This window comes from Lactuca sativa, chromosome 3 (genome assembly GCF_002870075.4).
Source record: "Lactuca sativa cultivar Salinas chromosome 3, Lsat_Salinas_v11, whole genome shotgun sequence".
In the NCBI taxonomy this organism is placed as follows: Eukaryota; Viridiplantae; Streptophyta; class Magnoliopsida; order Asterales; family Asteraceae; genus Lactuca; species Lactuca sativa.
Window position 1 is genome coordinate 279,858,037 of NC_056625.2, and position 72,089 is coordinate 279,930,125.

General features: G+C 37.1%; 2 protein-coding genes, 1 long non-coding RNA gene and 1 pseudogene across 4 annotated transcripts; 2 read left to right on the forward strand and 2 right to left on the reverse strand.

The window, feature by feature from the left end:
* Window positions 1-18,961: 18,961 nt before the first annotated feature.
* Window positions 18,962-21,977, forward strand: LOC122196947 (uncharacterized). The gene is made up of 2 exons (XR_006189666.2): window positions 18,962-19,440; window positions 21,464-21,977. It is a non-coding gene; the product is annotated as an uncharacterized LOC122196947 (long non-coding RNA).
* Window positions 21,978-23,439: 1,462 nt separating this feature from the next.
* On the reverse strand, window positions 23,440-25,554 carry LOC111877364 (uncharacterized). Its single transcript, XM_023873893.1, has 9 exons — window positions 25,383-25,554; window positions 25,187-25,283; window positions 24,981-25,111; window positions 24,818-24,902; window positions 24,714-24,735; window positions 24,309-24,475; window positions 24,086-24,206; window positions 23,770-23,997; window positions 23,440-23,619 (listed from the first exon to the last, which is right to left on the reverse strand). Exons 1-9 carry the CDS (start codon window positions 25,552-25,554, stop codon window positions 23,440-23,442), a joined length of 1,203 nt encoding a protein of 400 aa, XP_023729661.1.
* Window positions 25,555-29,817: 4,263 nt separating this feature from the next.
* Window positions 29,818-31,081, reverse strand: LOC111877363 (uncharacterized; annotated as a pseudogene).
* Window positions 31,082-34,771: 3,690 nt separating this feature from the next.
* Window positions 34,772-46,474, forward strand: LOC111877375 (uncharacterized). Of its 2 annotated transcripts, XM_023873904.3 has the most exons (12): window positions 34,773-35,017; window positions 36,546-36,630; window positions 36,702-36,753; window positions 36,864-36,884; window positions 36,981-37,034; window positions 37,759-37,809; window positions 42,893-42,955; window positions 43,055-43,120; window positions 44,665-44,703; window positions 44,780-44,896; window positions 45,017-45,109; window positions 46,003-46,474. In XM_023873904.3, exons 1-12 carry the CDS (start codon window positions 34,930-34,932, stop codon window positions 46,252-46,254), a joined length of 981 nt encoding a protein of 326 aa, XP_023729672.1. In that variant the 5' UTR covers window positions 34,773-34,929; the 3' UTR covers window positions 46,255-46,474. The 2 variants fall into 2 exon arrangements, with proteins under 2 accessions (XP_023729673.1, XP_023729672.1); XM_023873905.3 differs by lacking the exon at window positions 36,981-37,034 and having other exon boundaries at window positions 34,772-35,017.
* Window positions 46,475-72,089: the final 25,615 nt, after the last annotated feature.

Sequence of the window (72,089 nt, forward strand, 5' to 3'; positions counted from 1 at the left end):
ATTGGTGAATGTATACATGTAAAGTTGGAAACTTTACGTGTGAAACAGGCCTTAGGAACCCAGATCTACAAGTTGTATGCAACGGAATTGATCAGAATCAACTTTATAGTGTTTGCATGAAACCGACTCGGCGAGTTGTTCTTCAGACTCGGCGAGTCGAGTTGCGAGTCCCCAATTTTTCCCCTTTTTAGTTATGTCGAGTGGAACCAGTGAGTTAGAAGGTGGACTCAGTGAGTCGGAGTTCAGACTCAGTAATGGGGGGACTCGGCGAGTCAATGCCCTGACTTGGCGAGTCCAAGGCAATCTTCTTGCCTCAAGAACAGACTCGACGAGTTGTTCATACTACTCGGTGAGTCACAGACCAGAATCTTATTATGATGAAGGAGAATTCGACGAGTTGTTCATACAACTCGGCGAGTCCGATGAAGATAAACTGGTTATCAGTATCGAGGAGGAACTCATCGAGTCTATGCCAAACTCGACGAGTAGTAGCGGGCAGGGATGAGAAATAAGAGTAGGGACTCGACGAGTCGGGTCAACTGTATGTTGACTTTGACCAGGAGGTCGACTTTTTCCAGGGGTAATATAGTCATTCTACCCTCAATATAGTTATCAGTATTTGATTGAGTGCGTATATGGGAATTGTAGCCGGGAGAGACCGGAGCAGCAGCAGACAGTTCCCGAGTAGAGTTTCAGCAGCAAGATTTCAAGGTGAGTTTCCTTTCAGTAGGAACGGGTCTACGGCAATAATGTTGGCCCGTTAGTTTACAGTAGTTCTGGACTTTGGTCCGATGTAGTAATTAGTGTGCTTGATGTCTTTCTGATTCAAGCATGTCCTTGTGTTATGTGTTCCGGACTTTGGTCCGATGCAGTATGCAGTATATGTGTATATGCTAGTTGATATGTGTTTATGTTATGATATGTTCAATTAGTTCCGGACTCCGGTCCGATGCAGTCAGTTTCGGACTCCGGTCTGATGCAGTTGGTTCCGGACTTCGGTCCGATGCAGGGGACAAGGTCCCAGTTAGTTCCGGACTTCGGTCCGATGCAACTTCTGGACTTTGGTCTGATGCAGAGGGCAAGGCCCTGGTCAGTTTCTGGACTTCGGTCCGATGCAGTGGGCAAGGCCCAGTATGTGCTTTATATGTTATTGTATGATATGTGGTAGTTTCGGGGGGAGCTCACTAAGCTTTGTGCTTACAGTTTCAGTTTTGGTTTCAGGTACTTCAGCAAGTAAAGGGAAGAGCCCAGGATGATGGCATCCACACACCATAGCCTCAGTTTTATCCTGGGAGTTTTATTTTGATATGTTATGATTGATACCGTTTTGTTTAGACACGGTCACTATAACATTTGAATTACTCATTTTATGGTTTTATCATTTATGATATCCGATGATATGGTTTTTAGTAATATATAAAATAAAAAATTTTGGGATGTACTTTTGGGGTGTTTCAAGTTGGTATCAGAGCCTTGGTTTGAGGGATTCGGATACACTTTCGAGTGTGTCTGAACTCAAACTAAGGAAACGGTAAAAGATTTTCAAAAGAAAAACATTTTCGCAAAAAGGATTTCTGAAAAAGAACTTAGAAAGAAAAAGCGTTTTTATAAAGAGAAAAGGGTGTGGTGCATGCGATCAACTGAGCTCAAGTAAGTACTCCAAAATTACCCATACAAGTTTATGTTATGATTATCAGTTTCAGTTTCAGTTCCAGTAGAACAACATGCTAGTGTAGGATTAAGGATCTAGGATGATGCCTTATGTGCCTACTTTATGTGTTTCAGCCTTATGAGAATTGCATGATAGTATGGAGTAGACAGCAGTAGGATAGCCTATTTAGGTTATGGCTGATAATACATGCTTAGCATTGTATGTTAGTATAGTTCCTCGTTATGAGAATAGAATTGCTTGAGTAGTTTCCTGTGTCCGAATGCTGCTCGCTTTTTGCTTTGTGGGACCCGAGTAATGGGAGTTAGCCATTAGGTGAATGCATCACATAACATGTGATCAGGGTTGAATAATCTCAGAGTGCTGGATTTGGCCCTACTGCACAACTCTTGTCTGAGTCTAACCGTTGTAGGGACAAGTCTTTTACTTGAAGGATTATCCGAGCCTCGTCACATGTGATGGTCTTCAGGTGATGACTAATTGGCATTACAAGGAGGCCTTCAGCGGCTGAGGACTGGTTTAGTTGAGTCAGATATTTCCCTAGGGTAAGCCTGGGATGAGAGTAGCAGGGATCAGTAGCAGTAGTAGTGACTTAGTGAAGTCGAGGCAGTTCTTGAGGAAGGTACGGATAGATGTGGAAGGTAGTAGGCGCCCATACTATTGGAAGCAAAGGATCTGTACTCGAATCAAGGAAGGCTGAGACGAGACCGGGAAACTTGTAGTAGTAGCGATCCCTCGAGATATATTAGTGTTTCTGACGTTTGTTATGATGTGTTTCACAATGGTGGTTTTGCGACCTAGGCCAGCAGTCAGCAGTTCTGGAGTCGACGAGGGATCAGGATCAGGCTCAGGGGCCGAGCATGTGGATGAGCAGACTAGAGAGTTATTCACCTCAGAGGTGACCCATATCATTCTTGAGCAGACTCCCGTGATCTTTGGTTCGATCAAGGAGGTCATACTAGAGTTGATGGAGGAGAAGCTGAGCACATTTCGTGCAGAGGTGGAGACCATGATGGGGTCGCGCACACTTACTTTCAGGGAGTTCCGGGCATTTGGAGCTCCAGATTATCATGGGGCGCGGGACCCCATAGTGAGTACCAGATGGTTGGCGGATGTGGCCAACGCATTCCGCACTAGCAGGTGTCCCGAGGGGGAAAAGGTCAGATTAGCATCCTGTCTCCTGAAGGACAGGGCACTAGATTGGTGGGAGGAGGTTGGACATGTCATTGGAGATGACGCAGCTTTGGATGCTATGACCTTGGCTGACTTTACTGTCAGGCTCAAAGCTTAGTTCGTACCGATTATTGAGGTGTAACAGTTAGCCAGGGAGTTTCAAGAGCTCACCCAGACTACAAGGACAGTGGCGGAGATTACCGCCAAGTTCAGGGAGAGGGCACTTCTCGTTCCTCAGTACGCGGCTGATGAGGAAATGAAGAAGGCCCGTTATCATGAGATGTGGCGGAGTGATATCCACCAGTTTGTGAGCCGGTCCAGCTGTAAAATGTTGGATGACATGATCGCTAGGGCTCGGGAGAGAAAGATTGACCTTGAGATGGAAAGAAAGAGGAAGTCGGAGACGACTTCGGGTACAGGGAGTTTGGGCAAAAAGCCCAAGGTTTCAGATCATAGATCCAAGAGTCAGCAAAGCCACGGTCGGTGTGGCAAGTGTGGGAGATTGCACAACGAGGCGTGCAAGGCAAGGAGTGTCGGCTGCTACAAGTGCGGTCGGGTTGGGCATATGAGCAACGATTGTACAGCTACTACTACTGCCACCGCGACATCAGATCTGATTTGCTTCCATTGCAATCAGAGGGTACATAAAAAGTACTAGTGTCTGAGCTTAGCTGCAGCAGGGAAGGTGTCAGCACCTGCCCCTGCTACCTTGAGGATTACAGACGACCGTCAGGGCCGACTTGAGACGCCGGTAGCAAAGAGAAGGGCTTTTCAGCTGATAACAGAGGAGGCGCGATCGATTCCTGATGTGGTGATGGGTATGTCTTTTTCCTTTATCTCTACAATTTGTATTGATTATTTTCTCATGGATTTATGTTTTATACAGGGTCATTCTTAGTGAACGACATTTCAGCCGTAGTATTGTTTGATTCAGGGGCTACCCAATCATTCGTTTCACTTGCGCTTAGCAATAGGTTTAGCAGAGCTCCAGGGGAGCTGGATTGTCCACTTGAGATCGATATTGCAGATGACAGGACCGTTAGGGTTGCGAGAGTACACGGAGGATGTTCTCTTCAATTATTCAATGAGCAGTTTTCGGTGGACCTGGTCCCTATTCCCCTACGAGGGAATAAGGTCATAGTAGGCATGGATTAGCTGAGCCCCAATGGGGCGATGATTGATTGTGAGCTACAGTTAGTGAGGGTTCGCACTCCCAGTGGGGGAGAGTTAGTGATTCAGGGTGAGAGGCCACAACGCGGACCAGTTCTTTGTTCAGCAGCGAGAGCGAGGCGCTACTTCCATCAGGGTTCCACCTGTTACATTGCCTAAGTTTTAGATGCCCGGGAGAAGGGCAAGACGACAGTTGACGATGTTTTGGTAGTGCGAGACTACCCGGATGTATTTCCAAAGGATTTTCCTGGAATACCACCCGAGAGACAGGTCGAGTTTAGGATTGATCTAATTCCTGGTGCGGCTCTGATTGCCAAGGCACCAAATCGGTTGGCTCCCCTAGAGATGCAGGAGTTGTCTATGCAGCTACAAGAGCTGACGGACAAGGGTTTTATCAGGCCGATCAGTTCGCCCTGGGGAGCACCCATTTTGTTCGTGAAGAAGAAGGATGGGTCGCACCGTATGTGTATAGATTACCAGGAGTTGAATAAGGTAACAGTGAAGAACCGTTACCCACTCCCGAGGATAGATGACTTGTTTGATCAGCTTCAGGGAGCATCTTGGTTTTCCAAGATTTATTTGCACTCCGGGTATCATCAAATGCGGGTCAGAGAGGAGGATGCGCAGAAAACCGCTTTCAGGACCCGCTATGGTCATTATGAGTTCGTAGTGATGCCATTTGGGCTCACCAACGCTCCAGCCGCATTCATGGACCTCATGAACCGCATATGTAGGCCGATGTTGGATCGGTCTGTGATAGTATTCATTAATGACATCTTGGTTTATTCCAAGACTCAAGAGCAGCATGAGGAGCACCTAAGGGAGGTGCTGTAGATTTTGAGAAAAGATAGACTTTTCGCGAAGTTCTCCAAGTGCGAGTTCTGGTTGCGCGAGGTGCACTTCCCAAAAAGGGTACTGAGTCTGTTACTATGATTACCAGGATGTTTCACGAGAGGGCGATGTTTTGCCCTGAGCACGTGTTGACTGAGCAGGCACGTATGAGTCGATATATTAGCATACTGAGGCGGGACATTCGTGGGTTCGTGGCGAACTCAATATACCGGACATTTTTTGAGCTCCAGGAAAATGCCCGGAAGAGGGAGATCGAGCTAGAGACTCAGGCTAGGGAGGAGGCCGAGTCTCAGAGGAGGGATAGGCGGCCGGCACAGTCTCAGCCGGCAGCCAAGTGGGCTAAGCCCGCCGATACGAGATCTAGAGGCCAGAAGGGTCGTACTTTTGGGAAGTGCGGCAAGGTACATGATGGAGTTTGTTGGGCGGGTGCTTGCTACAACTGTGGCAAGGAGGGGCATATAGCCAAGGACTGCCCCAAGGGGTTTATGGTTTGCTTTCACTGCAACCAGATGGGTCACCAGAGAGCTGAGATCCCACATCTATTACAGGGATCAGCGCAAGGATCTGCCCCTGCTGTTGCACGAGCTACTGAGGGTCGGCCAGTGAAGCCCAAGGCACCGAAGGCTCATAGGAGAACCTTCCAGTTGACAGCGGAGGAGGTCTGCAGCGCCCGATGTTGTGGCTGGTATGTATTCTTTTATTTACTTATACTGATGTGAGATATTGTGATTATATTATGGTATGTATAGGTACTTTTCTTGAGAGTTCTATACTTGCTTTAGTGTTATTTGACTCGGGTGCGAGTCGATCTTTCATGTCGTTAGCGTTTAGCCAGCACATCAGTATCCGACGAGAGGCGTTGAGCCGACCTCTACGAGTTTCTATAGCTGACAAGCGAGCGGTTTATGCTACGGATGTAATTTGAGGATGTATACTCGAGATCTTCGGTGTTGAGTTCCCGGTAGATCTGGTCTCGATTACGATGGGGTACGTTTGTGTCATTGTCGGCATGGATTGGTTGAGCCGATTTGGAGCTATTATACACTGCGAGCGCCAATTGGTGATGATACGAGACCCTAGTGGGGGAGTACTTACGGTATATGGCGAGGGTACCCGATCAGGGTAAACATTTTGTTCGGCTGCCAGAGCGAGATAGAGTTTACAGCATGGCTGTAAAGGGTTCGTAGCGTATGCGATGGATACACGAGTGGCCGCTGAGAGACCGAGCTTTGTGACAACCGTCAATTTCCGGTCAAGTGAAAGTCAACTGAAGTCAACAAGTCAAACCGGTCGACTCAATTAGCCCGTGGGTACTAGGGTTTATGTTATGTAATTACTAAACAACTCGCTATTCTAATGAGAGATCATAAATCGAAAAGTTCGTACATCTAGATTTCCTTAACCTAAAATTGTGGAAGGTAACGAACCAAACCGATAAAACATTGTTGCATACTCATTGGGAGTGTGTAAGATCCTTACACATGACATAATGGGGTTTATGGACCTTGCGTTACGGAGCCAAACACTCACAAGTTTCTCACACGAAACCTCTCTTAATCGTTTTCACTCTACCTCTCTTTATGCGAAATCTCTCCCAAATCTCTCTTTGTATGAGAAATCTCTCTCAATCTCTCTTTGTATGAGAAATCTCTCCGAAATCTCACTTTGTATGAGAAATCTCTCCCAAATCTCTCTTTGTATGAGAAATCTCTCCAAGAATATGAAATCTCTCCCAAATCTCTCTTTGTATGTGAAATCTCTCCCAAATCTCTCTTTTTATGAGAAATCTCTCCAAGTATGGAAAATCTCTCCCAAATCTCTCTCTATATGAGAAATCTCTCCAAGAATGACAAATCTCTCCCAAATCTCTCTTTGTATGGGATATCTCTCCAAGTATGTGAAATCTCTCCCAAATCTCTCTCCATATGAGAAATCTCTTCATGGTTGAAAAATCTCTCCCAAAATCTCTCTCAAAACCCCTTTCGATTTATTTTGATCATTTGAGTCATCCCGACCATTAACCGTGTCAAAAATCGCTTAAAACGAGGTTAGAACGGGTAAAATACCCAAAAGGACCCGAAACCTCCCCCTAGGGTCGAAGCCTCTTAGAGGCCGGACCCTCTTGGGTTGGAACCGCAGCGTGCGAGCCGCAGCAGCGAGCCGCAGAAGGCGAGCCGCAGCCCCGACTGCAGCCACGAGCCGCAGCACCGCCCGCGTCAGGACCCTCGGACCGCAGCTCCTTCTCCTCGAACCGCACCCAGGCGACTAAGCCACTCCGGTTTTGGCTGCTGATGACCGAGACTCCGGTCCTGGACTTCGGATTTTACGTTTTTCACCCGGTTTTTGACTAATTCTCCATTTTAAGTCCGTTTTTAATCATTTTAACGCGGGATTTTCTCCAGAAATCATATTTTAACAATATAAGACCCTAAATATTCATAATTTGGGCATATTTTTATGGAAATATTTATTTAAGAATAAAATCTTTTAAGTGAGATCTTGAGGTGGAGTGTGAACCTTTCCATAATATTTAACACAAACCACCACCCCATGCCCATTCCTTTGACCAATCCTTGTACTCCTAGTCACTTCAAGACACTACCCCTCTCCTTTCCCATCAACCCACGTCCAAAGGTTTGACAAACCCACACCCGAGCTGCTTGCAACAGCTAGACCGGCAGGTCTGTGGTGACAAGTGTCATTTAACGGCGACGCCTGAAGAACATCGCATTACGAGGCCGTCTAAGTCAAGTATGGTTATGATAGCTCACACGTGGTATTAACAAATCATAAGATTTATGGGTTCTAACTTTAAATTAGCGAGTTTTGTCGATTTAGCTCACTGAAATTACTTTAAGTATGGAAAAGTACTTGTACGCCTTCATATCAAAAAGGGTTTTATGTCTATTTAAAATCACTTTTTATATCAAAAATTACAGATATTATTGTATATTTTCAGTGTTGGTATTTAAGACTACACACCATTCATTACGGGAGTTTTCTCAAATCGGAAAGGGTTTTTACGCCAATTTGAAACCACTTTTATATCTTTAAGTATGACAAATACTTGTTCATTTTCGGTCCTGGTATTTAGGACTACATAACTTTCATAAGGAAAATATTGGATTTTTCTTGGTAACATACAACTCTTTACAAAGATCAATTTTCAAACTCTTACTATAAAAAGCTTATGAACTCACCAACCTTTGTGTTGACACTTTTTCAAAACTACTTGTATTCTCAGGAATTCAGTGAAATAGGAAATCAACAGCGTTTTGAGGATGGGACGATAAATCGTCAAACAGTTCATTTTGTATCATAATATAATTGATTTGAATCATGTAAACATATACTTTGGTGTAATTTTTTCAATTATATTTATGATGGTTGTATTTACTTTGAGCACTATTATACTCGTTGTTGTGATACTATACATGAAGTCCTCCACCCCCGGACATTTCCGCCATCCTTGGTTTGGGGGTGTGACCGATTGGTATCAGAGCATTGTTTATAGTGAACTAAGTATATCGAACCACATAAGATATGCAAACTATAAATGCATTGGGACTAAAGTCTCCGATTTAAAGTTTTCAAAACAATTATACTTTTAGAAATAAATAGTTTCTTGTTAAAAGTATACATGCATGCATACATACTAAGGTCAGCATCATTCTAGAACAAAAGAAAAGTAATGATTGTTGAATATCACGGGTAAGCTCGGGGATGTATGGTCAGTCTTCGGAGTGGCATAGCCTGATCAACTATGCTGGTCCGAGGAGTGATTAGCACATGCCTAGGAATGGTTGTGATATTGCAACAAGTCTAAAAATTTACCAACACTACCACAATGAGAACATTAGAGTAGAACATGAGTTTAAAATACTATAGGAGTATTTTGTAATATCATAACTTATATGAAAACTAAATAGATCCTTAATAATAGGTCTATAGTCCCTAAGTGGATACTCTAAGGTTATATATAATTTAGAAATCATAGACTTAGAATTTGTGGTCATTGCCTTACTTCCTTTTCCTTGTTTGGATGTGGACCTAGGGTAGGATCACTTATTCGAAGGTCTATCATATCTTGTTATATGTAATTAGTATGCACTATGTCATTATAGAAGTAACTAATAAGGATCACCCCCTATAATTAATTAATTATAGAGTTAGACGCCTAGTAATTATCTCTTCCACTCCTATTCTCGCAAGTACAACATAGCAAGATCCTACTTACCGGACGACCCCTACTTTCCCAATCCGAACCCGAGAAATGGTGAATGGTTATGAGAAGAATCAAAAGCAGAACCAGAGGTAATCAATCCTCCATGCATAGCAAGGGTTTCCGTGAACCGTTTCGACTACATCGAACCTGTGCCCCGTTGGGCAATCGTGATCGAGGGTTGAATGTCGACAGCAATGACAACAACCACCATGTGGAGACCAACGAGGGTGCTATGACCTCAACCACGGGAAAATACAACTCCTTACAAAGATCGATTTTCAAACTCTTACTATAAAAAGCTTATGAACTCACCAACCTTTGTGTTGACACTTTTTCAAAACTACTTGTATTCTCAGGAATTCAGTGAAACAGGAAATCAACAGCGTTTTGAGGATGGGACGATAAATCGTCAAACAGTTCATTTTGTATCATAATATAATTGATTTGAATCATGTAAACATATACTTTGGTGTAACTTTTTCAATTATATTTACGATGGTTGTATTTACTTTGAGCACTATTATACTCGTTGTTGTGATACTATACATGAAGTCCTCCACCCCCGGACGTTTCTGCCATCCTTGGTTTGGGGGTGTGACAAGCCTGGTCGATGATGTGCCGATAGTGCGTGAGTTCCTGGATGTTTTCCGCGAGGAGTTGCCGAGAGTGCCTCCCGAGAGGCAGGTGGAGTTCCACCATGATTTGGTTCTGGGGGCAGCGCCTTACGCCACCAGAGATGCAGAATTTATCCTCACAGCTTCAGGAGCTGTTGGGGAAAGGATTTATCAGGCCGAGTAGCTCAGCATGGGGAGAGTCGATCCTTTTTGTCAAGAAAAAGGATGGTTCACACCGGATGTGCATTGATTACCGGGAGTTGAACAAGTTGACGGTCAAGAGCTGTTATCCATTACCGAGGATGGACGATCTGTTCGATCAGTTTCAGGGAGCATCTTGGTTCTCCAAGATAGACTTGAGGTCTAGATATCATCAGATGATAGTGCATGATGAGGATATCCAGAAGACGGCGTTTAGGACTCGTTACGGGCATAACGAGTTCGTGGTGATGCCTTTCGGGCTCACCAATGCACCATCAGCATTCATGGATCTTATGAGTAGATTATACAGGCCGATGTTGGATAGATCGGTGATCGTGTTCATCGACGATATTGTGGTGTATTCAAAATCTAGAGAGCAACATGAGAAGCATCTGTGAGAGATTCTCGGAGTACTGGGATCGGAGAGGCTTTACGCCAAATTCTCTAAGTGTGATTTCTGGTTACGAGAGGTCCAGTTCTTGGGACACCTCGTTAACCAGAATCAGATATTGGACGATCCGGCCAAGATTGAGTCTGTTATGAGTCGGGAGGTGTCGAGATCCCCCACCAAGATCAGGAGTTTTCTGGGATTGGCCGGCTACTACCGGAGATTTATCAGGGATTTCTCCAAGATTGTCGATCCTCTCACCAGGTTGACCCGGAAGGGTGTGGCTTTTACGTGGGGTCCTGAGTAGCAGACCTCATTTGAGATTCTTCGCCAGAGATTGTGCGAATCCCCAGTGTTAGCCCTTCTGTAGGGAATGGATGATTTTTTGGTGTACTGTGATGCGTCGATATCAGGGTTGGGTGCGGTGCTTACGCAGAGAGGGCACGTGATAGCATATGCGTCGAGGCAGCTGAAGCCTCATGAGACGAGGTATCGCACCCACAATTTGGATTTGGGGGCAGTGGTGTTCACCCCTCAAGATATGGCGCCATTACTTGTATGGGGTTCGGTGTACCATATACACGGACCACAAGAGCTTGAAGTATCTGATTGATCAGCCCAACCTGAACATGCGCCAGATGAGATGGTTGGATGTGGTAAAGGATTATGACTATGAGATCCTATACCACCCAGGCAAGGCTAATGTTTTAGCTAATGTCGTGAGCCACAGGGCGGAGAGTGCCCCAATACGAGACATTTGTATGAGAATGACAGTGATGACTCCGGTGTTGGATACCATACGAGAGGCCCAGGAAGAGGCTGTGAGATCGAAGAACCGCAAGAGAGAGCGGTTGATTGGGCATGTATCTGAGTTCATTACTGATAGCCGAGGGCTTTTGATCTTTTGGGGTCAGATTTGGGTGTCGTTTGCAGGCGGGGCACGTACCATACTGATGGAGGAGGCGCACAGATCGAGATTCTCGATCCATCCCGGGGCCACTAAGATGTATTTGGACCTAAAAAGAGAGTATTAGTGGCCCTGCATGAAGAGGGATATGGCGTGGTTTGTTGAGAGGTGCTTGACCTATCGCAGGGTTAAGGCCAAGCACTAGCATCCGCATGGCAAGTTGCAGCCACTTGAGGTTCCCCAGTGGAAGTGGGAACAAATTCCTATGGATTTCATCACCAAATTGCTGAGGACCGCGAGGGGTGTCGATGCAATTTGGGTGATCGTTAACCGGTTGACGAAGAGCGCTCACTTCCTTGCTATCGGTAAGAGCTCCGCGGAGAGACTAGCGGAGATATACGTGAAGGAGGAGGTGTCGAGACATGGGGTGCTAATCTCGATTGTGTCAGATCGAGACATACGTTTCAATTCCAGGTTCTGTAAGAAATTCCATGAGGAGTTGGGTACGAGGTTGCACTTCAGCACCGCTTACCACCCACAGACGGACGGAGAGAGTGAGCGAACGATTCAGACACTTGAGGACATGCTTCAAGCATGTGTATTGGACTTCGGAGGAATTTGGGGCACGTACCTACCGTTGGCTAAGTTTTCCTACAACAACAACCACCATTCGAGCATTGGTATGCATCCCTTTGAGATTTTGTATGGGAGGAGATGTCAGACTCCCATCTGCTGGGGAGAGGTAGGGCAGCGAGTGATGGGTAGCACTGAGATAGTGCTTCAGACGACCGAGCAGATACTACAGGGCAGGTAGAGATTGCTGACAGCTCAGATTCGCCAGAAGAGCTATGCGGATAGGCGACAATCCGAGCTTGAGTTTCAGGTTGGAGACTCCGTACTCCTGAAGGTATCTCCCTGGAAAGGAGTGATCCGATTCAGGAAGAGTGGCAAGCTGGGGGCCCGATACATTCGTCCGTTCAGGGTGACCGCGAGGGTGGGGCAGGGTAGCGTATCGTTTAGAGTTACCCGCAGATTTGAGCCAGATACATGACACCTTCCACGTTTCTTAGTTGAGGAAGTGTATAGCCGACGAGACGGCAGTAGTGCTGTTGGAGGATATTCAGATAGATGCGAACCTGAATAATGTTAAGAGGCCAGTTTCAATTGTGGATCGGAGGATCAAGGTTCTGAGGAACAAGGAGGTGCCCCTGGTTCAGGTCCAGTAGCAACATCGGAGAGGGTCCGAGCTGACTTGGGAGCCAAAGTCGGAGATGTGGGAGCAGCATCCAGAGTTGTTTACGACATGAGACTTCGAGGGCGAAGTCTGGTTCTAGTGGGGGAGAATTCTAACATCCCGAAATTCAAGTACCTCTATTTAACCCTTCTTCTTTACCAAGTTGTCAAGTTTAGCCCTTGAGTGGAAAATGTTGCAAATGAGTACGCTGGGTGTACTGAAGAGTACGCTACGCGTACTCATGCTCTTATTTTGGACGCGGACTCAATTAGGTATGCTAGGCATACCAAAGTTATGTTGGGCGTAACTGGCTCAGATACAAAACCCTAAATGAGACTTGAGGAATATAAAAGGAATGATAAGGCCCCTACCTCAGCCACCATATCTCAGTGAATGAAACCCTAAGAGAGCAAAAACCCGTTGTAAGCTTGTGTGTGTGTGTGTTCTTAAGCCTGAAAGTGCCATTTTGTGGTGGTGAAGGAGAAGAGGAGGCCATTGTGGGAGCTAGAAGTTGGAGGACAAGCTTAGATCCGAGTTCTACAGAGGTTGGAGCTTCATTTGGAGGTAAAAGGCTCAAAGCTTTCCTTTCCATTTTGATTTGTGCTTTATGGACCCATTTTTAGGGTTTTGGGTTCCAAGGTGGAGACTTTATGAGCAAAGGGTCTCCATAAGCTTAGATATGCCCTATTCCAGTGTAATATGTGTTGTAGATTCATAAAAATCCTATCTTGGACGTGAATATTAAGCCATGCATGATATATAGGCTTAATGAGGAAAGAGGAAAGGTGTTTAGAGTGATTGGTGACCTTTACAGCCATGCAAAGGCTTAAAGGTTTCGACTTTATGGATTAAGTGGCCTTAGAATAGTCAGATCTGGAATTTGAGCTTATGTCTTAACCGTTTAAGACCAAAAATCAATAAGAGCATAAAACTGAGACTTACGTTGGGCGTAAATCTCTTAACACACCACGTAAGGGTTTGAGACCCCGATTCTGGATCGCTACGCCCCACATACAAGAGTTGGTACGCGCCGCGTAGTGCCCCTGTTGACTTTCGTTGACTTTTAGGGTTTGGTCAACATTTGGAATTTTGGACCATTAGAGGGGTAAAATGGTATTTTAGCCTTCTGAGAGAACATAGGAAGGGACTAGTCTAGCCTTGAGAGTCGTTATTGATTTGAGATGATTACTTTGTATGTTTAGGTGGGGCTAGGTCATTGTTACGTGGTTCAGGGATACCAAGCACATGAGCACTAGACAGCATACGAGGTGAGTCTTCTCACAATACTTTACCTAGAGTGGTAATTATGTGTGACCGAAAGGACTTATGTGTTAGGAAGAGTATGTGATATATGTTGATATGTGATATGTATGTGTTATGCTATGTTAGGAGAAGTATGGAATGGACCGGAAGGTCATCATGATATGGACCGGAAGGTCACCAGTGTATGGACTGGAAGGTCAACAGGGTATGGACCGGAAGGTCAAGATGACATGGACCGGAAGGTTGATGAGGAGGACCGGAAGGTCTGTCGGGGTTGGGACGGAAGTCCCTTGAAACACATGGACCAGAAGGTCCCATAGAGCTATGGACTTGAGTGGCGTATGTGTTGTATGTGGTATTTTGGGGAACTCACTAAGCATTTATGCTTACCGTTTTATGTGATATGTGTTTCAGGTACCAGTGACGATCGCGGAAAGGCGACGACATGATCAGTACACACCGAAGGAGTTTTTATGTATTGAGATTCTGGGATGTATTTACCAAGATGTTATATGACACTTTGAGTTTGATTTGTACCACGACTTATTTTATAATTAAAAGAAATGAAAATTTATTTTGAAAATTTTACGTCATTACACTCGTACACATACAACAAGCATAAAAAGGAATCCTTCCTATATCCTTAGCCCTAATCTAGCATGCAGTTCTCATGATCTTAGCATATCATAACATAAAATGTATGGGTATCTTGGGGAAAGCTTACTTGAGCTCGGCCAGTCGCACGCATCACATACCTTGTTCTTTCTCAAAACCTTTTCACTTTAACTTTTAGAAAAAGCATTTTCTTGTAAAAACCTTTCAAACCCTCGATTCGAGTCCAGACACCCCCTAAAGTGTGTCCGAATCCCTCAAATCAAGGCTCTAATACCAACTTGTAACATCCAAATTTTCAAGGCCAAAAATTTCGTTTTTAGTTAAGTAACTTAAAAATCGTTTACTAGAAAGAGTGTCAATGTAATATCACTGCATAAACCCATAATAAGCATGTCTCAAAATCATAACATCGAAATAATAAAATCATAGTACAATCCCATGAATCTCAAAATGCGGAATCCTGTGTGCGAGTGTGTGATGCACTACTACCGCACCGACTCCGTCCCCTTCGACGAAGAGGTACCTGAAACAAAACTGAAAACTGTAAGCACTAAGCTTAGTGAGTTCCCCCATCATACCACATACCACATAACAGATAACATACATATTGCCAGGCAATTCTGGGGTGCCCGACCTACCCTGTCTGGCAATTCTGGTGTGCCGACCTACCCTGTTTGGCCATTCTAGGGCACGAACCTACCCATGTCAAGCAGTTCTGGGGTGATGACCTACCCTTCGGTCCTAACAAGCAAACTCTGGGGACTATTTCACCCCTACTATTACTACCACACGTATCATAACATAATCATACTGTCAGGCCTATCTGGGGTGCCCGACCTACCCTTTGGTCCTAACAACTGAACTTAGGAACTATTTCACCCCTACTACTATTACATATAACATATCATGCTAGCACATAAACATACCAGGTAGTAGCAAACCAGGGAAATTATCACAAAGACAATCATCTCAACTATAATCAACTACTAGTGAGTCGACCTTGGTACCTTAGACCCACTTTTATTGGTAGGTAACTCACCTTAGTGTCGTGAAGTGTCTGAACTGTCCTCGCTACTGGGATCAACTCCTCTCAAATCCTACACATAATCATCTTCCTTAGTTACCAGTTCATGGTCAACTTAGGTCAAAGTCAAGGTCAGAGTCAAAGTCAAAGTTAACACCCACGTCAAGGCGGTCAATGCGCTGAGCTAGGTAGCGCATATCAATCTCCGGCTCAGGTCCCTGCTGCGCTCCCCGAGGAGTAGGTCTACACCGTTGGACCCATCTCGACTGTGGCTCGACAGCACCCTCCTCGTCCACTACGTCATCTGCTCGTACCCGTAAGACACCATCTCCGCCCCGTTCAAGTACACGCATCGACTCTAATAACTGAAGGTTCATCGGGCTCATATCATGAAACACCATCGATCTCGTGATTTCACGCATCAACAACTGATATGATCGAGCTAATCGCGTGATAAAATGCCCCCGCAAATCAGGCTATCCTCCCGAAGTCCCCTGGCCCTCTTACCCAAATATGCGGCTAAAGCAACTGGAAGGTTCAGGTGCCTCCCTGGAGTAACAAGTGCCCATAAGAAATACAAGTCTGTCGAAGGCACTCTCTCACTGTTCTTATGGTGCGTGAGAGATATGGAAATCAAACGATGCAACAGTCTGTATGTAGTAGACCAAATCATCCTCCCTCGTGTAGTAGATGGCGTATAAACTCCCCGTGTAATCTCGGCCCAAAAAGTGTTTTCGTTATAGTCATCTGGCCGGTCCGTGAGACAATCAGCAAGGAATGACGGAAAGTGGACACTCCTCGTTTCATCTGCTGTATATATACCAACTCTGAGTCGCAAGCTCTATCACACTGCATTCCCGGCTCACACCCCCAGTCTGAAGGCAAAGGTTGTCCTATCATCGGATGCCTTCCTAGGGTCATAGGAAACTGTAGCGTAAAACTCCAGCAAAAATTCCCGATAAACAGGCTCCTGGATCCTGAACAATCGTGCCCATCCCGGACATACGAACAACTACACTCCACTCGCGTCCGAGTGCGTGTATTGCAAAAAATCTTGGATCAGCGCAGCAAGTCCAGTCTGGGTCGCCAATTCCCAGTCAAATGAAGGTGCTATGTCGATCTCCTTAGTGAGCAGCAAAGTCAAATTGTTGACATATCGTGCCCGGGTTTGGAGGGTTCTGAGATGGATAGGGTTAATGTGACCGGGTTACCCGCTCCCGGAACCGGAACCGCCGGTTCCGGGACTGGTTCCAAAAAATTTAAGAACTGCCTAGAGCGGTTCCGGTTCCGGTTCTAACTTTCTAGGAATCGCCGGTTCCGGTTCCGGTTCTGGTTCTCGCCAAATGAGGCGGGTACCCGCCTTTGGTCATCCCTATAAACAATGATCTTTTAAGAAAATATCGGATTTTCTTGGTTTTACAACTACAATAAATCATTTTTTTACAACATTGCTTATGAACTCACCAACATTTCATATGTTGACGTTTTTCAAAATAACTTGTATTATCAAGTAACAGGTAAACCGAAGAATAAGTACCAAGTAATGTCATGGTGTTTTGCTTAGATTATCTATCAGACAGTTTATGTTATGAAATTGTAATGTTTAAAACAATGTACTGGATGTAAACAATATCAGTTGTAATATTTCAATGCATGGCGATGATTTATGTTATGATTCATGTATATTCATTGTGATGGTATTCAATTTAAGTCACAAGAGCCCTCGGACGTTTCTGGCGTCTGGTTCGGGGGTGTGACAAAATATAAAAGGGTATTTCGGTCTCTTTTTAGGAATTTGAATGGTATGAAAAATGGTAGCAATGAAGGTTTAAAAGGACATAATGATCATTTTACTTTGATGAACAATGTATATTTGATTTTTTTTATTGTTTCATTTCACACTTGCAATAAACTTAATTAATAGTAACACAACCCCAAAGATTATAATATACTTCATAAAGAAACAAATAATCAGATATACAGAAGCAAACAAACACTGTTCATGCATGACAAGAGGAAACAAGAAGAATCGACCAACTGTCCTTAAAGAAACGCACATGCTAAAAAAGATTTCTTCATGGCCGGTATTGATCAATTAAAAAGTTTTGATTTTTATTTATATTGTCAATGTTGACGATCAAACTGCAAGAACTATAATCATGATCATAAGCACAATTCCAACAATCACTAGAAGCAACCAAGTCTGCATGAAAGAAGGAAAATTAATGAGCTCTATAAGAACATGAAAAAAATTAAGTAATAACATAATACAATTTTACCATTGAAGAGTTTGAACTTTGAGTTTATTCTGCTTTTGCAAGGTGGGATTTTGCTTGTTCAGTGCTAGGATGAGAATTCTCAATGTTGGACCCAATATCATCTGAAAAATAATCATTGACGTGTTATACACCAAAAATGTATGAAAATATGAAAATTTAACATCTGAAATGAGAAAGCTTTCTTACCAATAATAGCTCCTTACTCTTGAACCAAAATAACATCTTTGAAAATTCCATTTACTTCCCCAGTTCGTACATGGATCTATTGTATTCCCTAATATCTTTCCAAAATGATTGCTTCACTAAATGCAACTTTATTGTAAACTTTTTTTTAATAAACCCGTGTATTACATGGGGGTGACAACTAGTCCTTCTTAATAAATAAAGATCTTATTGTCATATGTCATCTTCTCTTTTAATTTGCCTCATGTATTTTTCTCATAAATTTTCATTTGTTTGTTTTCCACATTTAATTTGCTTATTGGTTCTATTTTATTTTTAGTGAAAATCATTTATTTAATTAATTCAATTCATTCTTAAAATAAATTATAATAAATTCCATCAAATTTACGTCTCAACATATTTGTTTCCCTTTTTTTATTTTCATTATTTACATTAAAGTAACTTTTTTCAATTTAAAATTATTTTTACATAAATTTATATTACTTTGTATTCATTTATATACTTATTCATTAAAGCTTTTTGTAAGGTTTACAAGTTTATATTTTTTTTAATAAACTCATGTAATACACGAGTCTCACACCTACTATATATATATATATATATATATATATATATATATATATATATATATATATATATATATATATATATATATATATATATATATATATACTAGCTGTTTACCCGCGCAAAGCGGCGGGCGACAAATAGTTTGTTTCGACAATTAATTTCTTTTCGATGGAGAATGATTATTTTCAATTTAATCATTAGTTTGTTTTAGGAAACATGTCATATTATAAATAAAGAAAATTCATGAAATGACCAAATTATAGGGTGTTAAGTATTTATTTGGATGAAAAAAGATATGGTCAAAACCTTGGAACATAAGATTTATAGGAGTTTGTTTAAATTTTAATATTATTTTATTAATGATTAGTTGTACAATTAGCTTAATGATTTGGACGTCTTAAAAAATATTATTATTTTATTCAATTTATTTTTAGAAAGGATTTGTTTTATATATATATATATATATATATATATATATATATATATATATATATATATATATATATATATATATATATATATATATATATATATATATATATATATATGATCAACCATTTTATTTAAATCTTCTATCCTAAGTACCTAATTTAATTGCCCGTGACAATTGCTAAGCCCCCTCCCAGCGATTTTTCCCGCTCCAAATGGTACGTGAAGTTCTGAAAATACCCTTTCTGCCTCTTAAAACCTCGTATGCCTTCATTCCACTCTGTTCGTTGGAAACAATTGAGAGTTTCCAACTTCAATGCGATAAATCAGCTCTCAAATTCCAGAGATTGTTGAAGGTAATCTTTTCCAAAATTATTTATCAATCTTTTTATTTATATGATTACAATTCGATACCCATTCATTTTAACCCTAATTTTGTTATCGGAAATTGAGCATAGCCGACAATCAATCTCTACCATTAGCTCTGAGATTACAAGCTCGGTATGTTTTACTATGAAACTTCATTTTTTTTTCTGGATTATAGTATTCTTAAATAGTTTCGTTGGTCTCTCTGCGAAACACATATCTGGCTATGGAAGAACGAAGAATCAGAAATTGATGGTCATCTTCTCCAACAACAACAGGTAAACCTAAGTCTGTTCCTCTACGCTACTCTTTTTGGTTGTGTTTCCCTCCTGATATGATTGATGATTTTTTTTTTTCCAGATGTCTTGATTTAATGATTTGTTCCATAAAATCATTCTTAATCTGATAACTTATAGATCTTTTTTCTTATGCCTTTAATTAGTCGATTATACCATAGTTGGGTTGATCATCTTTGGGATTCACATTTTATGGCTTAATTTAGGTTTTTTGTTTGCAACTTCTTCACATGATGAACAAATTAATCCTACTGTCATGGTATTACTGATTGCATTCAGTTGTTCAAGTTAACTGGAAATTAATATTATCCTAAATTAAATTAGAAATCATACCCTTTTTTCCTTTATTTATATACCAATTCCTGTAAAATTTTCATCACGATGAATAATTCACGCATTGGAAAAAAAGTGGAGGCAACTCAGTTTTTCATTACCCTTCATTGAATTTAGAATTGAGGTTAGTAATTCTTTGTGTTTTGAAGATTTTTATCATTCATTATTCTGATACAATTAATCCATTTATTGTTAATGTTGAATCATTTTCTTTGTATGTATCTGTATGTACGTATGTATCTGACTTTGTTTGATTTGGTTGTGTCAATGATTTCATATCTTGATAAAAATTTGTTTTGATTTATTTAACAGAGTGTTTTTTTTTTAATTTTTCTATATCAGTCTTGGTGTTTTTTGTTTAAAGTAGATAAAATTATTTACACTTATAGCAATGCAATTTGAAATTAATCCCATTTACAACATATTACTTTCAAAACTAATACTTTATGTGTTACTGTTATTTTAGGTGTTACTTTTATGTGTTTTTTAATGTCATGAGTGTGTTAATGTATGTGTATGTGACTATATATGTGACAGTTTATTTTTTTTTTCCAACATGGACCAATTCTGCTCATTTATTTAATAACATGATCATTCCTTTAAAGCATATAACAATGTTCTTTGAAATAAGGACACTTTCTGTAAATTTTTAAAAACAGGTCTCAATTTGATCATTTATCAAATTTTAATAATTTGATCATTTACTGGTAGCTTACTTTCATAAATCGTCATTAGTCATTTAATGGCATCTTACTTTCACTTTCGTTTACTCCAAAAAGCAGGGACTATTTATGTTAACTTTTAACAGCACGAGGACGATTTATGACATTTTCTAAAATTATTAAAACGTGTATAATATCTAACTTATTAATAAACAATGTACATTTCTGTTAAATTTGAACTATATGGAACATTTTGTAATTTTTTAAACATAGGGACCATTTATGTCAAATTTGAAAAACATGTACTGTTTGTTTTAGCTGTTACACATTCTGTTAACTTTGAACAATATGGGGACTATTTCTGTTAACTATTGCATACCATTTCTGTAACCTTAACAAACGGGGACAATTTATATAAACTCAAAAAAACAAGGACATTTTCTATAACTTTAATAGAAAATGGAAGGTTGTTTGTTTACTTTTATGTGTGTACGCGTGGTTTAACAAATATCATGTAGGTAATATTAAAAAATTAAAGTACTGAAGTAATATAAAAAATTACACCTTTTTAAACAAGTTTTCACCTTTTTAGAAAGCAAATCAATTAAAATAAATATCTATTATACTTATATTAAGCATAGTAAAGTTTGCACAAAAATTAGCCTAATATTCAGCATTTGCAGCTATCAAAATTTAAAGAGTACTCACTGAAAACGTGCAGAGCTAATCAATATTTTCTTCCACTCTCAAAGCATTGTAATTTTTTTTATTTCGACCTATGTATGTTTTTGGGTATAATCTTCAAATTCAAAATTGCTGAAAATGAAACATGTAAGGTTCTATACGTACACATTTATTTTCTGTTAAAATAACTAAAGATTCAGGAAAAATTGGTGGCCTTGGACCTTCAATCTTGTAGTCGTCATATTCCCACAGTCCATTGCATTACTCGACATATGCAACTAATGATTATACCCCCTTCTAATTACCTGTGAAATGTTTTCTTCCAGGGGCGGACCTAGGGGTGGTCCACGGTGTCACCGGCAACCCCTAATTTTTCCGGCTGCAGTGGAAAATTTTTCGAAAATTTTAGAAATTTTTATTTTTTCTACTACCGTGCAACCCCCTAACTTTCTCGTGCAACCCCTACCGTAAAATTCTGCGTCCGCCCTCTGTTTTCTTCAAATAACATTCCAAAGCTGGATGTATCTGCTTCTTATATTTGATCTACAGACGTGAACTTAATGAATGCTATGAATGTATTACGGAGCAAGGGTGGCCGTTGTTGCCATAAATTGGTGTACCTAGAGTAAAAAATCAGGATGATTAATGTGGTAAAATGGGTCGTGGGTATTTAGGAAATAAAGGTTTTATCATTTTTTAATTAGATTAAATGATATGATAGAGATTTTTTAGTAATTGGTTTTTTATATTTGAAGTTTATGTAAATTTATTTGTATTCTAAGGTGTTGTTAATATAACTAGATTAAAACCCGCATTAAACGCGGGGAGCATATAAAAAAACATTGAATTGTAAACTTATATTACATCATAGGAAGCATGACAATTAAAAGTAGATTACCATAGCTATTTTAAATTCATTAACATACATTACAATAGCTATTTTAATTTCATAACAATTAAAACAATAAATAAAAAAAACTAATAAATCATAGAATAATATAAAATATTAAAATAGTTCATTACAATAAAAACAACTATGTTCGAATGCAAATTAAAATATATATAATCAGTAATATCGACTTGGCATACTCACTGTATCAAAATCAGAACGGATTGAAAAAACTTGTTGAGAATGATGTGCCGGAACCACATACTCAATCGTATTTCCTCTAAAGAAATATAGGGTATTGTTTCTATAATCCCACCATTCATGTGCACTTTCATTGTAAGTACTATCATCTACTTTAACCCACTGATTGTGAATGAAAATCCAAATAACCCACGAACTATCTCCACTTATAGAGAGATATCCTAATTTTCCATGAAACTTGATTAGTCTCGATGCATACGGTTTTAATTCATTAATAGTAGAAGGTGCAAATATGAGTATATGTTCTTCTGAATAAATATCAAATCGCAATATGGTATCATTAGATAATAAGAAGTATACGGCACCGTTACTTGTAACTGCCTCATCAGAGACAGGATAAACAGATGATGGTAACCAGATATTTTGGAACTCCCTTCATTGCCATGTAGTAGATGAAAACAATTCTATGTTGTAGTAATCATAGTCCACTTTTTCCGTAGGCATATCACTACAAATAAAATAACATATAAGTAAATCATAAAGTAAATTAATAACATAAAATGTACTACATATAAACTCTTACGATGGCTTTGTGTATGACAATCGAATGACCTTGAAATGTAACGGGTTCGAACTGATAACTACCAAAGAAAACATTGTTGCAGTGTATTTAGAGGTCGGAAACGGTATCCATTTGGCATCTGAAGTCGTTGGTTTGATAACAAATAAAATCTTTGAAACGTATTCATCTGGATCATAGGATTCAAAAAGGAGTCCACACAATGATGATGCTAAAATAGTACAAGTATTTAGACAAATAAAAGTAGGTGAATTAGCATATATAAAAAAAAAATTCTTAATTTTCGTGTGTGTCTCTGTGTGTGTGTGTGTGTGTGTATATATATATATATATATATATATATATATATATATATATATATATATATATATAATAAATTTATAAAATCAAATGATGAATGAAAGAAAAAAGAAAGAAAATATGCATTAAATCATAAGAGTTCAATAACTTGAAATTGTCATAACCTCCGATTGTATCATTGTGTACACACCAAATAAAAACTCAATAGAATTTTAAAAACAACCAAAAGATCAATAAACAGAGAATTAAAAATGCGACACACAAAAGATTAAAAGAAAATGTCTATAAACATATCGAAGATGATATGTAAAATTTTGATGGGCGGCTTGATATTAGTCCAACTTTGGGATCTTCAAGGTATCCCGTACAGCACAAGTTTTTGAAGAAGACCACTCCAAAGAGTCAGTGTTGGCATCAATCTCAATAGGGCGCTTCCCCGTACCCGATGATGGTGTTACAGCTTCAAGGTCAACAATATCAAGATTGTCATCATGCACAGAATTAGTATTTTCCTGCAGAAAACAGAAAATAAAAAATATCGATCAAGAAAAATATAAAACAAAACATACCATATTTGCATAAAGTCATGAAAAATGAAAGAAAAATATATTGAAGAGAGGGCATAGGGTTTGAATTTGGAAATATATGAGACAGTTACCAACCTTATTTGGCTTGTGAATAGGAGTACGATTATCATTTATATTATCATGTTGATGATTTGGTGACCGTTTTGTCACCTCAGCAAGAACCCTTTCATCATCGGTTAACTTATGCACAGTGTAAGCACGATAGTTGTTCTGCAGATTGAACATGGAATTCTGAACTTTGAAGACAAACTTCTTATTTAGAAGAATTTTGAACTCATCGGGTATCTGTTGTCGCCCTTGATGCTAATTTACATTATAAAATGGTTGGAAAAGTTAAAGAAGAAAAATCATATATGTCAATCATTTAAATAACGGAGATATTTTTTGAAACCTTAGCTATTTTGTCCATCAACCATTGGTTCCTACGATGAATAAGATCTTTTACATGACGCTCAAACAATACAAACGAAGAAGAGCCACTTTCATCTTGCACACGAACTACTATCCTAATCCTAAAAATTATAACATAATACTTATATTTAGCTTGACATACACAATGAAATATACGAAAAATGTAAAATACATGCATAGTCAAAGAGATAATAATTACTTACTTTCCAAATACATCCGAGACAAATCCACAACCATTACAGTGAAAAGGGCCAGCATCAACATCATCATTTTTAGTAACTTTTTTAGAATAATCACGGCAATAAAATGAATACCAACCATCATCTATATCAAAACCAATGATAGTAGCGATAATGGTTAAACCAACTTCCTGTTTCATATATAGGAAAAAAAAAGGAATCATATTAAAATATTATTTCATATAAATTGTAGATATAAAATCAAAACAATAATAGAATGCAGAAACTGTTATATAAAAATGTTAAGTAAACCTCAGTAAAATCAGGAATTTCATCAATGCTTTTTATCTGAAAACGGAGGTAGTAATCCTCTGGATTAGCTACAACGGTATCTGAGTTGAGTTAGGATGTACGGCTAGAAGACTCAACATTCGTATCCAAAGCATTAAGACTACATAAACAAAAAAGTGAGGTTATTCAAAAAAAGTAATAATTTAGTAAGATAAATGTGTTAAAAATGGTAAATAACATACTTTGATTTGAACTCCAAAATCTGAGGCATATCATCATTTATATGCAATCTAGACCCAAACAAACAATTACCAACTTGAGGCTGACCTGCAAGAAAAAAGTAAAATAATATTATCAGTAATTACTTTGAAGTTGAAATGATAATTTGTTGTAAAAAACACTTACCACCCCAAATTTTGAGTTTGGCCAAACGTAGCAGGATAATAACAGGAGCAGTGTCATTATTATGTTGTGAAATGTAAGTATTCAGCTTCATTGCAAAACTGCCCCACAAAGCGACTGCAATTCTCGTACCACTAAATATGCATGGTGGTTATTAATGAAAGATAAATATAAACGGGGGAATGTGTAATAATAATACGAATGTGCACCTTAAATCCTGAGCAACCAAATTCATTAACCTTTTCTCTCTTCCATACTCAACAATGACTCGCATGGGATCAGTTGACACAACTTCACCTAGAAAATCTATGTGAAAAAATTTAATAAATTAGTAATAATAATCCAAATGTGTATTACATTAAAAATTGAAGTATAGAAATAATTTAAACTAACAACATAACATACCAAATGCAACACGAGTGTCAAAGTTCCTGGCTAGCAAATCTGGGAAAGAGATAAAATGATAAGGATCTATTGTATCAACAAAATCATTGGATACACGAACTTTTGTGGTTTTGTAGAAATTGATTTTATGTTTATGAGGGACAAGCATGTATTTGCTTTCATTGCTAGCCATAGCGAAGTTACTAATCTCTCGGACAGCTCCTTCATCGAATAGGGATTCAAATACAGGAATAAGATTTTTTTTATTGTTGCTTGAATTCTACTTCCCTGTAGTTGACAATGAAAGATAAAAAAGTGTAAAAAAGGTATTTAAAAAAAGGAACAATAAGAGATTTCATTACATAGACTAAAGTTTATTATTAAAAATAATACAGTTGATTATTAAAATTGTATGAATAGAAGTAAAAAAGCATAACAAAAATCGAATTTCAATTTTTTTGAATAGAGATAACATAAGAAATTGATAATCTAAAAAACAAATGGTGTAAAAACAGTACCTCCTGGTCAATTAAAATCATGTCCAGGCTTGCTATTAGGATTGTTTATATAGGTCGGCTTCCAAAGCATGACGACTTTAACACGTATGTTCCAAGACTCTTTAGATGCATTGATTTCAGCAACCTTATCAAAGACGACCTGATCTGCATTGTTAGATGGCATGGAATACTATTATCTGCAATGGAAGGGGATAATTGGTTAGAGAGAATGTTGATTTGTAATGAAAAATCGTAGACAGTATATTTATAGGGAAAAATAAATTTGGTTAATGCTGATATCACATAAAGATTTTGGAATGTAATATCATTTCCATACTTAAGATATGTTTTAATTATGGTATGATATCCAAAATAATATCAATATACCATGTCAAATATAAGTGCAAAAATAAATAAAATCATACCATATTTAAGATAATATTTACCATATAAAAAACTGTAAATTTGAAAAGCTTGTAGAATAAGGAAATTATATAATAAATATACAATATTTTCATAAATATGGTATGATATCGAAAATAATATCAATATAAGATGTTTAATATATTTACAAAATATAGGAAAATATAAATTTGGTTAATCCTGATATGACATAAAGATTCTAAAATGTAATATCATTTCCATACTTAAAAGATGTTTTATATATGGAAAGAGTAGCACCTGTGATGTTTTTGGTCGGATTATTGTTCTGATAATGACGGAATCAGACACAGAATTGAGCAGCTCCGACGGCGGACGACAGACTGAGACACAAACTGAAGTTCGACGAATGAATAGTCGCTTTCAACTCCAGGGGCGGCGGTTGCAATCTCTGGTCGTGACACAGCACTCAGCAAAGCAGATTGCTGTTTGGAGACACAACAGATATTCGTTTTTAAAAGACACAAAAGTCAGCTAGGGTTTTCTGGTTTGAAGTTTGGCGGTGGTTTATGTTTTCCGGTTAGCTGTTTTTCCACCAAAGCATCATATTGGTGATATTTAATCTAGGTTTCGTATTTTCTGGAAGATTGAGATCGTAAATTAAATATTAGATTAGGGTTTTGGTTTTCTAGAGTTTTTAGTTTCCTAAAATTATATATCCTAATCGTATTTGAATTGCAATTTCAGCAATTTTATGGTTTTTGTATCTATACATAAAATGGTTATGATTCTTTCTTTATATCAATACAAAGTCTTATAAAAAATCTTATTAATAATTTAATTTTTTTATAAATATTTTTCTCGTGGTTGCCATAGGTTGTAAAAGATAAACATAATCGGTTTGGAACCGGACCACCGATGTCGGTGCCGGTTCTGTTCCCGGTACCGGTTTTTGGTTATTTTTTAAAATAAGCTTTTTTCAAAGTAACATTTTTTATAGATGAGTTTATTTGATAATTTTGTGGCTTATCATGGATAAATAAATGAGTATTTTGATAAATAAGTTAATTTGAATTACAAAACATGATGCAAGTTTAATAAATATACGTATTTGTAACATCCGGATATCCAGGTATGGGAATTTGAGTATTTTTATATTGGGGAAATGAGGAGACTCGGCGAGTTGACGCCTCAACTCGTCGAGTAGGATCGCATTTTGGGGACCAGTTTAATGAAGGGACTCGACGAGTCGGGTATTTGGACTCGCCGAGTCGGCGCTGTCAAGGAAAACCCTAATTGTCCGAGTTTGGGACCTATTTAAAAGGCTCTTATGGCCTTTAGTGGCGGCCACCTACACCCTTGAGAGACTCCTATCGAACCAGAGAGCTGAGAGAGTAAAGAAGAGCCATTTTGGAGCATTCTTGAGGTGGTTGTGCAATGGAGTAGTCATTTCCAGCAAAGGGAGGTCAAGGGGGTGTCGATTCAGAGCTTCTGAGCTTGCATCTTCACCATAGAGGTATCAAATCGTTCTCCCTTTTCTGTTTTGGGTAAGATTGGTGATTTTAGGGTTTTCTAGCTTCTTTTATGGCTTGATTTGTGGAGTATAGTGTCCCATTGAGTGTGAAGCCATAGATCTGGACCCAAAGAGGTCCAGAGAGTCCCTTCCATCCTGCTTTATGCATTCTATTTGGAGTTTTGAGCAAGGGTTGTCATGTAATGAAGGGTTTCACCCAAATGAGCTTGTAGAACCTTGCATGAGTGCCCAAGGTTCGACCTTTTCGTGGTTATTGGCTTTGAGGGAGTTAGATCTATGGTTTGGTGAAGCAGATCTGACCTCAGAAGGTCAGATGAGGGTTGTCATGGGAGCAACTCGCCGAGTCCATAGGCGGACTCGACGAGTCGAGTCGGGGTTGCCCCGCGTTTCGTTGCTGAGTAACTCGACGAGTGGGGAGGGAACTCGTCGTGTCTAAGGGGTTAAAAAGAATTTAGAGAACCCGCATGGACTCGCCAAGTCACTCTTGTATACTCGCCGAGTCTGGTCAGTGTTGATCGTTGACTTGAGTTGTCTTATGTTGACTTTGGGAGTTTTGGTCAACAGAGGTAATAGAGGTCAGGGAGGGGTAAAATGGTCTTTTACCCATTACCTGACTAGAGAGGGAAAGAGTAATCGCCGGTTAATTAGAGTTGGGACTTCGGGTACTAATTAGAGATATTTGCCTTATGTGTTAGGCGGTGGCAAGTCCGAGGTTCGCAGGTGCAGATAATTGCTTTCTGATTTCCAGGTGAGTCTTCTCACTCTACGTTACCTTGAGTGGTAGTTATGTGTGACCGGAAGGTCGTATGTGCTTACATTGAGTATTATGTTATCCTATTGTATGTGACATGCTATGCATTATGTCTTTGTAATTTATGCTATGCAGAGCTTATAGACCAGACTGGAGGGTCCAACGATTCATGAGCCGGAAGGCTCAAGCAGACCGGACCGGAAGGTCCAACGAGCTTAGGACCAGAGGGTCCACAGAGTTGTGGGACTGGAGGGTCTCACTGAGACACATTGACCAGAGGGTCAAACAGAGTTATAGCCTCGAGTGGCTAATGTGTGTTGTATGTGGTATTTTGGGGAACTCACTAAGCTTCGTGCTTACAGTGTTTTGTGTTATGTGTTTCAGGTTTCTCTTAGGATCACGGGACGGCACCGGCTCGATTGTACACACCAGAGAAAGAGTCATGTTTTGAGGATCCTGGTTTATTATGCAAGTGAAAATGGAGTTATTTTTTGTAATTCAATTATGAATGAGATTTTAAGCAGAGTGTTTTTAAGAATTAAACGATTATTTTTAAATGAAAATTTGTTTTGAAATTTTCGGTGTTACAGTATTTGGTTTTTATGGCATATGCTAATATTTGGTTCTCATGGCATATGCTACTGTGATTGCGAATTTGCTATATGTATATTTTATTTTTACAAAAACAAAAAGTGATGATCGAATAAGAAAAAATATAATAAACATGAAAATATAATACAAATTAATAAAAAGTTAATAAACTTTTATAATAAACATGAAAATAAAATACAAATTAATAAAAAGTTAATAAACTTTTATTACAGTTGTCATCATCTAAAAGAGATAGAATGATAGACAAGAAGTATGAGGGATTTTAATTTCTCTAAATTTTATTAATAAACTATTATGTAGGATTTGGTTTATAGAATGTTTTAAGGAATTGGATTTGTCAAAAGAATTGAAATTTAAACCAAGCAAAATTTGTCAAAAAAAATAACGTTTGAATTTTTTTTATTTAAAAAGAAATGATAAGGGCATTTTGGTCTTTTTGCAAAAACAGAAGAGTTAATTGAATTTTAAAACCAATGTCAACATTTTCATTGAATTTTAAATCAATTATAAAACACCACAAGAATAAAAATAATAATAATAAAAAATACCACTTTCTATGAATTTGACATAACCATTGAAATAATAATCGCTTATTTTTCCCTCCCTTAGCCCATCCACATTTGAGATTTCCAATTCTTTTAACTTGTCATCCTTTGTTCTCAACACTCTTAGCAACACAACCTAAGAAGTTATTTCCATTCCAATGGAATAAACGATTCCATTCCATTCCTTAATTCCACTTTCTTTGACTCCAATATCAGAAGCATGTACACCACTTTGAATCAACCTTCTTGCATGTGCTATAGCAATCTCGGCTTCACCTTCATTCAATATGCTTTCTTCTTCATCCTTCTTTTCTTCCATATCTCACCTTAAAATATAATTATTTTTTTAGAATTCATAAAATTTATAAGGTTAAATCAAATATCAAATATGCATACCCTGCAATGTCTATGAGAAGAAGAGTAGGTTCAGTGGAAGAAGAAGACTTCTCAACACCTACAAGCTCATATAGGGTATGTCGAACAGCACTTGCATGAGCTTTAGTCTATCATTATTAATTACTTCATTACTCATTATAATTATAACAAATATAATTAATAGATAAATAAGGTTAATAAAAAAGTCAGAATTAAATTACCTTATTGTTGTAAAGCTCTTTAGAAGACCAAGTCATTATAAGTTCATGCATGCTATATTGCACAGTCAGCATAGACATGACATCATATCCATATAAATCTGCAAGGCGTTTAAAAAGAGTGTTTCCTAATCCCTTTTTTTCAGCTTCAACAATTCGAATTGTTGGAGGAAGTTGTAAATGATCCCCTGAAAGTAAGCACCTTGAGCCCTAAAAAAACAAAATCCCTTTTACTTCAATCATCCAATATGTTTCCAATTTAAAAAAAAAGGTTTTGTTTTATTACCTTGAAAAGAGCAATCCAACAAGCAATCTCTAGGCCTGAGCAGCTTCATCAATAATGACTAAATCAAATGAAATTCCATCTAATTTTCTTGATGAAGAACCTGTGAGAGTTGCTAGAACGACAGATGAATTTTTAATTACATTTGTCACAACAAGTTGTTGCCTTTTGCCTTCTTCTTTTGAAAGAATCCTAAGTTTTTATGGATTTCACTCTTTGTGTTTTTATCTTTAGCTTTCAACAATTTACTATTTAATACCTTCATTTCTTTTCGGATGTCATTGGCAAGCGAACTGTTATCCCCAAAGTAACACCTAACTATAATTAAAATCATTTAAAATACATTTTTTTTATTAAATTAGTGATGATACTTATAATTTATATTCCATACATGTGCATCAAACGCACTATCTAATACTTGAGGCAGTGACCTTACAGGATGAACCACTCTCACTAACTTTACTCTAATCATCAAATTAAAAATTGGGATAGAATCAATTAGAATTTTTTTAAAAACAAATAAATTACAATTAGCTAGTGATACAACAAATCGATTGTGGTTGATGAATGATAACATAGAGTAGCAATCAGATTTCCTTTTTTTTTTTTTTAATCCATTGTTCTACTGAGATAAAACAATTATTAACAAATTCGACAATTACAGTGTGAGAGGCATGGTGACACAGTAACAAAGGCAAATGATTTTTACACTCCAGTCACATAATAATGAGATAAAGAGATCTAGAGAGCAGATTAAGCACGTTATGAGGTAGAAAAAGTAGCTAAAATTGTGAGGTACTTACTATCAGAGAGGGGCAAGACCGCAAGAGGCGCAAGAGTAGAGACTAAACCAAAAGACAAAATTGTCATAAAAAAGATGTAGTCAACATACCTTCATTGAACTCCTAGACTTTGTGAGGAGATCTAAAAAGCAATGGCCTTTGGTACAAACCATAACTGCAACCCTGTCATGTTAACATTTGGAACCCAAGGGAGGAGATTAGTGTATGAGTTAGCAAACAAAAATTTAGTATTTTTATCTTGATATTTTTTGTAGTATTAGTTGTTCTTGATTTTGGAACACAACACACGTACACATAGAGAGCACACACAAGACAAACAACAGTCATGCAAAGCAAGAAGTAGGGACAGATACCAGAGAAGCAGACTTATTTGAATCCTACACCCAAATTTTGTATCTGGTTCTGTACCTAAATCCCACAACCAAAAGAGAAAATTGATGAGACAATATAATAAAATGTAGAAACTACGTACAAATACGTACATGAAAGATTAGACTGCAGTGATGATGTGAGCAACTGTACTCCATAGTGTTCCTAAATCCAAGGAAATTAATCTATCCAGAGTTATGATTTGTTTGATTGAAAATGGATTTGGAAAAACACAAAAGGGTGTTTGACTTTGGATTAACCTGTTCTTATTGTGTTGTTGTGATCATTGGTGGCAGAAACTCCATGGATGAGTTCTTGTTCAACTGTTACATATATGATATATAATCTCCTTACTCCTACACCCAAAAGAGAAAATTGATGAGACAATATAATAAAATGTAGAAACTACGTACAAATACGTACATGAAAGATTAAACTGCAGTGATGATGTGAGCAACTGTACTCCATAGTGTTCCTGAATCCAAGGAAATTAATCTATCCAGAGTTATGATTTGTTTGATTGAAAATGGATTTGGAAAAACACAAAAGGGTGTTTGACTTTGGATTAACCTGTTCTTATTGTGTTGTTGTTTGATTGGCCTTAGTTTCATGAGAAGAGCACTGACTTCTAATTCAAACCCATCAGATTCAGCATCAGCAATATGGTTATCTTCATTGGCATGAGCATGAGCAAGTGAAGTTCGGTTCTTGAATGAAATTGGTCATTTAGCGTAGATATCAACAAAAGGTGGAAATGGAAATAATTTGAAGAAATAGCTGCAGGATTGCTTGAAATTATAATTACAAGTAAATTATGCCAAAAATAGAGATTATGGAGAAAGTGAGAAAAAGCAAAACCAGGATAATAAGGCCGAGGCCAAGAAGGAGACTGAAATTCACTAGAATAGTGGGGATCTTCGAGGTTCAGTAACCAAACAAACTCATCTACCTTTTTCGAAATATCCGGTAAACCAAGAGCTTCGCTCGTCCAATTGATGCCTGTACCGATATTCTTCTTGAGAAAATCGACATTTTTCTTTACAACTTGTACAAAATGCCCAAAGCTTCTCCCAAATAGAGAAAAGAACATTCTTCTAGGTTTTCATAAACTTCCGGTGAATTTGGGTGGAGAGTTGACGGGGAATCGGGAACGAAGGGTGGAAAAGAAACTGATGGTCGAAAATCGTTGATGGTCGACGCGATGCCCCTCAGGAATTCCTGGGGTTACGCATAGGATCGATTCCATTTCATTATTTAGTAGAACGCATAGGATCGATTCCATGTATAGATGAAATCAATGGGGTTATGCATATCGGCAGAAGGAAGGGGTTAGGGTTCATATCTATTGGGTTTCAGGGGAGCTGATTGTGTTGATTGTTTAGAGAGAAAACATGAAAATGAAAATAGGAATGAATCGTAAGAAGGAAGTTTTATTGGGGAGGCGCGGGTATTTTTTTTTTTTTGTCAGGATGATGTCAGCAAAATGATCCTAAGGTGGATACTAAAGGAGGGAAATGCAATCAAGGGTTGATGTTTCTTCATTGAAGAATTTAAGGTTTTGTTTTAGTAATATTTAGAGATTACAATAAGTAACGTAATTAATTAAAAAAAATATTGTTATAATTATAATGTAAGTATAAAAAAATTGTAATTCCTTCTACATCTTTTATATTATTAATAATAAAAACATTTATATAATCTCGATCCATATATTTTTCAAACAAATTGATTGTGGTTAATTGTTGTCGTTTTCGTGTATGTGTATTACAATAACTTAATTTCTAATTTGACATATAACAATTGGATTTACACTTTGAAAATAATTTATTAATGATTATGATTTTGAACTGTCAAAATTTGTTTAATTTTTTAACCGTGGTTTCCATGGGCTATAACATAGTATTACATAAAACAATAAAGATAATAAATTTGTTACATTTAAATATTTCAATTTTACAATAATAATAATAATAACTAGAAAGGTTATCCCCGCTACGCGGGGTCAGAAGCTTTCAATATTGTTTCCGAATCGATAAATATGACAGACGTAGAAAGTGCAATACGTAGAAAGTGCAAGGATGAAAAGCCTGGAGTTTGTCCCGGACCGTATTTTTCATGTTTTTATAAAAAAATATAAAAGTTTTGACTGCAAGGAAAGTTTCAAAACGTTAAAAAAAATTAAAGGGGTTGGAATTAACAAATTTTTAGAAAATAGATCAAAGTTGTCAAACCGTTAAAGTTTTGTAGCCAAACTTTAAATATTAAAAGGTTCCTAAAAAGTGTAAAAATATTGATTGCAAGGACCAAAAATATCAAAATATGTAAAGAATGATGAGCAAAGTGCAGGGACCACTTCTGCCAAAAAAATGCCTCAGTTTACTATTCCTAAGTTTTCCCAATCGATAAATATGACAGACGTAGAAAGTGTAAGGATGAAAAACCTGGATTTTGCCTTGGACCGTTTTTTTCATGTTTTTATGAAAATATGTAAAAGTTTTGACTGCAAGGATCAAAAGTTCCAAAACGGTTAAAGAATTAAAGGGGTAGGAATTAACAAATTTTTAGAAAAGAGATCAAAGTTGTCAAACCGTTAAAATTTTGTGGCCAAACTTTAAATATTAAAAGGTTCTTAAAAAGTGTAAAAATATTGATTGCAAGGACCAAAAATATCAAAATATGTAAAGAACGAGGAGCAAAGTGTAGTGACTATTTCTGTCAAAAAAAAATTGTCCAGTTTACTATTCCTAAGCTTCATATATATATATATATATATATATATATATATATATATATATATATATATATATATATATATATATATATATATATATATATATATATATATATATATATATATATATATATATATATATATATATATATATATATATATATATTTGCATGGTTTAAACAATAGTACATCAATTGCCCTTATTAAAATCATAAAATTGTTTTACATTCCTTTACGCATGAACCTCGTTTAATACATTATTGATCATTACATTTCCCTTTTGTGAAAACAACAAAAACTAAGTAGGATCAGAATTCGTCTAATAAAAACTATCAACTTCAACATGAGCTTCAATATTTGTTAATTGCAATCGACCTACACTTACATCCTCACAGTCCCAGATTGCACTTCAGAAAGAGTTGTGTTTCTAACCTTTTGATCGTTCTTACTCCACCTAAAGTTTCCTTTTATGGCTTCTGCTGCAGTAATAAGATTCTTTATCATCTTCACTTCGCTTCCATTAATCACACATTCTACCCCATTTGTTGTCTTTCATGGTAAGTGTTTCTCTTCCAATATTAATCATTGCATAATCCGATTTGGAGTTTCATGGAACTTAGTCGGACGATCTTGTTAAATACCCTTGAGTTGTTCTACTGCTTTTGTATTTTTATTGTTTATTGTAGGAAAGTAAGTTATTGAATTTATTCTTATGTTGGTTCGTGCTTAGATCTTGTTAGTGTATCGTTTGATGGTTTCATTTGATTACTTTGTTATGGATTATTTGACTTTTATACAACATCTTACAGCTCATTTTATATCTTAAAGCACCTACCATGGGGATTTTTTTTGAGGTCCATAAATCCATCGACTGGGTCTATCAAAAGTTTCATCATTGATATCTGACAACATTCTCAAATATTCTTCAAATTTGGATATAGAGATTTTTTTAAGTATTCGATTCAAAAGGGAAAAGTTAGATTATGTTTACATATAAATAAATCTTATTTATTTAAAATACTTATTATACATTATTGATATATGTACTTTTAAGAGCATCGTGTTACAAAGACAAACGTCACTCTCCATTCTAACTTACGAAAATGTTTTGTGTTTGACTGGATTAGAAAATTTTCATTACTTATAAGGTTTAGGAGGGTATCACTTCTAACACCAGTGGCGGACCTTAGTGGAGCATTGGGGGCCCCGGGCCACTGCTCAATTTTCAGCACGTGGTGTAAAAAAAATTTGTTTTTTTCTATTAAGTGCATCCGCTTGAAATACAAGGGACATCCCTATTAAAACAGTCTGCGTTTGCCACTGCCTAACACCTTGCCAAATTATCTTTTTGAATGACACATCAATTTACTCTCTCAACACTTAATTTTTAGCATTTGCAAGGAAGTGGTAACACTCCTAACATTCTAATTTTTTTTTTTTTTTACTTTTCGTTTTTAATTTTAAATATATTATATTTTTTTAATACACAAACAATTAATATTAAATAAACTTTATTTTTTAAATACAAACACGAGATGTAAGGTGTAAATTTAAGTGTAGGGTGGTGTGTAACCAATATTTACATACAATCTTATTATGTAAGGGATGTTTGAATATGCCTTCTCGTAGTGATTTCTGACGTAAGGCTATAAATAGTTAGTAAATTTTTTAAATGTTTTAACGGTAGACAATGTGACCTCATACTTAGCTTATTGGGGGAAGCTTCCTGTTTTCCATATGTTTTGTTGAACTATTTATAGTTAAAACTATATGCAAGAATATTTATTTGTGTATTATAACGTTTTACTTCTGTTTCTTTATAGCACAAAAATTTACTTCCAATATCTTTTTCTTATTAATATATTGAACTTTAAAAAATCTACCAAACATTGAAAACTGTTTTGTATTTTGTAGACATTGTTATGATTGTTAGATTTTTCATATAACAAAGTTATGGTATGGAAAATAGAAGTAGGATGCTATAATAAGTAAAATGAAAGTTCATTGTTGTTTATTGCATATATAGCTTATAGTTATAGAATTTTTTTCTAAGTTTCTACTTTGTGCATGTATATTTGTTTATAGGCGTTGCGGATAGTTGCAACAATGAAGGACTCACACAATTCATTGAACATTTAAGCGAGTGGTCTAATAGTCATGGTTATTGCATGTATAGCCTCTTTAACCCATTATTAAAATGTGTATTTTTATTTTTTGTATTGAAAAACGCATTATTTGTAGAGAAATTGGGAATGGAATATTGGATTCTTGGTTTATGCCATTTGACAAACAGGTGATTTATCTACCATCTACTGTCATAAAAAAAAAAAAAAAATTCAAATTGCATTCTAGTTTTTGGAAAAATAAGTTTGACTTGGGTTTATTGCATTTTGTGTACTATAGACGGAGATTGCTTGTGAAAAGGTACTGAAACTAATGATAAATACTTTTCTTTTTTTACTTTTTTAGGCATCCCAAACTTGCATGTTTCTAATTGTATATATTTTTCATAAATATCAGGTGAAGAATATGAGTGAACTCAGTAAAGGTTACAATATAGTTTCACTTTCCCAAGTAAGGACGATTAGTATGTTAATTTGTTTTTTACATAAACACAACATTTATGTCTCGCTATTGACTTTGGGCTAAATGGTATAAATGGGAACATACTTCCATTTATTTGTGTATTGTAGCATCTTACTTTTATTTATTTTTATTACAACATTGTCCTTTCAATCTTTACTCTTTATTAAATGGTTGCACTTTGAAACATCTCCCATGTTGTACTTGTGATTTTTTTTTCTTATTAAGACAATATATTTTGAAAAAACTTCCTAATTATAGCAATGAAAGTTTGTTTTTATCTGAGATAATGCTATGAGTGGTAGTTTTTCAAACTATAATGTTTTAATATAAATTAATGAAAGCAAGATGTCATAATAAACAAATCATTAAAAGCATGTTGCTATTTCTTGTATCTAATCTAATTTTATTTTTTTTCTTAAAAAACAACATTCTAATGAAAAAAATGACTTCCCCAACAGTGCAACGGCAAGATAATTTAACAATATATTAGATAACTCTATACAAGTCACTAGCATAGCTTAAAATATATTGGAAGGTGCCATAATTTACATATTGATTACACTTTCCTTTATGGTAAGAGGTGACCACCAATTTTATTTTTTAATTTTTGATTTTATTTTTTAATACGAGGGGTGAAATCAAATAAAATGAACTGTTAAACAATGAAACAAGTGAAAAATGTATAAGTGCTTGTGATTTTGACATTGTGTAGGGTAACATGGTAGGACGAGGAGTTCTTGAATTTTGTGATGGAGCACCTCCGGTGAGTATATATGTTGAAACTGTACAATTATAAGCTGCATTTCTTATAACATGACATGAAATGATGCATTTTGCTTTCAAGTTAGAAAAAACACAGATAATCAAAATATCTCTTTGATTAATAGGAAAATAGCTCAAAACCTATGTTGTGTTTTTGTGTACAGACCATATCTCGGTATCTATACATATATATACTCCTAAACTACCTAACTTGTAGAATAAGATTACAATTAGGAAACATGACCAATCTTGCCATATTTAACGATTGCTTGGTCTCCAAGGTCTTACAAGACTTAGGATTCCAACAATCACCCCCGAATCTCTAAGTCCTTCTAGAGAATTCTTCAACCCCGATCAAGCTCCTCATTTCCTTGAACTTGGTTCGAGCTAATGGTTTCGTAAGAATATCTGCCCTTTGTTCTTCACCGGGAATGTATTCCACCTCCACTTGTTCCCTTTCGACACAATTACGAATGAAGTGAAACCTCGTGTGAATGTGTTTACTCCTTCCATGAAAAACGGGATTTTTAGTTAGTTCGATAGCCGACTTGTTATCAACTCTAAGAATAACTTTCTCTTGTGCTTTGTTCATTATTTCCCCAAGCAAATCTTGAAGCCATATTGCTTGACATGCACTCGCTGTGGCTGCCATGAACTCAGCCTCGCAAGATGATAAAGCAACGGTATCTTGCTTCTGTGAACACCATGTAATTGGTGATGACCCATAGTAGAAAATGTGACCGGTTGTGCTTCTCCCGTCATCCGGGTCAACATTGTGACTACTATCACTATAACCAATAAGCCGCTTTTGTCCCATTCTCTCGTACTTAATTCCGTATCTCGTTGTTCCTCGTAAGTACCTTAGAATGTGTTTGATTGCACCACCATGTGATTCTCTTGGACTTTGCATATATCGGCTAACAACTCCAACCGCATATGCCATATCGGGTCTTGTTTGCAAGAGGTATCTAAGACATCCTACCACTTTTCGATATTGTGTTGGGTCGACTTCGGGTTCATCTTCAGCCTTCGACAATTTATTTCCCGGTTCCATCGGTATGTGGGTCGGATAGCAGTCATGTAAACCGGCCTCTTTTAAAATGCGTTGAGCATATGCTTCTTGGTTTATAGTAATCCCCGATTCTTCTTGCTTAACTTCAATGCCAAGGTAATAAGTTAATCTTCCAAGATCCGACATCTCAAAGTTCTTGGACATCTCTAATTTGAACCTCTTGATCATGCTCAAATTTGTACCTGTGACAAATAAGTCATCAACATAAATTGCTAAAATTAGCAAGTTAGATCCTTCACATTTCCGGTACACCGATGGTTCTTTCATGCACTTTTGAAATTTCATATTCTTCAAAATCCCATCAAGCTTCGTGTTCCATGCTCGAGGTGCTTGTCTTAGACCATATAGTGCTTTTGTAAGGCGATATACTTTATGCTCGTTGCCCTTCTTTATATAGCCTTCCGGTTGTGACACATAAACAGTTTCTTTTAATTCTCCATGTAAGAATGTTGTTTTTACATCTAAGTGGTGAAGCTCCCACCCATGAGTAGCTGCTAAGGCTATAAGAAACCGAATGGTTTCAATTCGAGCTACCGGGGCAAACACTTCCTGAAAATCAATACCGGGTTGTTGCACGTAACCTTTAGCAACCAACCTTGCCTTGTATTTATTAATGGTGCCATCTGCATTTTTCTTTAATTTGAACACCTACTTGAGTCCAATTGGCTTCACCCTCATAGGTTTGTTCACAAGAGTCCAAGTATTATTTTTGTTTATCGACTTGATTTCTGCATCAATGGCCTTGACCCATTCTGGTTCTTTCTTCGCTTCTTCAACCGATACCGGCTCGTCATTGGTTGTTAGAAGGAGTTCTTCGAGATTGTCAAGATCAAGCTCATAATCTTGAAATCGTCTTGGAGGTACTCTTGCTCTCGAAGGTCTCTGGTTTGCAGCTCCTTGTTGAACATTATTATTTACCGGACTTAGTTGTTCATTATCTTGTACATCCGCTCCGTCTCTAATCTCTTGATCCGATTCAATTGGATCATTGTTTACATCGTTTCCTTGGTTGTTGTTCACATCTTCTCTTGGATAGTCCCATGGTATTATGAATGAACTCGGTTCTTCATTGTTGATTCCTGCTTCTTTAATCCAATCCCACCCTTTGGTTTCATCAAAAATAACATCTCGACTCACGATTATTTTTTGTGTTACCGGGTTAAATAACCGGTAAGCTTTCGTACCCGGTTCGGAACCAACATGTACTAGTGGTCTTGATCTTGCATCCAACTTCTTTTGATTAACCGGTTCAACTTTTGCATGTGCTAGACACCCAAATATACGAACATTTTCTAAATTCGGTTTTCTTTTATACAACTTTTCGTATGGAGTTGTATCACCAAGGACTCTTGTGTAAACTCGATTGATTAGATTTGTTGAGTGATTTACCGCTTCTCCCTATAAGTAGTTTGGAACATGCATTGCCTTTATTATACTTCGTGTCATGTCCATAAGAGTTCGGTTTCTTCGTTCCACAATTTCGTTTTGTTGTGGAGAGTATGGGGCGGTGAGATGGCGTTTGACTCCGTTTTGTTCACAAAAAGAATTAAACTCGAGAGAGGTAAACTCACCTCCTCGATCACTTCTAAACACTTTCAAAGTCTTTCCAATTTCATTTTCCATCAAAGCTTTGAATTTTTTGAAGTGTGTAAACGCCTCACTCTTTTCTTTTATGAGATAAATCCACATAAATCGTGAAAAATCATCAATTAGTGTGAAAATGTATCTATTTTGACCCTTGGTTGCCGGCGTGATCGGACCGCATAAATCACCGTGAACAAGATCCAATGGTTGTTTCGCTTTGTATGTCGTCATGGTTGGGAAGGACTTTCTTGTTTGCTTGCCGACTAAGCACGATTCACATAATTGATTCTCATGATCTAATTTTGGTAACCCTTTGACTAAACCCTTCTTGGACATCTTTTTCATTGACTCGAAATTGATGTGCCCAAGTCTTTCATGCCATCGCCACGCATCTTCACTTAGTCTGGAATGAAGGCAAATAGGAACTCCAGTCTGTAATTTTATTTTATAAAGGCGGTTTGAAGTTCTTTGTACTTTCATTAATAGGCAATTATCGGCATCGTGTGTGGTTAAATAGTTGTCTTTCATTTGAATATCACACCCGGCTTCAGTTGCTTGTCCGAGACTTATAATATTGTTTTTGAGATCCGGTATGTAGTAAATTTCCGTCATCAGCCTTTGTTGACCTTTCTTGCCTTGGAAAAGTATAACACCTTTTCCCTTGATTTTTACACACGAGTTGTCTCCAAATTTAACCCTTCCGGTTATGCCTTCGTCAAGCTCGGAGAAAAATGACCAGTTCCCCGTCATGTGATTGCTCGCCCCATTATCCAAATACCACACATCGTTTTCTTGTGGGTCGTATCGAGACGGTATCACCTTCTCTTCATTCAAAAACACGGTCTCGTGTAAAAATACGGCCTCGTCGGTATCGTCATATTCAACAAAATTACTTTCTTGTAATTTTTTGATTCGGTCCGGGCATTGAGACGCAAAATGGCCCGGTTTATCGCACCGGTAACAAATAATATTGGAGCGGTCCTTTCTAGGTTTGCGGTTCTTTTCAAAATTAGAATTGGGCTTTCCTCCTTGGGCTTGTGTTGTTTTATTTTGGTTAATTCCGTGTGGGGTTTTTTTGAATTTTGGCCCATTTGAGTTTTGTGATCTAGCAGACCCAGACCCGGATCCTTCATGCTGATTATACCCACCCGATCCACCAGCCCCTTTCCATTTGCCCTTCGACGATGTACTCTTCCGATTCGAGTTTCCACTATGGTCGACGAACAGGACCCTCGTCTGACCCTCACCTCCGGTCTCGTCCTCCTCCCTAATCCTTTCTTCATACGCCTTTAGCCGTCCTACTACATCTTCAAATCCGACGGTTTTCAAGTCCAGTACCTGCTCTAATGATGCGACGATGTGGATGAACTTTGCCCTTGGTAGTGATTTCAAGAATTTCTTCACCATTCTTTGTTCATCGATCGATTCACCTAGTGCGGCTGCCTTGGATGCAATTCCAGACAGCTTTCCCGTGAAAGAGTCGATCGACTCCGACTCAGTCATCTTCAAACGATCGAAATCGGACATTAAGGTCTGTAATCGTGCTTCCTTCACGCGGTCAGCCCCCATGTGCCTTGATTTGATTGCTTCCCAAAGTCCCTTGGAAGATTCTTGCTCACCGATTTGGATTATGAGTTCTTCAGGTATTGATTGATAAATTAAACCTATTGCTAAATCATCTTTGTCTTGATTTTTTGTAGTTCTAGGTTCAATTATCTCCTAAGATTTGTGAATCTTTAATACTACCTTCATTCTCATTGACCACACCATGTAGTTTGTTGACGTGAGCATACGGCACTGAACAGAGGTTGATCCAATTTCTTTCACCCTCACCGAAGCCTCTCCATCCCCTCCTGACATGTTGATCTTCTTATCAACAGGTAAGATTTGATCTCACAGATTCTTGTTTCTGAAGCTCTGATACCAATTCAAGTTAGAAAAAACACAGATAATCAAAATATCTCTTTGATTAATAGGAAAATAGCTCAAAACCTATGTTGTGTTTTTGTGTACAGACCATATCTCGGTATCTATACATATATATACTCCTAAACTACCTAACTTGTAGAATAAGATTACAATTAGGAAACATGACCAATCTTGCCATATTTAACGATTGCTTGGTCTCCAAGGTCTTACAAGACTTAGGATTCCAACAATTTGCATTCGACCTAGACTGATACCAATATTTGGGACAAAAATTGCAATTTATGCAACAATGTTTGGTGTTTTTTTATTTATGCATAAAAGATGTTTTTTATACGAAATATACAACCATGTTTCATTTTAGTATCAACATGTGTGTGCAACATTGTAAGAAAAACAAGTTACCTTGGTTAAATTCTTATTTGTGCAAAAAGTGTTTCATTTTTTGCCAATTTATACGCCAATATGAATGATGTGAACCTATATCAACTGGTTATAACAGGTGAAAAATTACATATCATTAGGAGGTCCTCATGCTGGGGAAGCATCAATTCCATTTTGTGGTGTAAGTCTAAGATATTGTCAAGAAATACACTTGCATTGGATTTGATCACAAAAATCAATATAACATTTTGTTCACAAAGATTTTGTTTTCATTATGCAGTCGGGTTTGTTGTGTATTCTTCTGGCTGATTTGATAGATTTGGTGGTTTATAGCGACTTTGTCCAGGTTAAATTTCATATCTTCATCATAACCTAACCTAAATGAAAGAAACAATAATTTACTTTCAATTTTTTTATTATTGCATTATATTTTCATTTTTTCTTATTACAACATTGTACTGTGAATTCATTTATTATTGGAATTTGATTATTAAAAAAAAAACACTATATCACTGGGATGACTGGTTTAAAGTGTATTAGGTTATCCATTCCTATAGTCGGTTGATGTTCTAAAGTGAAATCCCCTAATACGAAATAATTTAAAGTATAATGTTGTAATAAGAAAACACCGAAAGTACATTTATATAATAGGAAAACTGAAAGTGCATGGCTATTATAGAAAGTTTAAAATGTGCATTAATATTTCTTGCATTTTTCCTATATTGTATAAGATTTGGATAAAATATGAGTATGAGGCAATACCCTTATGGTATATGACAATTTAATCAATGAAATTGGCATGTCTTCTAAAAGGGAAAACCCAGAACAAACAAATGCCAAAATATGGAATATGATATATTATAAACTAAAGATGAAGAATATGTAATTAGAAAAATTGGTAAAATAATGATTCCAAAATGATGTTATCGAATTCTAATACAGAGGATTTCGAAATAAATGGAAGTTAAGATAACAACATAACTATATTAAAAAGATTTTCTAACGACTTATTTATTGATGTAAAAAAGCATGATATGCTACGGAAACTCAAATATCTTACGACTCTAATATTGACATGATTATTGAACATATTACTAAGTGTTTAATATACATATCTAGCAACATCATGCTCAAGCAACGTTAGGGCATTTCGATAGCCAATTTCCACAATCTTCTTAGTTTCAAGCATAATCACTTTTCATGTCTTTTACATTTTACACCTTCTAAAAACTTGGCAACTTTCATTTTATTGTAATAAAAGCAACCTTAAATAAAACCTAGTGCACAAAATTCTCTTATTTTTATGAGCATCAAAGGATATTTAGGAATTTTTTTAATATTGAAACATTTCTAAATGGGTTAAATGTAACTATGTAAGAAATCACAATGTATTTTAATGATTTGTTTCTGATAGCATCATAGTATCCTAATTTTGTTTCTTCTTATTACAACGCTATAATTTAAAAATTCTACCCAGTTATAAGAATATTATCCAAATACAGATCAATTTCACCACTATATTAAGTAGATTTTTTCAACATACAGTGTCTTAATAAGAAAAAATGAATGTAAAAAGTCGTGATAAATGAAAATAGGAACCTATAATAGAAAACATTATAAAAGGACGATTATATTTCTTGCGTTTATCCCATATAAAAATTATGTGACATTAAGATTTCAAAACTGAAGAAGTGCATAATCTCACACGACCAAATTTCTTATGAAATTTTCTACTTCAAATAGGAAGATAATATTTTCAGACCTTGAAGAGTTTTGACAATAAATACATTTGTTCATCCTTACAAACATTTGATAAAGAATTTCTTATTTTCATGTAAGATTTCATATTCTTTCTTGGGATTTGCTTGAAACTTGATATTGTCTATACAGGAAAACTTTGCCCCATCAAATTACGTCAAGATCCCCACTGTGAGTACAAATACTTATTTATCTCTTCATCAAAACATATTAACTTGAAGGACTAAATCATAATTTCATTTTGTAGGATATTGATGGGTATAGAGAAGGGTGTAAATTCCTCCCAAAGCTAAATAACGAGTTTGAAAAAAATGCCAAATACAAAGAAAGGTTCACTAGCTTACAAAATTTGGTGCTTATAATGGTAATGTTATGTATCTCTTCTCTTTTTCGGCAGCAATGTAGAAATTTTACTAAATAAGGTAGAAGTCACTATAGCATAGGCAACTATTTAATGCAGTTTCTCTCTTGAAATGTGATCCAGGATGATACAGATTCAGTTTTGATACCAAAAGAAACTTCTTGGTTTGGGTACTTCCCTGATGGAGCCTGGGAGCCATTACTTCCAACAAAAGAGGTAAATCTGTATGCATCTATGACTTGTATGTTGGAATTCATCAATACATATGCATCCCGAAATCTTGATTTTCATTTATGTATATACAAACAATGCATCAATCAGTTGTACAACAAAGGGCTTCTAGCCCAACAGTATAAGTGTTGTCCTCCCTCCTTGAGGTCGAGATTTCAAGTACCGTCTTAAACAAAAATGGAATTAGAAGTAGTTTAGAACTAGATCATATTTATTGTTAAAAATTGGGTTCTACAACATTACTCATTAGCGAATCCCAAGATCCCAATTTTTGTACCATGTATCAATGAGTTTTACAATACAACTCATTGTCAATACTTTCCTTGATTATTGATTTTCACTTATGTATGGGCGTGGGCAGCAAAAGTTTGGGAGCTTCTAGCTTTTACTGCAATAAAAATTTTGATTTATACAAAAAAATTCGTTTAGGAATATGAGGGTTTAGCTATTGAACTTTTTTAATCAATTTTCATAATTGTCCTTATATATATATATATATATATATATATATATATATATATATATATATATATATATATATATATATATATATATATATATTAAAATAATTTTCTTTTTATGTAATTTTACACATTTCAAAAGTTTCAAGCTATATTTGTCAAATACTCATATAACAAATAAAAGTTACAGCTAGCTACCAGCTACCAACTTCTGGCTACAAGCTACAATATATGTTCTAGTTTTGCCAAATACGCCCTATGTCTAGAAACAACAAACCATACATTTATGGTTTATACAATACCATTCTTTAAATTTCTTCAATTTCGTTTATGATATGGACCATGCATCCAAGGTTTTTATGGTATAAGCCTACTTAATTTTTTTGTGAAATACTAACTATATTTATGTATGTATAGACACGATTATATATTGAAGATTGGATCGGGTTGAGGACATTGGACGAGGCTGGGAAGGTGAAATTCGTAACAGTTACAGGAGGACATCTTGAAATTTCAGACGATGATATGAAAAAATATATTGTGCCATATTTGGTAGATGAAGCTCTCGAGAATTCCATTATGAAAGAATCTTTGGAGAGTTTCCAAAATCGGAATATGATGCCACGAGTTTTATCAGAAAACATGGTGGAAAATAAGATCTTCAACTAAAGATTATGTATCACTGGTGATATGATTCTAATGTTTATTTCTTTATCAATATCTACATTTATATAACCTATAGTATACTATAAAAAACAAAAAAGGGAAGTCTTTGTGAATAATATTTCAGTGTTCATCTACTAAATTGCAAAACACCGATATTTTAGGAACAAATGTAACTGATAAGTGGTTGGATGGTCATACATCATACAAAACGAGTTTCTGATTTTCTCCAAAATTTATATGCGGAGTTATATAGAAGTGTGAGAATATTGTCTTGATTAATTATAATTCTTTATAAACCGAATGTAATCAATTGTAAGTTTAAGTACTACTCACACAATACAACCACTTGATTGTGTGAATAATACTTTATACAAAGTTTTATTTTCAAGTTGAAACATGACTATTATGCTTTGAAGGGAAATATATAAAAATATATAAACAAGTCAATTTGAGTTTCTTCAATAGAAAAAAAAATATAGCAATGAGCTAGAAGAAAAAAAATGTTACTTATAAGTACAAGATAAAGTTGGGTTTTAATGCCAAACAACCCAATTAATCTTAGTTTTCCTACTCCTATTAGAAATCCAAGAAAAACGACATATCATTGAGGGAAAATGATTTTCTTTCCATCTCATTATGAACATAGTACATTTGCAAAATGTATAGACCCTTGGGCCTAACATGACTAACATATATGGACTATACAAATAATAATAACCCATAATGAATATACACTAACACCCCCTCCCCCTGGCAGTTTGAGCGGGGGGCTTGTAAACACTCAAACTATCTCTGAAATCATGAAAAAGCGATGTCGGAAGGCCCGTGTAACATCCCAAAATACAGATAATTTTTTTTAAGTTCATTCAAAATGTACGATACTCATATTAGGTAAGTCAAAATTGTATCATAGTAACATATTATCATAGTATAAAATCCCAAAATCTTGTAATACGGAAATCACAGGGTGATGCGGTGGGATCAGGCTGGGCCCTTCCCCTTTGAACTCATGTACCTGAAACATAAACTTGAAACTATAAGCACAAATCTTAATGAGTTCCCCCAAAATACCACATACCATACGAACATACAACCAATCATATTTGGGTGCTTGTACTCCCCATCGGCCTATTTCAATCGGACGCTATCAAACATATATGGGTGCTTGCAATCCCCTTCAGTCTATTTCAACCGTATACTGTCAAGCATATTTGGGTGCTTGCAATCCTCTTTGGTCTATTTTAACCGTATACCAGGTCTATTTCACTATGACATCCCCATTTTCATGGCCGAAAAAGACCAATTTATTTATGCTTTTATTTAAAAATCAGAGTATACTTTTAAAAGAAAGTGTTGCGGAATTTGTTCCCAAAAAAATTTGATAAATATTTTATCAAAGCATTTCCGAAGAAATGTATTTCATTATATTAAAAAGACAAAACTTCAAAAAATTGTCCCAGTGGTTTTAGAAAATCCGAAGTTTAGTCCTTAATTTACAAAAACCTCACGGGTCTTCCCTGTGGTTTCAAAACTTTTAACATATGGTCATTTTCTCTAACTCTGTTAGCTTTTGACCGTTAAGTAAATGTCATTTCTGTCTTTTCACTACCACAGGGACCATTTATGAAGTTTTGCTTTATTTAAAAAAAAAAAGAAAAAATATATATAATTATTTAATATTAAATGGTCTCTCCTTCTCTCTCACAAAAAAGAAAACTCGTTTCTTCATCATCTTCATTCACATACATCACAATCAATTGTTAAGTTGAGATATCAACCCATTTTGTTCCTCTTAATTTATGTTCAGATCATATGGTTTGGTATTTGGTCCAAAGGAATTTCTCCTGTTTCTTAATTCATCTTCATCTTTTGGTACTCCTCTATCTAGTAAAGAAAACCCAGAAATTACACAAGTCCAATCAATCAAACCTCCATAACTAGAGCTTTAATCCATGTTAGAATACTTGAATCAACTGTAGAGGAACTCTTAACTAGGGTTAAGCGACCTCTGAATCAACATCCACTGGTTGTGGTTGCTAGAATGGGTGATCATGAGAGACCCAGATGATATTTCCATGTCCTTATACGCTATTTCCAACGACCGTATTTGGCGGAGAAAAAACCGGAGACGACCTTCTCTTCAAACAGCATCTACCTGTCTCATAAGGTATAGAAAAAAAAAACAACTAATTCTGAGAAAAAAGATCCCACAATTCCACTTAGAATTTGGTTTATTAATCACACCATAAACAAGAAATTATCTTAATCCTTGAAAAATTGATCTGGATGTCATACTTTTCTATCATAGAATTCATTTTTCTAATTTTATATTGGATATTAGATGCTGATTAGTAATCTCAGTCAAAATTGGTAATTCCTCTTGGTCAAGCATTTCAGTGAACACATGGTGTGTACTAGTGAACACACACATCTACAACAACAAACCTAGATCTTGGAAGCTCAATTAATAACAAGAAAATTACACACTATATTTTCGAGAACATTGATTATTCCTGTCTGAACTCATTAGAGTTCTTGTAAGTTGCAAACTACTTAGAACCATCTCGTCGACTTCAGATCTGCTCAATTTTATGGCTCGATTTTCAGACTTATGGCTCGATTCCAGTCTTTAAGTAGCATCAAAATATTTCGTTCTTTGTATACAACTTCCCACCATGGGCCACAGACACAGAGAAGGTTCTCGTTGTCAACAATTCACCATGGTACAAGATGAAGTGCTTGCCCAAAAACTTGGTCCCATACCAATAAAAGTTGACCCCAAGTTATTTGATTATATGTCGACCCCAGAAAATAGAGGAGAGAAAAGAGAGATGGGATCCATGATCGATTGTGGTAGTGAGATCTAGTGAAACAGGAAGAAGAAACAGTAGATGTGAGTGATTCTTTTATTTTTGAACTGCACTAATCTGGGTTTCTTTGAGAGTAACTCAATTTAGGATCTATTTTTCTTCTTTTAGCGATGATTCCATTTTCTCTCATCTGCCATTAAATCAGGAGAGAGAGAGAGAGAGAGAGAGAGAGCGAGCGAGAGATAGATCTTTAATATTAAATAATTATTTTTTTTCTTTTTTTTAATAAGGAAAAACTTCATAAATGGTCCCTGTGGTAGTGAAAAGACAGAAATGTCTTTACTTAACGGTCAAAAGCTAACGGAGTTAGTGAAAATGACCATATGTTAAAAGTTTTGAAACCACAGGGACGATCCGTGAGGTTTTTGTAAATTAAGGACTAAACTTCAGATTTTCGGTAACCACAGGGACCATTTTTGAAGTTTTATATAAGTTGGTACTAAAACTACTAATAAGCTCTAGTAAGTTCTCTTTTACCAAATTAATTAACCAAAACAAGCTCTTCAGTTAATTCTAACATTATACTAACTTAGTTAAACAAGCTCTTAATCAAATCAAAAAAGCAGCATTACGAAGAGTAAAATTTACAGTTATATTCAATACTTATCACAAGCTTGGAAGCGTAAACATATTTGATTTTTAGTTTTTAACATAATCAAATCCCAACGCGAAACCGATCTATTACTTGTACTTACTACTAGTCAGTTAAAAAAAAATATAGATTTTAACAACAGAATAACTAGAGTGATTTAATCCTAAATTAGGTGATCAATCTAAAAAGAATTAAAAATAAAACTTTTATGAAGCACTAAACTTAAACCACCAGATAGAAATACAAATAAAAAACCGAATCTTAGATTAATAACATAAAAAGTACAAGTCCATTATAAAACTAAAAACTATGGTTTTTAGCTAGACATGTCTAAAAAAATCTAAATAAAATAATATTTTAATATAAAAATGATAAAAACTAAACTAACTGGTCAATTCGTAATCTTCAAATCTTTGTAGTTCTCCGAAAAATGTCAGATTCTCTGAAAATCGTCAGAAATTCATTTGGAATGGCTTTATAGTAATCTATATTTGAATCTAGAAGTCAAGAAGGGTATTTATAGGCAATTGGCATCATCACATAAGAATATCGATGTTTAAATGGTCGTATAACCCAAAAACGAGTTCACGAAAAAATATGAAAAATCTGGAATATGTGTCTGGAAATTTTTAATGAAGTGTGATGCTATTTTGAGACCTCTTCAAAGTTACACAATCATGTAACTTGAAAAACACGATTATTTATGATCATGTAACTGGTTCGAAGTCTTAAAATTCAATTTTTTGTTTTTTGGAGTTGCGGAAAAGTTATACGATCGTGTAAAAATTTGGTTGATCATGTAATGTAGTTACATGTCTCTAATGGTCTCCAGAGTAGTCCAAAAAATTTGTGAAGTAAAAACACAATCATGTAAATTCATAAATGCATGATTCGGATATGAATTCTTCAGTTTTAGCAAAATTAATCCAATTTCCATCTTCCTCACGTGTTTTAGCTCCATTAAGCTTCAAAAATGCATTCAAGGTGCTTCCAGAATACTGCTCCACTAAAAATACTTGAAAACGACACAAAAATATTAGTAGTATGGGAGTTTCGGTGAAAAACATAAATTGACCATTATTTACACTAACGCATATATAAAAGAATGAATTATTGTACAAACGCTAATAAAAACTAATATAAAAATGCATAAAATGGCATCTAACAAATCTCCCTAAGCTTAAACCTTACTTGCCCTCAAGTAATAAAAAGATTAAACATTACAACCAAATTAAATGGAAAGATATAGATGACCTAAAAAGAAACTTAGAATAAAAACTAAAATAAACTAAGGAAACTAAAATTTTGAACTTGAAATAAAAATATGGAAATGCAATGCAAAAAACTAAAAACACTTCACTTTGTTTTTTTCACTTTATCAAACTTTACATTGAGAAAGCTCCAATAAAATCATGACTTAAACACCAGTCTCACAAACTCTAGTGTAATCCCAGAACCCAATGTCAGAAAAGTGATTTAACGGTGCAAACTGATAAACCAACCATAAAATTAAATAAACTTTATACATTAATTAACATTCTTAAAAAATAACATATTTTAGAATTTTATTTCATTTTAACTTCATAATAACTACCCAACTCGACCCATCTTTATACACTCCGACAAGGAATAATCAGCCCATCTGAAGGGCCCGACACCTATGCTTTCACTATTTTGAAAGTAGCATACATCACATCACACAGATTCTTCTCTTGCACCAGATTAGGCTTTTGGCGACGCCTTGCTTGATTGAGACTTGATATTTACTTTTTATCTTCGACTTTAATTTATTCACTCATTTTGAGCTTTCTTGAGAGTTCTTCGATTAAGTGCTTGAAATTGATCAAGGTATGAGATTTGACAGTTAGTATCACTATGAGCTCGGATATGACAGTTTTGTCCACTTCTTCATTTTTGTTGGTTGAATGAATACTTTGTGAGTATCGATTTACCCAAAAGGGCAAGGTGTGTCAAAAAATAGGGTCGAGTTCTATGGATTCAAGACTTATTGAGTCAGATGTTTACTTAAAAGTTTCGAGAAAATAGTTCTAAAAATTGTTTTATTTTTGTTTACGAAGTGTTTCAATATAGGTTTTATTTTGGGTTTATAATTGGTTTAACAATTTACGATGTATTACAACATTCCTTGTTAAGAAAAATTATTACTATACCTACCGGTATAGAGATTAATGTTTTCGGTTCCTATCATGATCCATCTTTGCAGAGCAGATTTGCAAGTAAAGGACTTCATCATATCATATATTTTTTTTCTATTTTTTATGCAGAATATAAACTAAAAATACAATTACAAACATTTTCAATTTTTTTCCTCTTATAATGAAGAAAAACAAACACATGATAGATAATATTTTTTTGGACTTGTTCTCATATTTTTAATGCAATGCAAATAAAATAAAATGTAGAAAAATACTGAAATTTTGAAAAAAAAAATAACTATAAAATAACTTGAAAAAGCGAAAAATGAAGATATTTTTTGAAAAAAAAAATGCAAATTTTGGACTAACCCCTCCTCAAGCATAAAATTAAGCATTTCCCTCAATGCTCGTAGATGGAATGGACAGCTTAATATGACAGATATAAATTTTTTGCATCTAGGAAAGAATGCACCCAAGAATTTGAAGAAAAAATTGATTTTTGACAAAGTTTTTGGCAAAAATTTTGAATTTCGATAATCCGGAAGACCCTCTGATTTCCCCTAGTTTACTTGGAACTACGATCGACTTTATTGAAAATGGAAAAGATAAAGTACGTGGGTTGCCTCCCATAGATCTGCCATTTTAAGTCGTTGGCTTTACTTTGTACAACTAATTTTTTAACTAGTGAAAGTGAGACTCTTCATTAGCTCATATTCTTTATCTTTAACTCCAGATCCCTTAAAGTATGGTAAAATTTTAGGATATGGGAACTGCCTGGCAGTTTAGAAAATTTTTAGAATTTTATTGGATAAATCTTTTTTTAACTTTTTTATTCTTTTACTTTTTCTGGTACCCTTAGAAAAAATCATCTCCTCCGCTCCATTTTAGCTCTTTTCATCTCCTTTGATGCATCATCACGTACTTTCATGTCTAGAAATAACTCTTGCAAAACACGATTAGACAACTCACAACAATCCTCAGGGTAAATGACTGATGATATCCAAAAAGTTAGCAGAAAAATTACCAATAGGAATATCAGTATCATTTATATTAAAATTCTCCACCTCCCCATCAAATTCCATAGAAAGAGTACCACTAAAAACCTCCATTATGTTTTAGCAGTTTTCATAAATAGTCTTTCTAAAGTAATAGATTTTTTTATCAAGAATATACAAATCGTCCATGTCCAAAATGTAAAAATTTGTGGGAAAAATTAGTTCACTCACTTGGACTAGAACATCCTCCAGTAAACCTTGTGAGTGTACTATCGATTAGTTAGTCAACTACATGCTAGTTGATTCTTATTTAGTGGTTCCAAATTTAACGATTTAAAAATAGAATAAGGGAGGACATTGACATATGCACCTAAGTCTAACATGACTTTCAGAAAATTGAGGTTTCCCAAATTTACAAGGAATCGAGAAAATTCTCGGATCCTTGCACTTTGGAGACAACCTTTTTTTTCAAAATCGACGAAATACTTTCATAAACCTTTAATTTTTAATTACCTTTTATTTTCTTTTTCTTAACGCAAAGCCCTTTTAAAAATTTCTTGTAATGAGGTATTTGTTTTATTACATCGAGTAACAAAATATTTACCTCCACCTTTCAGAATCTTCCTCCTCTCTTCCACACTTCATGCATCGAAGTCTTGACGGGAATGGTTGAACCAGCTTGTATTCTCGAAGGATCAGTTTTGCTTGTTTTGGACTTTAATTTTCTTCACCCTTTTCAGTTTCTTTTTCGCCCACGATTTCTTCCTCGACTTGCTTGGATCTTCATAAATTTATGTTTCAAATTATTTTCAATTTACACATGCAGTTTACCTTGAGATTCCAGCCGACTCATGGAAGTTGCAAGATGAGACATTTGTTGTTCCAAATTTTTCATGTTTGCTCTTGTTTCATTTTGAAATGTGTGAGTGCTAGTAACCAAGATTTTTACTATGTCTTCTAACACTAGACTAGAGTTGCCATATTGTTGACGTTGGAAATTATGATGGTTGATTCTAAAAACTAGGTTATTGTTGTTGTTGTCGAAAATCCGCTTGTTGCTGTTGTTGTTGAAAATCAGGCGGGTGTTGAAATTGTTGTCTTTGCTGAAAATTACTACTCTAACCTTGATTATTTTGCTAATAAATTTTTTTTGCTGGCAACCTCTGATAGCTTTTACAGCAGTAGTTTCCTCTTGCAGTAACAAATACATATAAGTTGTGTACCTGGTTTGTAAGCAGATTCCACATGGTTTTGTCGCAAGTATGATTCCTTTTTCTTTGGTGAGAAGAATAATAGCTTTTTTCAGCTCAAAAATATGGGCTTCGTGATGAGGTGTATTGATTTCTTTTACCCCGCTTGGTTTATCAACTTATCACTCGTATTTGTTCCCGAAATGTTTCGACTCTATGGCTAGTTTTCGATCAGCTCTCGGATTTGATTCAGTGTCATGTTGCCTAACGATCCACCGCTTAAAGCATTTATCAATCTTCAATGCATGGGTCAGACCTTCACAAAATCACTGGTAAAGGTGGGGATTATTGATTTCGTGTTGTGAACATCGAATAATCATCTTTTTGAAGCACTCTCAGTACGTGTGTAAAACTTCTTGTTTTCCTTGTCTGATGTCAATGGTCTCACGGAGAAGGCTCGAAACTTGTGTTTCCAGAAAATATTTTCCTAAAAATAATTTTGCAAGCTCGTTCAATGTAGTTATTGATCTGGATGAGAGCTCGTATAACCATTCTTTTACCGAGTCTTGTAGAAAAATACAAACGCACTTAATTTTATATGATCTTCTCTCTAAGCGTGTGGCTTCACTCCGAATCAGACGATGTGAAATTCCTTAAGGAATTTATGTGGATCTTTGTTTTCGAGGCCTCAGAATATCGGAAGAAGATGTATAAACCCAGATTTTGAATTAAAGTTTTGGGCAGCTGGAAAATTAATGTAGAGAGGTTATTGAACAACCTCTTGAGTAGCCCACTCTCGGAGAGTCTTCTCTTCAGTCTGTGCATCTCCCAAGTTTATGGCGGACGATTCGGAATCTGATTCAGATGATTCAGTGGTTTTATATTTTCCGAAAGGCGGTGGGTAAGGTTTCTTAACACTCTTAGTAGGTGATAATGGTGGTGCGTTTGGAAAGGATGAAAAAGTGGCTTCGGGTTCATTCCACAATGGACTGCCTTGTGGTGTGGTTATTTATGGTGGTAAGGAAGATGATGGAGTTAATAAACCTCTTTGTTGCTTCTAAAGTTTTGTTTGCTTCTTCAACTTTCTCGTGGTCATCTCAAGTTCTAGATTAAAGACTAATGTAAAGGTATATAAAGATCTAGGCATAAAAACTATTAGCAGTATCGTGTCCCCCGACAACGACGTAATTTGTTAAACATGTCACAAGCATTTAAAAAAATAAAAACCACTGCTCGAATGCACTAAACGATAACACATGGAAGAAAAATCGAATCCATAAGGACACAACATAAAAGTCCATGACTCTTTGCGCAAGACACATAATAGTGAAAAACATGAAATATAAGAGGTGCTGAAAATAAAAGGTATTTGAGTTCTACTGCAACTTTCATAACTATGCAATCACTTCAGATCTAGTTATATAACATGCGTTCTATATAAGATGGTACTGAAAACTACTAATAAGCTTTAATAAGTTCTCTTTTACCAAATTAATTAACCAAAACAAGTTATTTAGTAAATCCTAACATTTTACTAACTTAATTAAACATACACTTAATAAAATCAAAAAAAGCAGCCTTATAAACAATATAAAATTCTCAACAACATTTAATACTTCTCACAAGATCAAAAGTGTAAAATATGTGATTTTCAGTTTATAACATAATCAGACCCTAACGTCATCGCTCCTCTTTTCTTCTATAATGGAACTGCATCTGGTCCCCACTTCTTCTCTTTTCTTGTCCGCCGATGTAACATCCGGATTCCCAGGTATTATTTTTTTTTTCTTTTATTTTTGGGTGTTGTGAGGAGACTCTGCGAGTTGGAGTCTAAACTCGCCGAGTAGGATCGCGGTTTTGCACACGGGTTCGCATCTGGACTCGGCGAGTCCACGCTGTTTAATGAAACCCTAATTTCTAGGGTTTGAGACCTATTTAAAGGGGCTTATGGCCGTCATTTGCGGCCACCAACCCCAGAGAGAAACCCTAAAGAGATCTTGAGCGTTTTGGGAGAGAGAAGAGGCCATTGTTAACCTTTAAAGCATTGTTTGGCAAGGCAAAGGAGGTTCTAGCTAAGAGGAAGCAAGGAAGGTGGACATTCTTCGAATTTGGAGCTCAGAGCATCACTTTGGAGGTAATATTTTGGCTCCCTTTCTATTGTTATGATGAACATGGGGGTTTAGGGTTTCTTGACCCCTTTGTTGGTTAGATTTGATGTCCATTTCGTCCCTATTTGTGATGAGGCTTGGAATGGGATCCATAAAGGTCCAGAGAAGCTTTATTCCTCAAGCTTTATGAGGATTCATGGGAGTTTTGACCAAGGGTTATGAAATATGGAACTAAAACATCATATAGGAGCAAATAGATGTTGTTTGAGCATCAAGGTTTGGACTTTACGTGATTATCATGCTTGGGGAGGCCAGATCTATGATTGAATGGAACAGATCTGACCTCAGAAGTGGTTTTGAGTTTATGCGTGGCATGAACTCGCCGAGTCTGAAGAACAGACTCGGCGAGTAGTATGAAGTTTACCCGTAATCACTCAGTGAGTGGACTTGTCGAGTTGAGTGAGTGACTCAGTGAGTCAGGGTGAGTTAGGGGGGAACTGAGTTCAAGCCGGAACTCACCGAGTTGTTCTTGAGACTCGGTGAGTTGAGTCGTGGTGGCCCCGCGATTCATGCCAGGTGGAACTCGTCGAGTCAGGGAGGTACTCGGCGTGTCAAGAGAGAATCTAAGAGAGTCAGTGGACACGTGTAGACTCGCCGAGTCGCCCTAATGCACTCGCCGAGTCCGGTCAAAGTTGATCGTTGACCTTGTTGACTTTTAGGGTTGAGTACAGTTGTATTTATGAGTGTATTACTTTGTGTGATTAGGCGGAGGCTAGACCACATTTATTCCGAGTCAGATATTTAGCGAGACATCGAGTTGAGTCTTCTCACTATACATTACCTAAAGTGGTATATTGTGTAGACCAGAGGGTCTTATGTGTTATGTATGAGATTATGTGCTATGTGTTATGTGTATGTTGTATGTTGTTATAGACCAGATCGAAGGGTCCAACGATACAGACCGGGCCGGAGGGCCCAACGAGGTATGACCTGACCAAAGGGTCCAACGAGCTACGGGACGGGAGGGTCCCGTTGAGACACATCGACCGGAGGGTCGTATTATAGCCTTGAGTGGCGTATGTGTTGTATGCGGTATTTTGGGGAACTCACTAAGCATTTATGCTTACAGTTGTTGTGTGATGTGTTTCAGGTACCAGTGATGAGCGCGGGAAGGCGCCGGCATGATCCGTACATACTTGAGGAGTTTATGTTTTGGATTATGGGGAGATGTTTTTGTGATAAATACATTTGATAAAATATGGGTGATTTTATTTTGTGAATAAATGAACGTTTTGAAAATGAAAAATTGTTTTGAAAAATTTACGTTGTTACAGCCAAGCACTCGCCGTTACTCGCCATCAACATATCTTTATTATCGTTGTTGCCGCTGTCTTTTGCTTCTATGTTTTTTTTTTCAGTTTAAATCGTCTCCTCCTAATCAAATCACACTGCGGGGAGATATTAGTGATTTGGGTTATACTAATACCCATTATAATTTAGGTTAGGCCAATAATCCATTTTGTATTCCTATTTATATGAGATTAAATCCACGTTATAATCAAGCAATCCATTATCTTACAAAAAAAACAACATAATCACTTTAGGTAATGACGAATTAGAACTAATCAGGATGCTCACAATAATAATAAAAAAAACAATAGATAAACACGTAGATTGGACCATCTCAAAATAATAATTCCATTTTGTCTCTTTTTAATTCTTCCAAAATACCCCCTCTAGCCTCATATGTGTTCGTGTCATGTTCAAAATCCAATGATGGTTGGTTTACATCTCTATATTTTGTATATTTGATGTGTTTTAAGGTCACACAAAAATCATGATTTTCTTATCTATCCAAGATAGATTTGTTCTACCAATTTAATATATCAAAATTCATAATTATATGCCTCTCTATATAAATAACATATTATATAAACTATAAATAATAATAAATTATTAAACTTACATGTTTAAATAGTCAAATTCTAAATGCTAGATAGATAACATATACTCTAAAAGTCTAAAACGTTAAACTAATATACATCAATTATCATTATCATTATATACTTATAAAGGAAGCAGTTTTTCTTTCATCACATTCATTTAAAACTCTCATTCATTTTTCCTTTCACCACATTCATTTGAAACTTTCACGACTTTTCAATTTCTTTCTAATAATGATTATAAATTGGTTAATAATGTTAAATAAATATAAAACCTAAAGTGTAATCATATTGTAAAACCCCGTTTATGTATTAAATAAATAAATAAATTAATGAATGGCTTGTAGCCCTAAATAAATAATTATATATAAAAGGATGGTCTCGAAGAGCTAATGGTCACAATTTTAGAAGTCGGGGGTTAAAAGTGTAAGTTTCGGATGGGTTCCGTAAAGAATTATGAGGGCCGGGATTACTTGGTAAATTATTTGGACTTAAATTGAAAAGATCTTGGATGATGGGGGCTGATTTGTAAATTCTAGCCTTATTATGAAAAGAAATTGGGAAGGAGGGACCAAATATGTTAATATGCACATGTTTGATGGTGGGCACGGTTGATCCCGTCACAATCTTTCAGCCTCTCTCTCTCTCTCTCTCTCTCTCTCTCTCTCTATATATATATATATATATATATATATATATATATATATATATATATATATATATATATATATATATATATATTCATATTATACTCCCTGGTAAACCCTAAACCTAATCTCATCCGCCATATGTTCATTAGCCGCCACTACCCCCTTCGTTTCTTGCTATCGTCGGCAGTATTGAGGATCGACGAGAACCCCCGGACAAGTCACATTGGTTTAGAGATCATAAGAGCGAGGTCGATGTCGTGAGGTTGCTGCGGGCATCATTCTCGGTCGTGTCTCCGCTTCTCTATTCCTTCTTCTTGCTGTGTAGTCATCGCCACCACCGAAGAATCACCGGAGCAGCCATCGATCTTATTCTGTCGTCGGCGAACACAAAGAGTCTTGAGGAGATCGGGGAATCGCGCTTCATAGGTGTTGCTGTTCATGGTTGGGTCGCACGATTCCTTTCCTCATTCCTTCTGTTGCCCTACGTCAGCCCAAGTCTGCCGCCGTCACGTTAATGATGCCTCCGACCATCGCATGTTACCGAGAAGGTGGTTGTGGTTGCGTTTTCTTTATTTTGTGAGAGCTGCTATTCAGATTTGTTCATGTCGTGGGTTGTGGGTGTCATTCCGTGTGTAGGGTGTGTGTCTAGTTAGGGCGACGAGGGAGCATGCATTCAGTCGTTAGATGTATGAGGATGGCCGGAAATCACGAAAAGACCACCACGGCTGCCAACCATGGTGGCTGTCACCATCTACCACCACAGCCACCACAAGATGGTTGTGTGGGTGTGTTTATTTCGTTTAGTGTGTGTTTATTTTGGGATTATAGCTTTGTAAAATGTAATTAGAATTGGAATAATGAAAAGAAATCCAAAACCACCACCGTAGGGTGGTGGCTGCCGCCTCCTGCCACCACCGACCGTCGTGTCGGGTGGCGGTATGCCTCGTTGATGTTGTGATTTGGTTTGGATGTTTGGACAAGGGGCTAAAACCCTAATGGGCCCAATGAAGCTCAATGGACTCTAATGGACCCAATAAAACCCTAATGGCCTCAATAATATATTAGTGGGCTTAATAGGCCCAATAAATCCCTAATTGACCTGAAAGCCCAACAAATTGATAAATGGATTAATATTTGGATTGGAAAACCCTAATGCCAATAAAACCTTAATTTGGGAAATTAATCGGGACATACGAGAATTATTTAATAACTTGAAAAATTAAATAATAATCATTGGCAAGGATTAATTTAAGCAATATTGGACTTAATGGATTAAGTCCTTAGTGGATTAAGTCCTTAATGGGTTAAGTAGGAAACTTAACCCTAATCATCATTTTATGTGAAACCCTAATTTCAGTTGGATTTATTATTGGAGCTTTCATTTGGGCCTTTGTGATTGGATTATAAATGGGTCATCCAAGATCAAGCAAATGGATTAGAATAATTAATGGGCTTTGTGGTAAGGCCCATATGAGGAGTTGGGCCCAATTTGGAAAATTGGGCCATAGATGGGCCATAGTTTGGGCCTTTATGATTATGTGATATTGGGCCATTAGAATGTTGAATGTTAGACTGGACTAAATGGTTGGGCCTTATGGTAAGACCTTGTAAGGGTTTGGGCCCAATATAGAAAATTGGGCTTTGATTCCTAGTTGGCTTTGGGCCTATGGATTGGGCCTTATTGGGCTTAAATAAGCCAAGCCTGGGGTAATGTAGTAATTATTCAAGTATGTATTATGGTTATGTGTTGGGACCCAATTATTAATTGGGTGTTATTTTGGTGTTCATAGTTCAGGAATCTGTCAACCAATAGTTGGGGTTCAGCTTGCGGGACTTCTGCAGTGTGGGATTGTGTCTACGGGACTTCAGCAGTGTGAGGTGAGTTACCTTCCAGTAGCGGTGGGTCTACGGCCACAATGTCGGCCCATCAGTAGGAGTTGTATGATAAGATGATTGTCTCTGCGATATTCATCTAGGTTTGCTACTATCTAATATGTTATGTGCTACTATGATATGATGCTATGTGCTAGTCACAGTAGGGGAGATAGTCCCCAGATTACCGGTCGATATGGTCGAAGGGGTAGTCATGCCCAGCCATGCTAGATAGATTATGTGATATGTGTTATATGGTAGTAGTAGGGGGTGAAATAGTCCCTAGTTGTCACACCCCAAAACCAAGAACGGCGGAAACGTTCTGGGGCGGAGGACGTCATGTAAAGTATCACAACACAGTATAATAGTAAATAAGTAAACAACATCATCCATTGCATTAAATATATAATTTTAATACAAGCGTGTTCTGAACAGTTATAGACACCAAAAATGTAAATCAAAATAATAAGATGAGTCTTGAATGCGCTCCATCTTCTCAAAAGCTGACCTCGGTACCTGTCTATTGATGACCTGAGAATACAAGTTATTTTGAAAGAGTTTATCAGCATTAAGTTGGTGAGTTCATAAGTATTTTAGTGTCGTTGTTTGTATCAAAACGTTTGAACGTGCTTTTAAAGTATGAGTTTGTAAACACAGGTGATAAAAGTATGTGAATGTTTGTAAGTGTTTGTAAAAGTCTGAATCTCTTAGAAAAACCTATATTTTCTATTTAAAGTAGCCTTCTACCAAGGCGTAACTGTTTTGTATGTTCGTTTATTGTAAAAGTGTGTAATTTTCCCAAGTGTAACTATCATTAACAAAATATAGTTCGTACATAAATGTTAAGTGAAAAGATCACTAAATATATGTAAAGGGTAAGTTAATGTAGTACTGTAGTGTTGTATTATAGGAACTAGTGCTGTACTAACTACCTTAAACCGGATTTATATTAAGGTATCATGTGATTAATTGTACCATACTATCGACTAGGTAACACGACATTGTAGGTCGTAAAAAGGTATTGACGTTTGGCACCCGCCGACCTGCAGGTCCGACTGTAGCTAGCAGCAAGGTGTAGGATAGTCAATCCAGTATAGATCTATACGCAAACTCACGCTCTCCCTCCAAGAGACTCTGGCTACAACTCGGGCCATGACATTTAAGGCATGCTCCGATATAGTGGATCACAATTATGTTAACGTATTCATGTATATGTAATGTATTGTTACTCGTTCTAGTATCGTTGTATATGTTCTCTTTCTAGTATAGTTGTATATGTTATCTTTCTAGTATAATTGTATATGTTCTCTTTCTAGTATAGTTGTATATGTTCTTCTTCTAGTATAGTTGTATATGTTCTTCTTCTAGTATAGTTGTATATGTTCTCATAGTAATAAGTATTGACTCATGAATGAACTGACTCATTGAATATCTAATTATTCTAACAATAGTATAAGTATTATCCTGTGCTACCCCTATGGTAACTTACAAATGATGTAACTGGTACGTAAGAATATGGAAGAACTTTTATGACTATATATGTACACATGATATATATAACTAATATTTAAACAACCTTCGGACGGATACCCAATATCCCACCAGACCACATCTCAAGCGCGAAAAGGAAATAGGGCGGGCAGCCTTCCTAAGCCTTTTAAACATTGCTTATATAACTATACATATATGGGCATGCAGTTTATAATAAGTATAACAGAGTTTAAGTAAAAGTATTTGATAAGTAAAAGAATTTGTAAAACAGTTTGATAAACAGTTTGAACAGTAATAAAATCATTGGTTTTGTAGTTATTAATCACATGTGATTGATGTAATAACTATAAGTATTCAACTTGTATTCCCCTCCCCCCATAAAAGCATTTAAAACATTTAAAAGTATTTCAAAGTTTAGTTAAAGGGGTATGAACTCACTTGTAGTGAGTGGATTGGATTGAAGTGTCGGATACGGTGCTAGGTGACAAATGGAGACTTGTACACACGTACGAGCCTAGTTATCATATAATGAACATATATATAACTAATTAGCCAATTTATAACTAATAAATTAATTTGGGACACTCTAGAACATGAAAACACTTTGTTTCAAGTGTTAAAGATCACAAGGATTGCATCCAAGTGTTTGTAGGGCAAAGCTAGAGTGTTTGGAGTTCAAGGGTAAACTCCTTTGGAGTTTATGGTTTTAATGACCAATACCCAAGGAGTTTATGGCATTAAACTCAAGGTTTTATGGTCGTAAACTCTACTCCTTTTGGCTATATGTTGTTTTGTGGTTTTACAAGTCTTTCGAAGCATTTCTACTTGGTGGTTTGGCCTTTGGAATGGACTAGGGCAACAAAAACATTCCTTGGAGGAGTTTACGGCCTCATGGTCATTTCCCTGTGGGTTTACTACCGTAAACCCTTATGGAAAAGGGAATTGCCATGTTTTCAAGTCCTTTACACAACAAGGTAATTGTCTAGGTTAGTTTTTAGGCCTAAGGAAGGAATAAGGCCCATAAAAACACACTTTAGGGTGTTTACGGTTTTGGGAGATCCCCAAACCGTAAACACCTAAAAATGTTGGTCTTTGGTGTTTTTCAAGGCTTAAACACATCAAAGGAAGGTTTAAACATATCCAGGAAGGCTTAAACATCAAACTAGGGCTTAGATAAGGACTTAGGCACACTTTGGTGCCTTTCTTGGTGTTTACGGCCCAAGAACATTCTTGGACCGTGAACACCATATTACTTGTGTTCTTGACATATTTCTTGATGCTAACATGTAATTCTAGCCTAATAAGTCTCAAGGATGGAAGTACTTACTATAACGAAGCTTGATTTGAGCTAAAAGTCCAAGAACACTTAGTGTGTGTTCTTGGTGTTTTTGGAAATCTAGACAAAATACATAAATAAATGGATGAATATATGGACAAACACTAGATTAAGTGTTATACCAACTTGAAATGGTTAGAACACTTACAAGTTTGAAGATCTTGAATAAGTTTTAGGATGATACTTGAGAGGATATTTTGGAGTTTACTCTTTTGGTATTTGGGGAGTAAACACAAAAGGCTAGTCTTGGGGAGTAAACTCATGCTTAAGGCATGAGTTTACGTTTTTGGGATGATTTTTAGACCCAAACATAAAATTTTGGTCGGGAACTTCTAAGACACGAGGTGTTTGCGGTTTTTAAAAGTCAAAACCCGAGACGGCACTTTCTTTCACCCGTTCGTTTAAAAATAATATTAAAATAATCAAACGAACTTTAAATTTCTTAAGAACAAGAAATAATGACATTAACTTATGATAAGAAGTGGTTGACTTTTAGGGTTTGACCGAATGGAAATTTCGGGTTGTCACATCATCCCCCTGTTAAAGGGAATTTCGTCCCAAAATTAAAGTCTAAACAAATAAAGTAGTTACAAATAACTAAGCAAAAAGATGAGGATATTTTAGTTTCATCTGATCCTCACGCTCCCAAGTGAATTCCGGTCCTCGCTTGGCGCTCCTGTGAACCTTCACAATCGGGATACGGCTTTGCTTCGTTTGCTTGACCTCACGGTCCTTGATCTCTACTGGTTCTTCCATGAAGTTGAGGCTCTCGTTGATCTCGATCTCGTCGAGTGGGATTACAAGAGTCTCGTCGGACAGACACTTTTTCAAGTTAGAGACGTGGAATGTAGAATTTACGTTACGAAGTTCATCGGGTAGATTAAGTTTGTAAGCTACAGGGCGAATTCTTGCGAGAATCTCGAAAGGTCTTATATATCTCGGATTAAGCTTCCCACGCTTACCGAAACGTATTAAGCCCTTCCAGGGTGAGACTTTAAGAAGGACTCGGTCTCCCACCTGGAATTCCAAAGGTTTCCTTCGTTTATTAGCGTAGCTTTTCTGTCGGTCTCTAGAGGCTTTCAATCGTTCACGGATCTGAACAATCTTCTCTGTCGTTTCCCAAATGATTTCCGGGCCTGTGAGAGTACTGTCAGAAACTTGCCCCCTAGCTAACTGGGTATCACCCACTTCAGCCCAGCACAGAGGGGATCTGCACTTTCGGCCATAGAGGGCTTCAAATGGAGCAGTCTTGATGCTCGTGTGATAAATGTTATTGTAGGAAAATTCGACAAGGGGTAAATGAGTATCCCATGCCTTTCCAAAGTCAATCACACAGGCTCTCAACATATCTTCCAGTGTTTGAATGGTCCTCTCACTTTGTCCATCGGTTTGTGGATGGTAGGCCGTGCTCATGTCCAGCCTTGTTCCCAGGGAATGTGGTAGCGATTGCCAGAATCTTGAGGTGAACCTACTATCTCTATCGGAGATAATGTATATAGGAACACCATGTAGTCATACGATTTCCCTAATGTATGTTCTCGTAAGCTTCTCCATCTTGTCAGTTTCTTTGATAGGCAGGAAGTGTGCATACTTGGTCAATCTATTGACAATGACCCATATGGTATCAAGTCCACCCGTTGTCTTGGGAAACTTGGTTATGAAATCCATAGTGATCTGCTCCCACTTCCATTCTGGAATCTCTGGTTGTTGTAGTAAACCGGAGGGCTTCTGGTACTCAACCTTAACCTTTGTGCAAGTAAGGCATTTACTTACGAAGGTAGCAATCTCTGCTTTCATATTAGGCCACCAGTATAACTTTTTAAGATCCAGATACATCTTATCTGAACCTGGGTGGACGGAATACCGAGTGTTGTGCGCCTCGTTCATGACCAAGTCTCAAAAACCACCGTGCTTTGGTGTCCAGATCCGGTTCATGAAATATAAGGCTCCGCCACCCTTGACTTCTAAATTTTTATCCATTCCTCTAAGGAATTCACTCGTCACATTTTCAGGTTTCATGGCTTCAAGCTGAGCCGCCTGAATTTGCTTAGACAAGTGTGAATGGATAGTCATTGTCAACGACTTCACTCTTCGACCATAATATTCCTTCTGACTTAGGGCGACTGCTACTACGTTGGCTTTACCCGGATGATAACGAATATCACATTCGTAGTCATTGAGTAGCTCGACCCACCGTCGTTGTCGCATGTTGAGTTCCTTCTGATCGAATATGTGTTGTAAACTCTTGTGGTCGGTAAAGAGAGTGCTTTTCGTTCTGTATAAGTAATGTCTCCAGATCTTCAGAGCAAACACAACTGCTCCTAGCTCAAGATCATGGGTCGTGTAGTTAACTTCGTGTGTCTTCAGTTGTCTCGAGGCATAGGTGATGACCTTACCCCGTTGCATCAAAACACAACCAATCCCTTGATTTGACGCGTCGCAATAGACAACAAAGTTTTCTATCCCTTCGGGGAGGGATAGTATTGGTGCGGTGCACAAGGCTCGCTTGAGCGTTTGGAATGCTCTTTCCTGTTTCTCTTCCCACTCAAAGGCCACGCCTTTCTGGGTCAGTATCTTAAGAGGTTTTGCAATTCGGGAGAAGTTCTATATGAACCTGCGGTAGTAGCCAGCGAGACCTAGAAATTGATGAATTTCTGTAGGTGTCTTCGGTGCTGACCAGTTCTCAATGGCCTTAATTTTGGATGGGTCCACCTGGATTCCTTCTTCACTTACCACGTGTCTTAAGAATTCGACTCTTCGGATCCAAAATTCACATTTAGAGAACTTCGCATAGAGCTTCTCCGTTCGTAAAGTTCCTAGAACTTGTCGCAAGTGATCGCCATGCTCTTCCTTACTTCGGGAGTAGATCAGGATGTCATCGATGAAGACAATGACGAACTGATCCAAGTAAGGTCGACATACTCTATTCATCAGATCCATGAAAACTGCGGGCGCATTGGTCAATCCGAATGGCATCACCACGAACTCGTAGTGTCCGTAACGAGTTCAGAAGGCTATCTTTGGAACATCCTCCTCTAGCACCCGTAACTGGTGATATCCGGATCTTAGATCAATTTTGGAAAAGTAGTTCGCCCCTAGCAGTTCGTCAAATAGATCGTCTATGTGAGGCAGAGGGTAACGATTCTTGACCATCGGTTTGTTGAGTTCTCTGTAGTCGATACACATACGGAATGATTCGTCTTTCTTCTTAACGAACAAGACCGGTGCTCCCCAAGGCGAGAAACTTGGTCTTATAAAGCCCTTGTTGAGCAGTTCGTTAAGTTGACCAGATAGTTCCTACATCTCTGCTGGTGCTAATCGGTAGGGCGACTTGGCTACTGGGGTGGCTCCTGGGACTAAGTCGATTCTGAACTCAACCTGTCGTTGCGGAGGTAATCCTGGTAGCTCTTCTGGAAAGATGTCGGGAAAGTCGCTCACTATTGGAATGTTCTTTAGTTCTTTCGTTTCGAGGCTCATATCGACAACGTGAGCAAGGAATGCATGGTATTCTTTACGTAGATACTTCTGTGCTTGAATACTTGATATATACGAAGACTCGCACCAGGTTTGTCGCTGTAGACGACAAGAGTTTCGTTAGACGGGAGGTTTAGACTGACTGCTTTCTCGTAGCATATGATGTCGGCGCGATGAAGACTCAACCAATCCATACCGATGATGACGTCGAAGCTTTTAATCGAGACCGACACAAGGTCGATTGGAAATGAATGGTTATCTAGAGTTAGGGTACATCCTAAGTATATGCTATTTGTGCTTTCTGTTTTTCCATTAGCCATTTCTATTGTGAATTGTTCTTTAAGTGTGTGTGGTTGTTGTTTAAGCATGCGAGCAAATTTATGGTTCACGAAGCTTCGCTCCGCTCCACTATCGAACAGAATGCATGCATAGGAGTTATCGAGGAGGAATGTACCAGTCACCACCGTCGGGTCAGCAACTGCTTCCCCATGGCCTATCGCTATTACTCTCCCTGCTCTGCCAGCATTCTTTGCTTTGGGGCAGTCCCTCTTATAGTGGCCCGCCTCGCCACATCCATAGCAGGCCTGGCTCATGCCAATGCTGGGGACTTGGGTGATCGCCCTCGCCGGAGATTTACAGAAACGGACTGTGTGTCCTTTCCTGTTGCAGTTAGAGCATTGCATTTCACGGCAGGGGCCGTTGTGGTGGAAGTTGCATTTGTTGCACTTAGGCAAACTTCCAGCATATTGCCTCACCGGAGCAGTAGCAGTAGCAGGGGTTATCGCGGCATGCACAGCCACAATTTGCTGCTTTTTGGCAGTTCGTTGTTTCTTCTTCTCATCCTAGAACTTCCGCTTAGTGTCACCAGGTTTGGAGGGTTCTGAGATGGCTAGGGTTGTTGTTGTTGATGGGGCTTTGACTCCATGGTCAATGAGTCGTTGTGCCAGTCACTTGGCACAGTCAAAGGTAGCAGGGTTTGATGATAGGACATTTCCTTGATACGGAGGCACTAGCCCCCATATGTACCTCTCGATCTTTTTCCCTTCAGTGGGAACCATATTGGGGCAGAGGGCCTCCAGTTTGCTGAATCTGGCGGTATATGCGACTATGTTGGAGCCCTTCATGGTTAGGCTCCACAGCTCCTACTCCAATTTTTGGATCTCGCCCCTCGGGCAGTATTCCTCGATCATGAGGTCCTTCATGGTTTCCCAACCCATGTCATTGGCCACTACGAGAGTTAGTGCTTTAACATGGCCGTTCCACCACGTCAGGGCTTTTTCTTCAAAGGTGCACGTGGCATATTTGACTTTGCTCGCAGCAGGGCACGAACAAATTTCGAAGACTGATTCAGTCTTCTCGAACCATTGCGAGAGGGCAATGACTCCGTCGGTTCCCTTAAAGGACATCGGCTTGCAATTGGTGAAATCCTTGTAGGAACACTCTCTCGAGCGCACAGGGATTTCAGCAGGAATTGAGTCAACAGGGGTTCCACCTCTGCTGGCATCAGTAGAGTGATACTGAGCCATGGTAGTTGCCACTGCCGCAGCTACTGCAGCATTCAGGGCTGCAGTATCGATGACTGGAGGAGGAGGAAGTGGAGGTGGTGTAGGGTTATGCCTGGGAGATTTGCGAGGAGACATCTTTCTGCTGAAAGTTTATAAAGGTAAACACAATGGTAAGAATCAATTGCAAGCGGGGTGAGAGTGACACATGGACTAACTAACCATAGCCCAACAGTTGAATGAGTGTTTTGAGATCACAACATAGAAAAATAGTAGGAAAACAAAAGTGTACAGATTTTTCCATAGATTAGGTAGTTGTCAATAATACTGGTATTACTGATGTAATAAGTTCAGGGAAAAGCGACCTAACAGTACATCTTACATCATACCTTACGGAAAAGTTTGACAGTTCCTAGATTCCTAGTTAGAGTATTGAAAGTTAGGAATATTTTACAGACAAGTGCTACATAGAGCACAGATACTAAAGGCTATTCCTTAACCAAAAGACAAAGATGTACTAGACATCTTCTAACGGCGATGGGAATTCCTCGGGCGAACCCTGAGGTCTGCCATTTGACGAACCACCTCTGAAAGGTGTCGCTCATGAGCCCTTTGACGAACTCGAAGTTCTATGACTTCGGCTCGAGAGGCAGCTAGTTGTTGCTGTAGGGTCTCATTGGTTCTCCTGGTCCTTTCCATTTCTTCTTCAAGACGGTGGATGCGGACTGTGTTGACACCAGAGTTGGCATCAATCTCCATGACCCGGTCGATGGCTGCTCGACCTTGTTCAACATTACGAGCTATTCTGTGGATAATGACGGCCAGAGCTCGATCCGCAGAGCCACCTTCGATGAAGTTGTAAAAGCTTCGGTCCCCAAAGTAAGGTAAGGGTTGACCCTGTTCGTCACTCCAACGATTCAAGTTGGTTGCCCACAAGGGTGTGGGACCTGGGAAAGCTGGTCGGGGATTGTTGTTTGGGGCTTGACCTACTGGCGGTAGGTTGTTGACTTCAGGCTCAAAGTCAGATCCATCAGAAAAGCCTTCTGCGAGGTGATCATCCAAAGGGATTGGATGCTCATCTTCAGGCTCTTCTTCAAGCCATCCAGCATTGCCTTCATTTGGGAAGTACGGGTCGCCATGATGGAATCCATCCATTTAAATCTACGCGAGAAGAGAGGTATAAGAATCTAGTATATAAGTAGTTTGTAGTAGCACAAACTACCCCTATAGTATTTTAAGTTTAGGTTCTACTGTTCTCCTTGTGGTATTGTTGGTAAGTTTTTAGACTTGTTAACATATCACAACCATTCTAGGGCATATGCTAATCACTCCTTGGACCAGCATAGTTGATCAGGCTATGCCATTCCTAGTACTGACCATACATCCCCGAGCTCACTTGTGATATTTAACAATCGTGATACTTTTGTTCTTGTCATTGTGACACTGATTTTAGTATGAATGCAGACTAGTATACTTAATTAAATATTTTAGTATTTAAAGTATAGACTCTTGGTCAGAGTGTTTTAACACCAAATGGGTTTATAGTTAGTATATATTTTATGGGTTGATATACTCAATTCACTATAAACAATGTTCTGATACCAATCTGTCACACCCCAAAACCAAGAACGGCTGAAACGTTCTGGGGCGGAGGACGTCATGTAAAGTATCACAACACAGTATAACAGTAAATAAGTAAACAACATCATCCATTGCATTAAATATATAATTTTAATACAAGCGTGTTTTGAACAATTATAGACACCAAAAATATAAATCAAAATAATAAGATGAGTCTTGAATGCGCTCCATCTTCTCAAAAGCTGACCTCGGTACCTATCTATTGATGACCTGAGAATACAAGTTATTTTGAAAGAGTTTATCAGCATTAAGCTGGTGAGTTCATAAGTATTTTAGTGTCGGTGTTTGTATCAAAACGTTTGAACGTGCTTTTAAAGTATGAGTTTGTAAACATTGGTGATAAAAGTATGTGAATGTTTGTAAGTGTTTGTAAAAGTCTAAATCTCTTAGAAAAACCTATATTTTCTATTTAAAGTAGCCTTCTACCAAGGCGTAACTGTTTTGTATGTTCTTTTATTATAAAAGTGTGTAATTTTCCCAAGTGTAACTATCATAAACAAAATATAGTTCGTACATAAATGTTTAAGTGAAAAGATCACTAAATATATGAAAAGGGTAAGTTAATGTAGTACTGTAGTGTTGTATTATAGGAACTACTGCTGTACTAACTACCTTAAACCGGATTTATATTAAGGTATCATGTGATTAATTGTACCATACTCTCGACTAGGTAACACGACATTGTAGTTCGTAAAAAGGTATGATGTTTGGTACCCGCAGACCTGCAGGTCCGGCTGTAGCTAGCAGCAAGGTGTAGGATAGTCAATCCAGTATAGATCTATACGCAAACTCACGCTCTCCCTCCAAGAGACTTTGGCTACAACTCAGGCCATGACATTTAAGGCATGCTCCGATACAGTGGATCACAATTATGTTAACGTATTCATGTATATGTAATGTATTGTTACTCGTTCTAGTATCGTTGTATATGTTCTCTTTCTAGTATAGTTGTATATGCTCTCATTCTAGTATAGTTATATATGTTCTCTTTCTAGTATAGTTGTATATGTTCTCTTTCTAGTATAGTTGTATATGTTCTTCTTCTAGTATAGTTGTATATGTTCTTCTTCTAGTATAGTTGTATATGTTCTCATAGTAATAAGTACTGACTCATGAATGAACTGACTCATTGAATATCTCATTATTCTAACAATAGTATAAGTATTATCATGTGCTACCCCTATGGTAACTTACTAATGATGTAACTGGTACGTAAGAATATGGAAGAACTTTTATGACTATATATGTACACATGATATATAACTAATATTTAAACAACCTTCGGACGGATACCCAATATCCCACCAGACCACATCTCAAGCGCGAAAAAGAAATAGGGCGGGTGGCCTTCCTAAGCCTTTTAAACATTGCTTATATAACTGTACATATATGGGCATGCAATTTATAATAAGTATAACAGAGTTTAAGTAAAAGTATTTGATAAGTAAAAGAATTTGTAAAACAGTTTGAACAGTAATAAAATCATTGGTTTTGTAGTTATTAATCACATGTGATTGATGTAATAACTAAAAGTATTCAACTTGTATTCCCCCCCCCCCCCCCCATAAAAGCATTTAAAACATTTAAAAGTATTTCAAAGGTTAGTTAAAGGGGTACGAACTCACTTGTAGTGAGTGGATTGGATTGAAGTGTCGGATACGGTGCTAGGTGATAAATGGAGACTTGTACACACGTACGAGCCTAGTTATCATATAATGAACATATATATAACTAATTAGCCAATTTATAACAAATAAATTAAGTTGGGACACTCTAGAACATGAAAACACTTTGTTTCAAGTGTTAAAGATCACAAGGATTGCATCCAAGTGTTTGTAGGGCAAAGCTAGAGTGTTTGGAGCTCAAGGGTAAACTCCTTTGGAGTTTACGGTTTTAATGACCAATACCCAAGGAGTTTACGGCATTAAACTCAAGGGTTTACGGTCGTAAACTCTACTCCTTTTGGCCATATGTTGTTGTGTGGTTTTACAAGTCTTTCGAAGCATTTCTACTTGGTG

Excerpts from the sequence above, each read along its gene's own strand:
- LOC111877364 (XM_023873893.1), bottom strand. The coding sequence starts at position 25,554 with ATGGCTAGCAATGAAAGCAAATACATGCTTGTCCCTCATAAACATAAA. Across the intron at positions 25,284-25,382 it reads TGACACTCGTGTTGCATTTG|ATTTTCTAGGTGAAGTTGTG; the intron begins GTATGTTATGTT and ends TTTTTCACATAG. Across the intron at positions 24,476-24,713 it reads TTAATGCTTTGGATACGAAT|GAAGTTGGTTTAACCATTAT; the intron begins GTTGAGTCTTCT and ends TATATGAAACAG.
- LOC111877375 (XM_023873904.3), top strand. The coding sequence starts at position 34,930 with ATGGCTTCTGCTGCAGTAATAAGATTCTTTATCATCTTCACTTCGCTT. Across the intron at positions 36,885-36,980 it reads CGGAGATTGCTTGTGAAAAG|GTGAAGAATATGAGTGAACT; the intron begins GTACTGAAACTA and ends CATAAATATCAG. Across the intron at positions 42,956-43,054 it reads CATCAATTCCATTTTGTGGT|TCGGGTTTGTTGTGTATTCT; the intron begins GTAAGTCTAAGA and ends TTCATTATGCAG.